At 45.0% G+C, this 72,089-nt stretch overlaps 1 protein-coding gene and 1 pseudogene across 2 annotated transcripts; one reads left to right on the top strand and one right to left on the bottom strand.

Moving 5' to 3' along the window:
* Positions 1 to 40,350: 40,350 nt before the first annotated feature.
* On the top strand, positions 40,351 to 50,285 carry LOC125529488 (uncharacterized; annotated as a pseudogene). The gene is made up of 11 exons (XR_015615484.1): positions 40,351 to 40,541; positions 40,969 to 41,072; positions 41,159 to 45,535; positions 45,629 to 45,754; positions 46,424 to 46,575; positions 46,769 to 46,881; positions 47,000 to 47,110; positions 47,683 to 48,648; positions 49,149 to 49,374; positions 49,455 to 49,633; positions 49,728 to 50,285. The product of XR_015615484.1 is annotated as an uncharacterized LOC125529488 (transcript).
* Positions 50,286 to 53,858: 3,573 nt separating this feature from the next.
* LOC147982701 (uncharacterized) lies at positions 53,859 to 57,448 on the bottom strand. The gene is made up of 6 exons (XM_087540532.1): positions 56,993 to 57,448; positions 56,755 to 56,911; positions 56,211 to 56,653; positions 55,982 to 56,111; positions 54,081 to 54,523; positions 53,859 to 53,984 (listed from the first exon to the last, which is right to left on the bottom strand). The coding sequence occupies exons 1-6, from the start codon at positions 57,446 to 57,448 to the stop codon at positions 53,859 to 53,861; spliced, it is 1,755 nt and encodes a 584-aa protein (XP_087396658.1).
* Positions 57,449 to 72,089: the final 14,641 nt, after the last annotated feature.

The following is a 72,089-nucleotide window of genomic DNA, read 5'->3' as shown; positions in this document are numbered from 1 at the left end:
GAATATTGATTTTCCTTCGTTTGGTTCTTTTCTAGGGTTTCTTCATCGTTTCAATAGAGTCCGCCAATGAGGGGTATTACGAGTTCGATGCACAGCTTCATCAGGACATTGACCAGGAAGGCAAGCATCATGAATTCCCTATCTTATGTTTTACTTATGTTGAAGGATTATACTATCTTGTTGTCCATGTTGATTACCATGTTGTACCTTTCTTTGCAATATCCATGTTTAGGACATGGGTAGGAGTTGCTTCCTGTTCATGATCAGCGGGTTGTGACATATATTAATTCCGGCAATTTGTAGTCATCTTAAAATAGTACAGTTATGATAGCTTCAGACCGGAAAATGCCAAACAGAGACCGAGCTCCATGGAGGCCTTTATTCGATAACTTCAAAATTCAAACTTTTCAGTTTCAAAAAATCCTGAAAATAAACACACTTATACCTAGATACATAATGTAAATGTGTGCAAATTATCAGGTCGAAACAAATTAAAATGTGAGCTACAGAAAAGAGAAAATTCTGGGGCTTTTTAGCATATGTACTATTCATCTTCAAATTCTATGATTTTTTTTTGTGCAGCTCGCAATTCAAGCTATTTCATACTGAGATTTTTCACACATACACTTTACATCCTTGCATACATGTGCATGTTTTCAGAATTTTTTCAAACTGAAATTTATGAATTTGAATTTTCCAAAATAAAGGGCTCCATGGAGCTCGGTCTCCAAAATGCCCTACTCCTTCAGACCTTATTAACAAAATTCAAACTAAAAGATAAGCACCTCAACAGCTATGTTTCAGAATAGCAGCTCAAGCACAAGCAACATTGAGAAAGATCTTGAGGTACTAAACTTGTTAACAACCATTTTGTTCTTCGGACAAATGTAAATAGATTCAGACCTTCAAGAATAGAAGATGTTGATACATCTCTGGATCCAATAATGCAAATCATTGGAGAAGTTAAGACCTTACTGAGTGACTGGTAGTGAAAATACGATGCAGCGAAAAATAGATGCACATATATCATTCCTATTCTACAACAGAGAAAGATAAGACAACCAACCGAAGGGACATATAACTCTTTGTGTGTTGGTTGGAGGGTATACTACTAATTTCTGACGAGTGAAAACTCATGACAAAAGAAATTTAATACTGTCATTGCTATAAATGCAGATGAAATGAAGGTCCACATTCAGTATGATTTTCTTAATTTCTTTTCAGAAATTTAACAAGGAAAGCCACAGAAATTGGAAAACACGTCAAACCACATTTTTTTACCTATGAGCTTGTCAACTAAGTTCATTTGTGGCACCGTCCTTCCAAATCTCACCTTGGCCACTTGCCTCATCAGTGACCACGGATACCTATTGATTGTAACGAGCAACTTCCGTGCATATTTAGGTGATGAACAAAGATGGTTTAAAAGGATAAATCAGTAGGACAAAATAAAGTAATAAACAATATTCTTTTTCTTTGTGTAAATTTACCTTCTTTGTTGATTTCCCTACTATATCTAGTTCCTGAAATCATTTGTTTCTTTGCGTCCTTACATCTATTGGCACTAACATGGATAATGTCAGATTCCACCTCCTTTTCTGTGATAACAAGTAGAGTGTTAGACTGCAAACTGAGCAGAAAATAAAAGACCTACTGGACCTGAGAGCATAAGATTCTTTCTATTGGATGACCAATTAACTTGCATGCATCGACGAGCAACAAGAACGACCAATCAATTAACCGCGTGCATTAGCGAGCAACCGAACAAAAAGAATAGTGGTATAAGGAAGCAAACAAAAGACCTACCAAACAGGAAAACCACATCTTAAATTTATTAGATAGCTAATTAACCTGCATGCATCAGTGGACAACAAAATAGCTAATGAACCTGAAAAGGAACCTGCCCTACCCGACCCTGAAAGCAGAGGTTAATTTTACTGGATAGTTAATTAACTTGCATGCATGAGTGAGCAACAAAACAATTAACTAACCTGACAATGGGCTTGCATGTAGCAATGAGCAATAGTACAACTAAGCAACAAACAGAAGACCTATTGGACCCTGGAACCGAAGGTTAATTTTATTGTGTAGTGTACTAACTTGCATGCATTGCCTAGCAACAAAATAGCCAATTACATTATGAAGAACACATACTAAACCAACGACAGCAAGTACTGCGTCAAACCTGGAAGTGCACATATTAAAGTAGGAGTTTATCTCCACATAAGAAAGCACATACATAAAAGCAGCAACAACTGAGTTGGGCACACACGAACATTGACAAAGCAAATAAGGAGCAGGCATGCAAGACTAAAATGCAACAGAATGTCATGTTGCAAGACAATAAAAGAACCGGCTGAAGAGAGCCATATAGATGCATGCGTATTAATTGGCTACAATCTTGATGGCATGCAGCTTTGTAAACTTCTATATAGAACAAATTTGGTAGCTAAATTAACAACCAAGAGTACAGTGCTGATCCATATTATCCAATATATGCTAGCTAGCTGTACTAACGAACAAGTCCACTCCAAATTGAGACGACGCAAATCATGTTTGGGAGCTATAGCTGCTAGTGGACGCATGGGAGTATACTGTCCCACCACAACCAGCTTAATTTGGAAAAGGCAAACAAGTTTATTTGAACCAAGCTTCTAAGATTATACAAGTGAACACCTATAAAATGGTTTATCTTGAACTGAACAGTGAATTTTACCTACAGCTAAAGAAAAGAAAACTCAATGTTGCTTTCTTCTCGTTCTTTTTTATATCTATTACTGCCCTCTTCCCTTTATGGGTGGACTTGTTCAGCTAGTCAGTTAGAAGAAAGAGAGAGATTAACAAGTCCTAAAAGCCATCCAACTAATGAGTGGGGAATAATAATGCTCTCAGATAAAATAAACAATCCAATCTGTCGCCAACAGGATAAAATAGAAGCAACATGACCAAAATTCACTATTATTTAAGTAGTAAAAGTAAGCCACTAAGTACCAGATGTCAAGCGAGTTGACAATCAATCTGCGCATCCTGGACAATGCTAGTGAGGACAGTGATCATGAAGAGATACAAAATTTTGCAGCAGAGCATGATGGCGGCCTCAAGCGATAGCTTGACGTATGCCCACACCTAGAGATTTTTTTTTCAAATGTTAGAACCAAGGCCTCCTCCAACTCATTAAAAACCATTTGATAAGTAATTTGGATGCAAAGAAATCTCAATAACTGAACTGAATCCCTTTGACTGTGGTACATACTCGATATGTGCCTTTGCATCTTGTCAGACTTTGGCTGATTCTTCCATTTTTCTCCTACGCCTTTGTGATGCACTCGGCGCAATCGGAAGACCGCTTGTGATGTAGACGGAGCATGCAAAAGCAACTTAGTTTTTATGTTTTATGTTTTTATGTTTTCACAACTTAGTTTTCACAACTTAGTTTTCACAACTCCCTCAATCCGAATAAATACCACAACTTAGTTTTTATGTTTTCACTCATAGCACAACACATATCAGGAAATCGAGGCACAATGAGCCAATTACCCCTCTTAACTCCTCGAAGTAATATGCGCTATATTTTGGAACAGGGAGACTACTGCACATAATGTTTCAACAAATCAGTTTTTTTTTTGCAGTGACCATGTTTGATTTTGCTAACTATGTAGCTTTTTTTTTGGAGAAACACTAGGTATGATGATCTGGGCAAAATACAAAAATGGTACTCTGGTTGCATTCATAACATGGTTTATGGGATGTTATACTAATGATTTTGTGAAAGTTAGCCATACAAAATTAGTTGAAACACGATACAAAATAAAATGGAGAATAAGTAGTTATATAATTAAATGGATGGATTTGCTATTTCACGGTCCACCAGGTTCCAGGTTGCAGTATCATGATTATGATATTATTGTAGATAGCAATTTGCACATGCCTAATTGCAGATCTCTAAAATCTAAAGTTGCACATAATTTCTGAAATATGAAACCACTCAATTAATTGTTGGATAATAAATCAATATAAAATAACATTGACTTAGAAATAACTACAAATAAATACTTCCCTTGGCAAATTCCTTTGTTATGATATGTAAAAGAACTTCTCAAGTATAACAATGGTGTGGTAATTTGTAAATGAGTATGTAATTTAGACATCACAAGAAATGGCAGTCCGATGTAAATCCACATACCGAAAGCCTCTAGCTAGGACACCATTTACGCTATAAGCGTAGAAGTATCGATCTAAATATCAAGTTCTCGTAGAAGTTCTCAAATATGGAATGAATAGACTTTCTAAATCATCAACCAGATAGATCTATAGATAAAACGTGTTGGGTTTTGTAATCATGTTACAAATAGGTGAATATGCTATGAGATTTAGGCATAAGCTATAATAGTGGGATAATATAAGGTGTGTGAATATAGGTTACAAGTAGAGTGTGAGTTAGACTTGTATATCCTAAGCTGCTTATAAAAGCGTTGAGTCCACCTCTTGTAATCGGATCATGTGGACCTTTTTGTATGGGTGGTGGTCTAACAGATGGTGTGCTTATTCAAACTGTTGTTGCCCAAATTCAACAAGAGTGGGAACGAGTTGAGTGTGTAAAAGAAAACCATGTCGAGTAAAATAAGTCATTTTGTATGGGATGTCCGACTCATCACCCCAAGAGCATTTTCAGCAGCGGTTTCTAATATGACATAACTCATGTATGATCTTAATATTGGTCTATTATATACTAAAAGCAAAGCACGGGAAGAAAGAAGAGATGTTCTAGAAATGCCCACAAAAACAAAATATCTGCTTGTCGATCTGGCGGACCATCTATTTTTTAGTAGACCACAACTGACATAACTACATAACTGTATCAGTAGATCATGCCTGCTAGATCTACATAATCATGCCTAAAAAGATCACATTCAATAGATCTTCATAATAGCACTTAAGCAGTTCATAAACGTTAGATCGACATCACCATAAGTAAATTGATCACATCCGTTAGATCAACATAATCGTATTCAAATAGGGCCAATCCATTAGATGATCTACATAACCACACCTAAACAGATCACTTACATTATATATTGATAATTGTATATAAACACATCACAAGTAGTAAATTTTTATATCTGACAGAAAAACTACAACTGATAGATCACCATAGTTGCAGTTGGATAGATGTTACGTAAAAAATATTTTCAAGTTGATGATGCACTCGCATTTACGAGGGCCACCATACTAGTTGCGACTAGTGGAACATACAACCATGGTATAGTCATGAAAACCGTACACAGGAACTAGATTGTCACTTAGGCTAATTTTGTAACAGAAAAAAAAATACCGGCAGTGGGTCTGGCTCGTATTGGATGAAGTAGGCATCCCACACCGAGGCTTCGAAGCTGCTGACCCTCTCGGGAGTGGTCGTAACGCCAGATGCCATTTGGAATATGTTTACACAAGTATCGTCTTTGTGTTTAGCTTTGCAGCAATTTGGAAGAGTGGCCTCTATATACACGTTGGTAGCCCACACGTGGGTTTTGCAAGTCATCGAAACACTGCTGATAATAACACACGGAAGTATGAACGCTCCAGACCATATAGCTAACTGCCAACAGCCCCATAACCTAGTGTCACGCTCAAAGTACGAACGCCCCAGACCATGCATATAAATATCGCCAAAATAATGCGCACATGACAGCATTGACACTACTCTGAGGCGTGGAATTCCAACTCCATCAAGCTCTTTTGTTTTTTGAAATAGGACCCGGATCTCTTTTTTTTTCGAGAAATTTTCAATCTATTCATCCTCAATCATGGCAGTACAAAGAATAACAGAGGTAATAAAATGACAACCATGTCCTTGGACCACCTAGCGACGATTACAAGCACTGGAGCGAGCCGAAGGCGCACCACCATCATCGCCACTTCCTCACCGGAGCCGGCCAAACCTTATTGTAGTAGACAGTCAGGAAGTCGTCGTGCTAAGACCCCATAGGACCCGGATCTATTATAAGGGTTCATAAGAAGTATAAAACGCCCCAAACATAATAAAAATTACATCAAAGACGTGCCAGCTTGAGGAGGCCTTTATCTCTGTGCTGCCCATGGCCGCTACCAGCGGCATGACCGCCAAGAGTATGCACGGCCGTTGCAGCGCGAAGATCTTTTGCCTGGCGGCGTGGATATCGGCGGACCTAATTGCTTTTTGTTCTTACATATTCAGGATCGTTGTTGCACAAAGCAAGGACTGGGTTGTAAGTTTCACTTTTTTATGTTTGGTGTACCTTGTAACTCTATGGTGTACTACAATTTTCTGATCAATACAAGAACCTACTAGGAATGTGGGTCTTATTCCCTCAAATAAAAAACACGTCCCAAAAAAAACACATAACATGATGTCGACTTGGAAAATGCCTAATATTGGTGAACCACCTACTCGGTCAACCTCTTGAACCCTTTTACTGCATGCTAGGTAGCGCAAATAATCATGTACAATGTTGATTATACTCCCTCCATTTTAAAATAAGTGTCGTTGGTATAGTACAACTTTGTACTAAATCAACCAGACAGAAGGAGTACATACATTGTCGATGCTTGAAATTGCGTGTTATGTTAATCCTTTTAACTAGCAAGGCTAGCGAGACTGATAAGCTTACTGGTTTCGTTGGATACCAAGACAAGTATTATAGTTGTGTGCATGCACTATTCATTGACTATCATTCAAGCACTCCTATTTGCTTTGGTTAACATTAAGGCCATCCACTTGAGGGAAATCAATGCTTGGCTACAAACCTCTGCACTTTGAGGCCCAATAAGCTTACTAAATTAGAGGCATCATAACTCCATCACAAAAGGGAAAGTTTAATTTCAACAATGTAAAGTTTGGCCTGATATTTGTTTCTTTGCATTCATAGAAATTTGCAACTATGTTATCTACTACCAGGTGCACACAATTTGTAATTATTTACTAAATTCCTTTCTTTGCAGCGGCGTTACAAATTCAAACCCACATCTCAATGTGCCATAACACAACCCATGCCCCATGAAAACGGAAAAGAATAAAACCTATGGACTGGTCATGGGCTGGCTGGCCAAAGGTTGCCATTGATCCCAAGCTAAGTCCCTGTTACGAGCCAGTCACTGTGTGTACATGGGGATGCATCATGTTAGGTGTCGCACAGGCACCATATATGGGTCGACGGTCATATAGAAGAGATGTCGCACATGGCACCATATTACCGTTTGTTGCTCTTTCCATACATCATTGTTAACAAAAATGTTTTTGTGCGGATGAAGCAACCTTAGCACCCGCCTGAAGTAAATTTTGGTCCCCTCGGCTCCAGATGCCATATTGGCGTAAGGAGGCGGGGGGCTCAGATCTTCAAGAAATTTTGATTCTTCGTCAACATCTAGCAGTCATCATTGTCTTTTTGCGAAGAAATTATTCCAGTTCTTTGTGGCGGTGCCATGGATACAGAGAGTTCTATGTCCTTGCAGAGCCGATTATTTGGATCTGATGAATTTATGTCATTGTGTGCTCTTGCTTTTGTTGGTTTGATTTTTTGTGGTGTTACACCCATTTCACGTCATTATGGTGAAAATCTGTGGTTTGGCGGCATGCACTTCCAGGGAATCATCCCAGATCCAAGCACATTCATGGCCCCCGGTTTCGTACCCTTTTGGAAGGGTGACTCAAGGGGCTTTCAAAAACCTTTATTAGTATAACTGAAGTTCGCGTAGGTTGACGAGTAGCAGTAGTGCTGCTCCAATCCAATTATAGTCTCTTTAGTGATGTCTTGGCGGTACAAAAAGCTGTCTCCAAGACATTTTATCCTAATTCTTAGTTGTGAGAGTCACTTTGTAAAAAAAAAATTGGATCCAAAGCAGTATACATGTAATGATTTTAAGTATGAATAAAGTTACAAGTGTTTATACAAAAATTGTTTTCTCTGATTACTCTGGTTTTAGTCAGTATCAACTGTTTAAACAAAAACATGGACAACTTTCTAAGCTATGAAAAAATTATAAAGAAGGGATTTTTCAAAAAATAACTGAAATTTACAAATATTTTTAGAATTTATGAACATTTTACGCAAAAAAGGGAAAATAACACATAAAGAAAAACACAATATAAGTAAAGAAATAACCAAAAAAACCTGAATAGAAGTTATGTTTTTATTTTTCTGTGAGACAAATCAGCACTTTGTGCTGGCTGATTCAGAGAAGAGGGTGATATATGGCGCCCAGGTTTAACAATCTTCTCCACTATCTATCTCTACTATCTAAAAAGAACGTAAGGCTCCTTTTCCTGCCGATGGACCGCATTCTGCCCAACCTTCATCCATCCACCCCATCTTTTCCCCCGGTTGGCAAATGACGATTCAATTCAATCACCATAATTACAAGACCCAATGGGCATCACACCTTTCATTTAAAAAATTGCAATCATCATAATTATATGCCTCAGGCGTCACACCTTCCCTCAAAAAATCGCAATCACCATAATTACAAGATTTAGCTCCCATAGTAGCAATGCACGGGCACATACCTAGTTGCATTTAGAAAGCCGTATTGGCCCACCAAAGACCTACCCACCACCATTCTTCTTCTTATTCTTTGCTCCTATCCCTCTGCTCTGCTGGTGTCGTGACGAGTCCAGCTCCAGCTCCAGCAGAGCGGACGGCGGCGAGGAACGACCAACTATGGCGCGTCGTATTCGAGCGGCTCTGCCTCTGCTCCTCCACCCGCTGGAACCAGAAGCAAGCGCGCTTCCACCAAGTAAGGTCAGTTCAGTCGCTGTCACCTCCAGCCTGCCTGACTACCCGCCATGTGTTTGTGTTTATGTTTATTCCCCTAAGATAACATTCCTTCCACTGCCTGCCACCCAGCTCGCTCGATCGACTACCATGCTCCATGGTGACTAAGCAAACCACTCACTTGGCCTCCCTGCTTCTGCTTGCATTTGCATCCCTACAAACTAACTACTTCTACTGCGTAATGGCCATCCATACAGCTCAGCTCTCATCCACCCGCCTGCCCGACAGCCAGGTGCTTGCGGTTATTCCTCTAACTTTCGTTCCACAACCGTGGCCCCTCAGTTACCGAGCGCTTGCTTTGGCCGCATCGCTGCCTCCGTCTGTCTTTTTCACAAATACGCAAAGCTTGTATATCATTGCATTGATAAAAGGAAGAGAATAAGTACAGCGGCGATACAATACATAACGCGAACGCAGACAGGCGTGAAATGGTGCCCGGAGCAGAAGAAGAGGGGTACTCAGCCCAAACAAAAAAGGGGGGAAACAACATAGCTAGAACCAACCCAACCCGAACCAAGAGTGATAATGCCGAACTAGCGATAAGCCTCAACATCGCCAAGCCAACACTGGGGACACCACGAGCGAGCAACTGAACCGGTCCGGAAGACGACGCCGAGGCGTCTTCGCCATCCGGTCCGGAGCAACCGAACCTAGGGTTTCCCCCGAGCTCGAAGAGGGACGCAGCTGAAGGCCATGACAGCGCCTTCAAGAAGGAAGAACGACACCCACGGGCGCCGTCGCTGCCAGCACCGGCTTGCCGAGCAGAGATTTCTCCCTGGCCTGAAGCTTAGCAATCCCATAGCCGCCATGTGTGGAATCTTGAATGAGGAAGCCAAAGGTGGCCGGAACCACCAGGCTGGAAGGGGCTAGGTGGTGCTGCACCTGCCGCCGGAGGGCGGCACCGCCTCAGGGCCTACAAGCATCGAATCTGACAAAAGGAGGAGGGGGGAGGCGACGGCGACCGGCGACGCCGCTAGCTAGGACTGGAGAGCCGCAGCCCCAAGCTACCGTGGCCGTAGCCATCGGGACATCAGCAAGCCAACGAGCTGGAAGGGACGCAGCCGTTGGTCGCCGAGGGTGAGGCCGCTCGGCAGAGAATGCCGGCAAGCCTCGGACACCGGAAAACGCGGGTACGAGGCCGCCGGGGCCGAAGCAGCGCCAGGAAGGACCCATCGCGAGGAGCCTCGTGCCTACCAGAACCACTGACGCCTCGCCACCGCCGCACGAGGGCCATTACGTCCGCACGAGGGGGAGGAGGTGACGCCGGAGGAGGGGAGGGGGCGCCTGCACGGGACAGGCCGCGCGCATCCCACAACCCGGCGCAAGTCCCGTGCCCAGCCGCGGACAGCAGCAGCACCAGGCCGCGCCGCCGGTGGGAGGGGGAGCTGCAGGGATGGGTGCCCATGGCCGCGGCCATGGCACCACGTATCCACCACCGGACCGGCAGTGGGCGGGGGAAGCAGCTGGAGGGGGTGGAGGTGGGGGCGCCCGCGACTGCCATGGAGGAGCTCGGCGACGGGGGGAAGCGCGGCAGGCCCGAATTGCGCGGGGGGCAGGCCGACGAGGGGAGGCCGGATCCGGGCGCTCGGTACAGCCAGGGCGCACCTGCAGCCCCGCCGGACCAGCAGACAGCCACCTTGGGGGGTGGGGGAATGTAGGGCGCGAGGTCGTGGTTGAGCGCACGGGAGTCCAGATCTGCCCCGCCGCCACCTTCATGGGGTCGGGCGCGGCTTCGCCGGCCGGCCCTCCGGCAGCGGCGATGCGGGGGAGCGCGGAGGAGGTTACCTCTAGCGGCGGCGGCGGCTAGGGCGACCCCTCCGTCTGTCTGTCCGTCCGTCTCGGTGCATCCCAGGAATTTACTAATGGTCATGCATCAATTAGTCGGGTCTTGGGCCAACTCAAGTAGTATAATTTGATCAAGCCTAGGTGCCACTTGGTATACATATATTCGCCTTCCCCGTTGCCACCGATGGGGCCTCTGAGCCGCCGCTTCCTCTGCCACTACTCTGTTAGCAGTTCCAAAGGACTCCGCGTTTGTGTGCGATTTCTGCAAAATTAATTAGGGGCAGCATCGTTGATCTCTCCGCTTTTTGATGGAGCGTGAAAAGCAATACCAGCTGGTACTATCTATCTTGCGTAGCTCGATAGGGACAATGCCGCCCGTTCATCTATATTCACAAGTTGATGTGCCTCTGGATATATTTAAAATAGTTCAACTTGGCCAAACAGTAGCTTAGCTGGCATAACATGCCAAGGTGTAGGCATAGATTCATTCATTGGCCAGCAAATCAAATGAGGGCTGGCAGTTCACTTTGAAATACAATTAGCTAAACGTGGAATTGTGGGGCCAACTGGGTACGGGTCGCCTACAGCTAACTTAAACAAGTAGCAAAGCTATCTCCATGTGCTTCCTCGTTATCGTCGTTTGTATTCGTTTTCCCTGTGAGGCAACTTGTGTCTATGAGATTGCGTGAGAAGCGTTGAACCCTTTGTCTCGGGCCGCATCTATATTTATAGGAAGTTTGCCGTGGCTTACAAGATTGGAATATCTCTAGGATTCTTCCAGATTACAACGAGAGAGAGAGAGAGATTACAACTTATAGGAAGAAAGAATAGCGGTAGAGACAGAAACAGATTTAAACAGACAACTACTTTTTCTATCCTACGTATTCTAACCTCCTCCCTCAATCCAAACCTAGGGCACCTTGTCTAGGTTTAGATTGTATTTGAACTTATTCAGTCTCCTCGTAGTGAGTGGTTTAGTGAAGCCATCAACAAGTTGATCTTCTGTGGGAATAAACTTGATATCAAGTAGCTTACGTGCTACTCTTTTTCTTACAAAGTGAAAGTCAACCTCTATGTGTTTTGTACGTGCATGAAAAACAGGATTTGCTGACAAATATGTTGCACCAATGTTTTCACACCATAATCTTGCAGCTTGTGGAGCATTGATCCATAGTTCATATAAAAGAGTCTGGATCCACATAATTTCAGCAGTTGCATTAGCAAGAGCCTTATATTCTGCTTCAGTACTAGATCGTGACACAGTAGCATGTTTTCTTGCACTGCATGACACAAGGTTTGATCCCAGAAACACAGCAAATCCACCTGTGGACCTTCTATCATCAGCACACTCTGCCCAGTCTGCATCAGAGTATGCACTAACAAGCATAGATGGTGACTTAGTGATCTTGATTCCAAGTCCCATTGTAAATTTTAGATACCTCAAAATTCGTTTTACTGTTGTCCAATGAACTGTACTTGGCGCATGCAAATACTGACATACCTTGTTGACAGAGTATGATATATCCGGTCTAGTCAAAGTTAGATATTGCAATGCACCAACAACACTTCTATAATTAGTTGCATCATCTGCCCCGAGTAACTCTCCCCCTTCAACCGTAAGTTTTTCCGAAGTGGAAAGAGGTGTACTCACCGGTTTGCAGTGTTCCAGACCTACCCTTCTTAAAACATCCGTAGCATATTTCTCTTGTGTCAGAAGTATCCCATCCTTGATTGGTTTTACCTCTATACCAAGAAAATAGTGAGGATCACCCAAGTCCTTGAGTGCAAACTCCATGTTAAGATCACGAAGTAAACAGGTAGTGGCTTCTGAGCTGGAACTAGCAACAATTATATCATCAACATAGACCAGAACAATCATAGAAATGTTTCCTTTGTTATAAAAGAATAATGAGATATCTGCCTTGCTTGAAGTAAAACCAAGTTGTTGTAACTGAGTACTCAACTTGGAGTACCAGGCTCTTGGGGCCTGTTTCAAACCATACAAAGCTTTATCCAATTTACAGACATAATGAGGTGTGCTTTTGATCTCATACCCTGGTGGTTGCCGCATGAACACTTCTTCCTCAAGAACACCATGAAGAAACACGTTCTGAATGTCTAGCTGACGTAAGCTCCATCCTCTGGAAATAGCAATAGACAATACAAGTCTAATGGTAGTTGCTTTAACCACAGGGCTAAAGGTATCTTCATAATCAATTCCGAACCTTTGCTTAAAACTTTTTGCAACTAATCTAGCCTTGTATCTATCTATACTTCCATCAGACTTTCTTTTGATTTTATAGACCCACTTGCAGTCAATCACATTCTTTCCTTTTTCTGGTGGAACTAGGTGCCATGTTTTATTTTTCATGAGTGCTTGATACTCATTATCCATAGCCCCTCTCCATTCTTTATGAGCAAGAGCTTCAGTTAAATGAGTGGGTTCCCCGGTACTAGCAAGAAAAGCACGTTTATGAAGATCATACCTTACTGTACCATCTTTGTACTCCTTGGGTTTAAACACTCAAGATTTTGATCTGGTGTTGCGCTGAGGAATTTCAGATGTCATGTGTGAAGGAGTAGTACCAATTTATGTAGCACCAGAATCAGCCGCAGAAGATCCCAGCAAATCTGCCTCTATTTCTGTGCTTGACGGCTCCTGATCCGAGACTTCCAGCGAGATCCGCCTCGCAACCGGCGCACCAGGCAGAGGGCTCCGTGTGGCATCTCCTGGAGACGCGCGACCAGGCGTGCGGGCCAGCGTACTGTTGGCAGGCCCTTCGGCGGTCGGGCTTTCGGCCACTGGCTCGGCCTGCTCCCATGTGGCGCGTGGGGAGCGGCTGCGCTCCACACCATCCGGCCCTGTGGGCTCCGCACTGGGGCTGCGGTCGGCCACGGGCTCCGCAGGACTGCTGGCCCTGCCACTTGTTGGAAATATGCCCTAGAGGCAATAATAAAAGCATTATTATTATATTTCCTTGTTCATGATAATTGTCTTTATTCATGCTATAATTGTGTTATCCGGAAATCGTAATACATGTGTGAATAACAGACATCAACATGTCCCTAGTAAGCCTCTAGTTGACTAGCTCGTTGATCAACAGATAGTCATGGTTTCCTGACTATGGACATTGGATGTCATTGATAACGAGATCACATCATTAGGAGAATGATGTGACGGACAAGACCCAATCCTAAACATAGCATAAAGATCATATAGTTCGTTTGCTAGAGTTTTTCCAATGTCAAGTATCCTTTCCTTAGACCATGAGATCGTGTAACTCCCGGATACCGTAGGAGTGCTTTGGGTGTACCAAACTTCACAACGTAACTGGGTGACTATAAAGGTATACTACAGGTATCTCCGAAAATGTCTGTTGGGTTGACACGGATCAAGACTGGGATTTGTCACTCCGTATGACGGAGAGGTATCACTGGGCCCACTCGGTAATGCATCATCATTATGACCTCAAAGTAACCAAGTGTCTGTTCACGGGATCATGCATTACGGTACGAGTAAAGTGACTTGCTGGTAACGAGATTGAACAAGGTATTGGGATACCGACGATCGAATCTCGGGTAAGTAACATACCGATTGACAAAGGGAATTGAATACGGGGTTGCTTGAATCCTCGACATCGTGGTTCATCCGATGAGATCATCGTGGAGCATGTGGGAGCCAACATGGGTATCCAGATCCCGCTGTTGGTTATTGACCGGAGAGTCATCTCGGTCATGTCTGCATGTCTCCCGAACCCGTAGGGTCTACACACTTAAGGTTCGGTGACGCTAGAGTTGTAGGGATATGTATATGCAGTAACCCGAATGTTGTTCGGAGTCCCGGATGAGATCCCGGACGTCACGAGGAGTTCCGAAATGGTCCGGAGGTAAAGAATTATATATAGGAACTGCTGTTTCGGCCATCGGGACAAGTTTTGGGGTCACCGGTATTGTACCGGGACCACCGGAAGGGTCCCGGGGGCCCACCGGGTGGGGCCACCTGCCCCCGGGGGCCACATGGGCTGTAGGGGGTGCGCCTTGGCCTACATGGGCCAAGGGCACCAGCCCCAAGAGGCCCATGCGCCTAGGGTTTCAAAGGGGAAGAGTCCCACAAGTGGAAGGCACCCCCTAGGTGCCTTGGGGGGAGGGAAACCTCCCTTGGCCGCCGCCCCCCTAGGAGATTGGATCTCCTAGGGCCCCCCCCTCCCTAGGCCCTCCTATATATAGTGGGGGAAGGAGGGCTTTTAATCCATGCCTTTGGTTGCCTCCTTCTCCCTCTCCAACACCTCCTCCTCCTCCATAGTGCTTGGCGAAGCCCTGACGGAGTTCTGCAGCTCCATCACCACCACGCCGTCGTGCTGCTGCTGGAGCCATCTTCCTCAACCTCTCCTCTCCCCTTGCTGGATCAAGAAGGAGGAGACGTCATCCGCTCCGTACGTGTGTTGAACGCGGATGTGTCGTCTGTTCGGCGCTTGGTCATCGGTGATTTGGATCACATCGTGTACGACTACCTCATCCCCGTTCTTTGAACGCTTCCGCTCGTGATCTACAAAGGTATGTAGATGCATCCGATCACTCATTGCTAGATGAACTCATAGATGGATCTTGGTGAAACCGTAGGAAAATTTTTGTTTTCTGCAACGTTCCCCAACAGTGGCATCATGAGCTAGGTCTATGCGTAGTTCTTCTTGCGCGAGTAGAACACAATTTGTTGTGGGCGTAGATGTTGTCAACTTTCTTGCCGCTACTAGTCTTATCTTGCTTCAGCGGTATTGTGGGATGAAGCGGCCCGGACCAACCTTACACGTACGCTTACGTGAGACCGGTTCCACCGACTAACATGCACTAGTTGCATAAGGTGGCTGGCGGGTGTCTGTCTCTCCCACTTTAGTTGGAGCGGATTCGATGAAAAGGGTCCTTATGAAGAGTAAATAGAAGTTGACAAATCACGTTGTGGCTTTAACGTAGGTAAGAAATCATTCTTGCTAGAACCCTAATTCAGCCTCGTAAAACTTGCAACAACAATTAGAGGACGTCTAACTTGTTTTTGCAGCATGTGCTTTGTGATATGATATGGCCAAAGTTGTGATGAATGATGAATGATCTATATGTGATGTATGAGATGTTCATGCTATTGTAATAGGAATCACGACTTGCATGTCGATGTGTATGACAACCGGCAGGAGCCATAGGAGTTGTCTTTATTTTTTATATGACCTGCGTGTCATTGAGAAACGCCATGTAAATTACTTTACTTTATTGCTAAACGCGTTAGCCATATTAGTAGAAGTAATAGTTGGCGAGCAACTTCATGGAGACACGGTGATGGAGATCATGATGATGGAGATCATGGTGTCAAGCCGGTGACAAGATGATCATGGAGCCCCAAGATGGAGATCAAAGGAGCTATGTGATATTGGCCATATCATGTCACTATTATTATTTGATTGCATGTGATGTTTATCATGTTTTGCATCTTGTTTACTTAGAGCGACGGTAGTAAATAAGATGATCCCTCATAATAATTTCAAGAAAGTGTTTCCCCTAACTGTGCACCGTTGCGACAGTTCGTTGTTTCAATGCACCACGTGATGATCGGGTGTTTGATTTCGACGTTCACATACAACGGGTGTAAGACAGATTTACACATGCAAAACACTTAGGTTAACTTGACGAGCCTAGCATGTACAGACATGGCCTCGGAACACAGAAGACCGAAAGGTCGAGCATGAGTCGTATAGAAGATACGATCAACATGAAGATGTTCACCGACGTTGACTAGTCCGTCTCACGTGATGATCGGACACGGCCTAGTTGACTCGGATCATGTTATACTTAGATGACTAGAAGAGGGATTTCTATCTAAGTGGGAGTTCATTGAATAATTTGATTAGATGAACTTAATTATCATGAACTTAGTCTAAAATCTTTACAATATGTCTTGTAGATCAAATGGCCAACGTAGTCCTCAACTTCAACGCGTTCCTAGAGAAAACCAAGGTGAAAGATGATGGCAGCAACTACACGGACTGGGTCCGGAACCTGAGGATCATCCTCATAGCTGCCAAGAAAGATTATGTCCTACAAGCACCGCTAGGTGAAGCTCCCGTCCCACTGAACCAAGACGTTATGAACGCTTGGCAGACACGTGTGATGATTACTCCCTCGTTCAGTGCGGCATGCTTTACAGCTTAGAGCCAGGGCTCCAAAAGCGTTTTGAGAGACATGGAGCATATGAGATGTTCGAAGAGCTGAAAATGGTTTTTCAAGCTCATGCCCGGATCGAGAGATATGAAGTCTCCGACAAATTCTTTAGCTGTAAGATGGAGGAAAATAGTTCTGTCAGCGAGCACATACTCACTATGTCTGGGTTACATAACCGCTTGACTCAGCTGGGAGTTAATCTCCCGGATGACGCGGTCATTGACAGAATCCTCCAGTCGCTTCCACCAAGCTACAAGAGCTTTGTGATGAACTTCAATATGCAGGGGATGGAAAATACCATTCCTGAGGTATTTGCAATGCTGAAATCAGCAGAGGTAGAAGTCAAGAAGGAACATCAAGTGTTGATGGTCAATAAAAACACTAAGTTCAAGAAGGGCAAGGGTAAAAAGAACTTCAAGAAGGACGGCAAGGGAGTTGCCGCGCCCGGTAAGCAAGCTGCCGGGAAGAAGCCAAAGAATGGACCCAAGCCCGAGACTGAGTGCTTTTATTGCAAGGGAAGTGGTCACTGGAAGCGGAACTGCCCCAAATACTTAGCGGACAAGAAGGCCGGCAAAACGAAAGGTATATGTGATATACATGTGATTGATGTGTACCTTACCAGTGTTCGTAGTAGCTCCTGAGTATTTGATACCGGTGCGGTTGCTCACATTTGTAACTCAAAGCAGGGGCTGCGGAATAAGCGGAGACTGGCGAAGGACGAGGTGACAATGCGTGTCGGGAATGGTTCCAAGGTCAATGGGATCGCCGTCGGCACGCTACCTCTACATTTACCTTCGGGATAAGTTTTAAACCTCAATAATTGTTATTTAGTGCCAGCTTTGAGCATGAACATTGTATCGGGATCTCGTTTAATTCGAGATGGCTACTCATTTAAATCCGAGAATAATGGTTGTTCTATTTATATGAGAGATATGTTTTATGGTCATGCTCCCATGGTGAATGGTTTATTCTTAATGAATCTCGAGCATAATGCTACACATGTTCATAGTGTGAATAGCAAAAGATGTAAGGTTGATAATGATAGTCCCACATATTTGTGGCACTGCCGCCTTGGTCACATAGGTGTCAAACGCATGAAGAAGCTCCATGCAGATGGACTTTTAGAGTCTCTTGATTATGAATCATTTAACACGTGCGAACCATGCCTCATGGGTAAAATGACCAAGACTCCGTTCTCAGGAACAATGGAGCGAGCAACCAACTTGTTGGAAATCATACATACTGATGTGTGCGGTCCAATGAGTGTTGAGGCTCGCGGTGGCTATCGTTATGTTCTCACCCTCACTGATGACTTGAGTAGATATGGGTATATCTACTTAATGAAACACAAGTCTGAAACCTTTGAAAAGTTCAAGGAATTTCAGAGTGAGGTTGAGAATCAACGTGACAGAAAAATCAAGTTTTTGCGATCAGATCGTGGAGGAGAATACTTGAGTCACGAATTTGGCACACACTTAAGAAAATGTGGAATAGTTTCACAACTCACGCCGCCTGGAACACCTCAGTGTAATGGTGTGTCCGAACGTCGTAATCGCACTCTATTAGATATGGTGCGGTCTATGATGTCTCTTACCGATTTACCGCTATCTTTTTGGGGCTATGCTTTAGAGACTGCCGCATTCACTTTAAATAGGGCTCCGTCGAAATCCGTTGAGACGACACCGTATGAATTATGGTTTGGGAAGAAACCTAAGCTGTCGTTTCTAAAAGTTTGGGGATGCGATGCTTATGTCAAGAAACTTCAACCTGAAAAGCTCGAACCCAAGTCGGAAAAATGCGTCTTCATAGGATACCCTAAAGAAACTATTGGGTATACCTTCTACCTCAGATCCGAAGGCAAGATCTTTGTTGCCAAGAATGGATCCTTTCTAGAGAAGGAGTTTCTCTCGAAAGAAGTAAGTGGGAGGAAAGTAGAACTTGATGAAGTGTTACCTCTTGAACCGGAAAATGGCGCAACTCAAGAAAATGTTCCTGAGGTGCCTGCACCGACTAGAGAGGAAGTTAATGATAATGATCAAGATACTTCTGATCAAGCCCCTACTGAAATTCGAAGGTCCACAAGGACACGTTCCGCACCAGAGTGGTATGGCAACCCTGTCTTGGAAATCATGTTGTTAGACAACGGTGAACCTTCGAACTATGAAGAAGCGATGGCGGGCCCGGATTCCGACAAATGGCTAGAAGCCATGAAATCCGAGATAGGATCAATGTATGAAAACAAAGTATGGACTTTGACTGACTTGCCCGATGAACGGCGAGCCATAGAAAATAAATGGATCTTTAAGAAGAAGACAGACGCGGATGGTAATGTGACCATCTATAAAGCTCGGCTTGTCGCTAAGGGTTATCGACAAGTTCAAGGGGTTGACTACGATGAGACTTTCTCACCCGTAGCAAAGCTGAAGTCCGTCCGAATCATGTTAGCAATTGCCACATACTATGATTATGAGATATGGAAAATGGACGTCAAAACGGCATTCCTTAATGGTTTCCTTAAGGAAGAATTGTATATGATGCAGCCGGAAGGTTTTGTCGATCCTAAGAATGCTAACAAGGTGTGCAAGCTCCAACGCTCGATTTATGGGCTGGTGCAAGCATCTCGGAGTTGGAACATTCGCTTTGATGAGATGATCAAAGCGTTTGGGTTTACGCGGACTTATGGAGAAGCCTGCGTTTACAAGAAAGTGAGTGGGAGCTCTGTAGCATTTCTCATATTATATGTAGATGACATACTTTTGATGGGAAATGATATAGAACTCTTGGACAGCATTAAGGCCTACTTGAATAAGAGTTTTTCAATGAAGGACCTTGGAGAAGCTGCTTATATATTAGGCATCAAAATCTATAGAGATAGATCAAGATGCCTCATAGGTTTTTCACAAAGCACATACCTTGATAAGATATTGAAGAAGTTCAATATGGATCAGTCTAAGAAGGGGTTCTTGCCTGTGCTACAAGGTGTGAAATTGAGCTCAGCTCAATGTCCGACCACGGCAGAAGATATAGAAGAGATGAGTGTCATCCCCTATGCCTCAGCCATAGGTTCTATTATTGTAACACCCTCGATGCGACTATATCTCCCACGTGTCGAGGCACGACTTAGAGGCATAATCGCATTGAAGGCATAAGTCGCAAGTGAGGCAATCTTCACACAACCCATGTACATATAAATATAAAGGGGGGAATAATAATAATAATAGTTGGCTTACACTCGCCACGTCACATCAAGGTACATAAATAGCATCCATCATACAAACACTCATGGCCCGACTACGGCGCCAAAATAGAAAAGACTCCCCAACATGCGACTAATCCCTGAATCGAACCCCGAGCAGGCACCACTACTGATCATCAGGAAAAGAAACATAGTATCGCTGAGAGTCCTCGTCGTACTCCCACTTCAGCTCGAACGCGCCATCCGGAGGGGTATCATCGGTCCCTGCATCTGGTGATATAGTAATCTGTGAGCCACAAGGACTCAGCAATCTCGCACCCTCGCGATCAAGACTATTTAAGCTAAATAGGTAAGGAAGGGGTAATGTGAGTGGAGCTGCAGCAAGCGACTAGCATATATGGTGGCTAACTTATTCGCAAAAGAGAGCGAGAAGAGAAGGCGAAGCACGAGCGGGAACTAAATAGAGCAGTCTACGCAAACATAACTCCAACGCCGTGTCCACTTCCCGGGCTCCGCCGAGAAGAAGCCATCACGGCAACACACGCAGTTGATTCATTTTAATTAATTAAGTTCAAGTTGTCTACAACCGGACATTAACAAATTCCCATCTGCCCATAACCGTGGGCACGGCTTTCGAAAGATCAATCCCTGCAGGGGTCCCAACTTAGCCCATAACAAGCTCTCACGGTCAACGAAGGAATAGACCTCCACCCAGGACCCACCGATCAGACTCGGTATCCCGGTACAACAAGATGATTCGACAGGTCAAAACTAGTCCAGCAACACCGCCCGAATGTGCCGACAAATCCCGATAGGAGCTGCACATATCTCTTTCTCAGGGCACGCTCGGATAGGTCAAGCTACGAGTAAAACCAACCCTCGAGTTTCCCCGAGGTGGCCCCGCAGGCTGCCTGGTTCGGACCAACACTCGGAGGAGCACTGGCCCGTGGGGGGCTAAAATAAAGATGACCCTCGGGCTCCGGAAACCCAAGGGAAAGAAAAAGGTAGGTGGCAAATGGTAAAACCAATGTTGGGCATTGCTGGAAAAGCTTTAATCAAGGCGAACTATCAAGGGGTTCCCATTATAGCCCAACCGCGTAAGAGACGCAACAATCCGGGAACATAACGCCGATATGACAGAAACTAGGGCGGCAAGAGTGGAACAAAACACTAGGCGAGAGGCCGAGCCTTCCACCCTTTACCAAGTATATAGATGAGTAAAGATAACATAGAAATATAGTGATATCCCAACAAGTAAATAAATGTTCCAACAAGGAACGGCTCCAATCTGCACCTGCAACTAGCAACGCTATAAGAAGGGGCTTGAGCAAAGCGGAAACATAGCCAATCAATGGTTTGCTAGGACAAAGGTGGGTTAGAGGCTCAAACATGGCAATTGGGAGGCTGACAAGCAAGTGGTAGGCATCGTAGCATTGGCAAAGCAAAAGAGCGAGCAAACTAGCATAGCAAAGATAGTAGTGATTTCAAGGGTGTGATCATCTTGCCTGCACAGTTGTCAGAATTGACTGGATCCTCGAAAGCAAACTCAACGGGCTCCTCGTTATCGAACTCGTCTCCTGGCTCTACCCAACAACACAAACAAGCAACAAGGATACAATCAACCATGTGCAAAGGCAACCAATACGATGCAAAGATGATGTGCTATGCGGGATGCGATGCGGGATGCAAGAATGCAACATGTAACAGGAAATGCATGAACCTGGCCTCAACTTGGAAATCCAAGTGTGCCACTGGATAGAGGGGAAGAAATCCCCTGAAAACGATATAAAGATCATGGCAATCGGAGCTACGGTTAAGAAATGGCAAGCGTTTTACTAAACGAACCGATCTGCGATTAACAGCAACATGCCTCCTAAATGCAACAAAATGAACATGCTACAGCCACCCAACATGAAAAACAATTACATGGCAGTGATGTACTCATCAAGCTTAACAAATCATCATGACTGAGGCATAGGCAAATTCATCCATTAAGGGCTTCAAACAAGCATGGTAAAACTGAATAAGCAAAACAGATTTCAGACTTAGCGAAATTAACGCTAGTCTGAAATTTCAGACCACGATGCTCTCTTCGGAGCAGCAAAACAACATGAAGGGAAACCTGAACATGGCAAGTAAGAGCATGGCATGGAGCTACTCAACAAGCTTAACAAAACACCCATCATGACCTGGGGTCAAAAGGGTTCACAAAATACTCTACCGAGCACACGAACATCGATGAAACACAATCAGTTTTCAGACTTAGTGAAAACTGAGACATGCTGAAATAATAACTCACGGAGGCATATAAACGAGCTCGATGCTCTCACTACGGTGCAAGTCATGGCAAGGTAAGAATATATCCATTAAGAAGGCACAAAATGCTAGCTAGACATGGCAAGAACAATGGCATGGCATGCATGGATCACTAGCAATCACACCGGCAAAATCGCAAAAGAGTTAACGATCTGCCCAAAACAGCAACTATCCAAAAGTTGAGCTCGATTGAGTCAACCTAGATTGCTCCAACATAACAAGTAAAGACATGGATGTATTAAGCACAACAAGCATAACAAATCAATCTTACTGATCATCCTAAAAAGAGGCACGGATCGCTAGGAAACAAGCCGGACATATAGCATCGTGAACTAAAACGGCTCAGACTTAGTGAAAATCACTAAGTCCCTGAAATCTGAAATCTCAGGTAGCCCTCTTCGCAAGCTTGCACAAGACAACACACACATCCAAAAAATACATGGAAGGAACCTCTGGAAAGAAGACAACATGCTTAACAATTCATCCCAAAGGGGCACAGGCATATCATGCACGGATTAAATATGGCAAAAATGACAAAAGTGCATGTTGAACTAACGGATCTGCAATTTAACTCAACATGCCTCCTTCCAACAGCATTTTGGGCAACAAGATGAGCTCAAATGCAAATGATGCAATGGAATGAAATGATGTACTCGTCGAGACGAAGAATTTGACATGTCATATGCCCAAATCGGAGCTACGGATGAGGAGATATGGCAGGTCAAAGTAGCAAGAAAAACTAGGGTTAGGAGAGGAGAAAGTCAACCGATCCAAAAAAAATATCTCAGATCCAGATCGGCACGGTTCCCGAGGCTCGCCGGCGCGCACTGTTCACGCCGGAGTTCGTCGGCCGTCGGAGTCGATGGGGAGGCGGCGTGGTGCTCCCGGGCCGGACCTCCCCGGATCCGGCCGGCGGGGAGCTGGAGAGGCGGCGGGGCGGCGTGGCCGGCCGGCGCGGAGCGCGGCGCGGTGTCCGGCGAAGAAGGGCGGCGGGGCGGCGATGTCGGGCGCGGTGGCCGGCGCTGCTCCGGCCACCGGAGCAGAGGACGGCGGCGGCGGGCGCTGGGAGGCGGCTCGGCCCAGGCGGCGGTGGAGGAGGGCCCGCCTTGGGCCTCGCGGGCCGGCGGCGAGGGAGGCCCCGCGCGGGACAGGTGGCGGCTGGTGATTGGCGGCGGCGGGCGGGCGGACGCGTCCGGCTCCGTCCCGGACGTGTCCGGCGGCGGCGGAGGCTTTTTTTTTGGATTAGGGTTTCGAGGGGGAGAAGAAGAGATCCGAGATGGAGGGGTATTTATAGACATAAGTGGAGCTAGGAGAGTCCAAATGAGGTGCGGTTTTCGCCCACACGATCGTGATCGAACGACCGAGACGATGGAGCTGAGTTTGGTGGGTTTTGGGCCAAAATGGAGGGGTGTTGGGCTGCACACACACGAGGCCTTTTCGGTCCCTCGGTTAACCGTTGGAGTATCAAACGAAGTCCAAATGACCCGAAACTTGACAGGCGGTCTACCGGTAGTAAACCAAGGCCGCATGGCAAGCCTCAGCCCAATCCGGAAATGTTTAATCCCCACACACGAAAGAAAGCTAGAAATGGCCACCGGAGGAGAACGAAGCGCCGGAATGCAAAACGGACAACGGGGAAAATGCTCGGATGCATGAGATGAACATGTATGCGAATGCAATGCACGTGACGACATGATACGAGATGCACGAAAACAAAAACAATACACGGAGACAAAGACCCGAACCCGAGAATTAAATATAACTTAATGCCGGAAACGGCATGAGTCGGAGTACAATTGGGGAAGGTTACATGTGGGGCGTTACAACACTCCACCACTACGAAAAGATCTCGTCCCGAGATCTAGGACTGAAAGAACTCCGGGTACTCAGAACGGAGGTGATCCTCGCGTTCCCAGGTAGCTTCACGGTCGGAATGGTGTGACCACTTGACTTTGAGAAACTTGATTGACTTGTTGCGAGTTTTGCGTTCAGTCTCTTCAAGGATTGCAACTGGGTGCTCACGGTAGGAGAGATCTTCTTGGAGCTCAATGTCCTCGAAGTTGACGGTGCGCTCAGGCGTCTTGAAGCACTTTCGGAGTTGCGAGACGTGGAACACATCATGAACATTGGCAAATGTTGCAGGAAGCTCGAGTTGATAGGCGAGGTCGCCTCTCTTGCTGACGATCTTGAAAGGCCCGACGTATCTGGGGGCAAGCTTCCCTTTGATACCGAAGCGACGGGTCCCTTTCATAGGAGAGACACGACGGTAGACATGATCTCCGATCTCGAAGGCCAAATCACGGTGCTTGCTGTCGTAGTAGCTCTTCTGACGAGATTGGGCTGCTTTGAGGTTATCACGAATGACCTTGCACATTTCTTCTGCCTCTCTGATCAGGTCATTACCCGGCAGCTGACGTTCACCGGTTTCAGACCAGTTGAGAGGTGTACGGCACTTCCTACCATACAGAATTTCAAACGGGGCCTTGCCGGAACTTGCTTGGAAACTGTTGTTGTACGAGAATTCAGCATAAGGAAGACAATCCTCCCACTTCATGCCGAAGGAGATAACACAAGCCCTGAGCATATCTTCAAGAATCTGGTTGACACGCTCGACTTGACCGCTTGTTTGAGGATGGAAAGCAGTGCTGAAGCAAATGCTGGTGCCCATGGCCTTCTGAAAAGAATCCCAGAACTTGGAGGTAAAGATGCTGCCACGGTCTGAAGATATCACTTGAGGAATACCGTGCAGAGAGACAATGCGGGAGGTGTAGAGCTCCGCCAATTGCGCTGCAGTGATTGACTCTTTGATAGGCAAGAAATGAGTCACTTTGGTCAGCTTGTCGATGACAACGAATATAGCATCATTGCCACGCTTGGACTTAGGAAACCCAGTCACGAAGTCCATTTCAATGTGGTCAAACTTCCATTCTGGAATGGCGAGAGGTTGGAGGAGACCTGCTGGCCTTTGGTGTTCTGCTTTCACTCTTCTACAGACATCACATTCATTCACGAATTGAGCGATCTCGCGCTTCATTCGAGTCCACCAATAAGTTTGCTTCAGGTCTTGATACATCTTCATGCTCCCAGGGTGGATGGAGAGGAGAGAGTTGTGAGCCTTATTCATGATCACTTTACGAAGTTCACCTTTGGGCACAACAATTCGATCCTCGAAGAAGAGAGTGTCCTTGTCATCAAGTCGGTAGTACTTGTACTTGGACTGACTCTTTGCAATACCAATCTTCACCTTTTTCACCATAGCATCAAGAAGCTGGGCTTGGCGAATCTGGTCTTCCAGGGTAGGAGAAACTTGAAGGTTGGCAAGGAAACCTTGAGGAACAACTTGTAGATTAAGCTTGCGGAAGGCTTCACAAAGCTCGGGTTGATAAGGCTTGAGAATCAGACTGTTGCAATATGCTTTTCTGCTCAAAGCGTCAGCAATCACATTAGCCTTGCCTGGAGTGTACTCGATACTCGGATTGTACTCTTGAATCATTTCGACCCACCGAGTCTGCCTGAGGTTGAGATTAGGCTGAGTGAAGATGTACTTGAGACTCTTGTGATCAGTGAAAATGTCCACTTTCCTTCCCAAGAGAAGATGTCTCCAAGTCAACAATGCGTGCACAACTGCCGCCAACTCGAGATCATGAGTGGGGTAGTTCTTCTCATTTGGCTTCAACTGGCGAGAGGTATAAGCAACAACTTTCTTCTCTTGCATCAGTACTGCACCGAGACCTTGGAGAGAGGCATCACAAAAGACCTTGTACGGCTTGGTTTCATCAGGCGGAGTTAGAACTGGAGCAGTGATCAATTTCTCTTTCAAAGCGTTGAAAGCAACATCACACTCCGGAGACCAAACGTACTTGACGTGCTTCTGAAGAAGATTTGAGAGAGGCTTCACGATCTTGGAGAAGTTTTCAACGAATCTTCGGCAATAACTTGCAAGACCGAGGAAGCTACGGAGTTGCTTCACATTCTGAGGAGGTTCCCAATTAACAATTGCAGACACCTTCTCAGGATCCACGGAAATGCCCTTGGCAGAGATAATATGACCAAGATAAAGAACCTCATCGAACCAAAACTCACACTTAGAGAACTTGGCATAGAATTGATGTTCCCTTAGCTTGTCAAGAACCAAACGCAAGTGTTTGGCATGATCTTCCTTGTTCTTCGAGAAAACCAGGATATCATCGAGATAGACCAAAACAAAGTCGTTGGTGTAGGGGTTGAAGATGAAGTTCATCATGCGAGAGAACGTCGGAGGAGCATTAGCGAGGCCAAAAGACATAACAGTGTATTCATATGACCCATAGCTTGTTCTGAACGCCGTCTTTGGAATATCTTGTTCACGAATGCGAATTTGATGATAACCCATACGGAGATCAAGCTTGGAGAATACTTGGGCACCCTTGAGTTGTTCGAATAGCTCATTAATGTTGGGAAGTGGATATTTGTTCTTGATGGTCTTCTTGTTCAATGGACGATAATCAACACAAAGTCGGTCCGTTCCATCCTTCTTCTTCACAAAAAGAACACCACAACCCCACGGAGAAGTACTAGGCCGAATGAGACCCATCCTTTCTTGCACATCGAGCTGTTTCTTCAACTCCTTCAACTCTTCGGGGCCGAGCTTGTAAGGCCGTTTACACACCGGTTCCGTACCGGGCTCAAGTTCAATAACGAATTCAACCGGCCGGTTTGGAGGCATGCCTGGGAGTTCTTCGGGGAAGACATCTTGATACTCACAAACAACCGGAATCTGCGAAATAGCATCCAATTCACCCTTTTCATTGAGAGAGAATAACCGGATGGTATTATCCCGAGCAGCAAAGACAATTACTTCCTCAGACGAATGAGTCAGTTGAATCTGCTTGGCTGCACAATCCAGCTGAGCTTTGTGTTTAGAGAGCCAGTCCATCCCAAGAATGAGGTCGATATCGGAATTGCCAAGAACCATAGGAGAAGCCAAGAACTTGAATTCACCCAACATGATGGAAACATCTGGCACCTCCAGACTTGCACTCAATCGTTTGCCAAGAGAAACAATATCCGTTTGTTTACCCAAATGCGAAGAAACGAACTCGTGCTTGGTAAAAAATGGCTTAGACATGAAACAATGCGATGCACCTGAATCAAAAAGAACTCTTGCAGGAATATCATTAACAGGAAGGTTACCCATGATCACATCTGACGAATCCTCTGCTTGAGCTGCATTCACCATATTGACCTTGGCGTGCTTGGGATTATGCTTGACCACAGCTGTACTTGCCGATCTGACAGGAGGAGGAGGAGGAAGACGCCTCTGGTTGAAACACTTGTTGGCGTAGTGACCCTTCTGTTGGCACTTGTTGCACGTGACCTCTGAGAGCGGACAGTGATACGGAGCACTCGATCTTGGAGCTTGAGACGAAGTCTTGTTCTGAAAGCCTGGGTTGGGTGGGTGGGAAGAACCACTGCCACCTTTGCTCTTCTGCTGATACGGCTGACGGAACGGAGGAGGAGGAAGCCAATACTTCTGCTGCTTGGCCACTTGAGTAGAGGACGAAGACGAAGTGTCTCTGACTCGCTTCCTGGAAGCATCACACCTGAGCTGAGCAGCCTCTTGCTTCAGTGCCATGTTGTAGAACTCATCGTATCTCAGCGGCTCGAAGAGGACAAGAGCGAGCTGAATTTCTTCACGAAGACCACCCCTGAACTGATAGATCATGCTCTTCTCATCAGGAACATCCTGCTTGGCAAAACGGGCGAGCTTCTGGAACAACTTGTTGTAGTCATAGACAGACAAAGAGCCTTGCTTTAGATTGCGGAATTCTTCACGTTTGCTTTCAGTCACACTTTGAGGAATGTGATGAGCGCGGAAATCACGACGGAAATCATCCCAAGTGATCAAACGTCCACCTCTGGAATCCCGGTACTGTTGAAACCACTCTGCGGCCTGATCCTTGAGCTGGAAAGACGCGAACTTGACGAAATCTTTAGGTCTGACGTTGCTACATTCAAAATGCTTGCCCAGATCGACTAACCAATCATCAGCATCGGTAGCCTCAACGCAGTTGCTGAACGTCTTTGGACCATTTGCGAGGAACTGATTCAGAGTTGCAAACTGGTTCTGGTTGCTGCCTTGGTTCGCTTGACTGCTTTGATTCCGCTCTTGGATGATTTGCATGATCAGCTGAGTATTTGCATTAGTAGCAGCCATCACAGCCTGCCATGCTTCCGGAGGAGGCGGAGGTGGCGGAGGATCTTGATTCTGGTTCTGACTGGTGCTCTTAGCGGGAGCCATCCTGAAGAGGTTGACCACCATTAGCACACAAATAAAGGAATAATGAAGCTGAATCCAACGGAATGAAAATTGCAACATAAGTCTTCACATCCGAACAAAATGAACGAATGCACTTCTCTTGAAGTGGTCACATATTCCTAAATTGCGAAGCCACGAAGAATCAGGTAGAATAAGTACATCAACGAGGGATGGAATCAACATATGACGTCGAAGAAGAACGAATACCACAACTCGAAATAAAACCAAGGGTTGGCTTGCGGAATAAGCCGGAACAAACACATGATAGAAATTTCGTCCGAAGTGTTCGTGGTAGGACCTACACGGGCTCGACCGTACAGCACCATCATGTACAAGGCAGTGCACATGACATACGAAGCGTCCCCGAGTCAGCATAGCCAAGGACTCTTTAAGACACAACGAGGCCACTGTAAAATCGACCGTGAATAGGCGAACCACTAGACGTCGAACCCCAATTTCATATCACACATCTGTTGGAAAGATATCCTAAGGCTACTTGAATTCCCACCTATGGAACTCCCGAAACTTCCCGGTTATGCAATCAGGTGTTGAGGATACAGGGGAAGCATAATATCTCACCCAAGCTAGCAAATCCTACATCCAGCTGCATCCATCCTTCAACACATAACCAAGAAACCTTCGGAAACCATCTATCTCAACCTTCGAAAAGCATCCGTTATACAAGTTATGGCGATACTCCCGAACTCCCGCCCCAGTACTGGGTGGCGTCGAGGTTATCTCACCAACGAACTGCATAAAGGAGATTTTCGATGTCGCGCACATATCTCAAGTATACCAGAATTGCAACGATAGAATTATGATGACAACACCTCAGAGCTCAACTCCCCGGGACACTTCCACTAAACCCCTGACAGGAGGCACCAAGACAGTATTCTCATCATAAGCCATCGGAACAAAACTAAGATACTCGCGTGATCCTAAAAATTTTTTAGTGAAATTTGAGAAGAGAAGAGTCAAAACTCTACGTCAGGATGCCTTACCAGAGCGATGAGGAGACTGGGAAGTAAAAAGAATTCCTAAGCTCTCCGATATATAATTCCTAAGGACTCAAAACATTTTTCTAGACACAACTCGGCTGCTAGAAACGATCAAGCAATGGGGCTCCTAAGGTCGGGGAAGGCTCTGATACCAACTTGTAACATCCTCGATGCGACTATATCTCCCACGTGTCGAGGCACGACTTAGAGGCATAATCGCATTGAAGGCATAAGTCGCAAGTGAGGCAATCTTCACACAACCCATGTACATATAAATATAAAGGGGGAATAATAATAATAATAGTTGGCTTACACTCGCCACGTCACATCAAGGTACATAAATAGCATCCATCATACAAACACTCATGGCCCGATTACGGCGCCAAAATAGAAAAGACTCCCCAACATGCGACTAATCCCTGAATCGAACCCCGAGCAGGCACCACTACTGATCATCAGGAAAAGAAACATAGTATCGTTGAGAGTCCTCGTCGTACTCCCACTTCAGCTCGAACGCGCCATCCGGAGGGGTATCATCGGTCCCTGCATCTGGTGATATAGTAATCTGTGAGCCACAAGGACTCAGCAATCTCGCACCCTCGCGATCAAGACTATTTAAGCTAAATAGGTAAGGAAGGGGTAATGTGAGTGGAGCTACAGCAAGCGACTAGCATATATGGTGGCTAACTTATTCGCAAAAGAGAGCGAGAAGAGAAGGCGAAGCACGAGCGGGAACTAAATAGAGCAGTCTACGCAAACATAACTCCAACGCCGTGTCCACTTCCCGGGCTCCGCCGAGAAGAAGCCATCACGGCAACACACGCAGTTGATTCATTTTAATTAATTAAGTTCAAGTTGTCTACAACCGGACATTAACAAATTCCCATCTGCCCATAACCGTGGGCACGGCTTTCGAAAGATCAATCCCTGCAGGGGTCCCAACTTAGCCCATAACAAGCTCTTACGGTCAACGAAGGAATAGACCTCCACCCAGGACCCACCGATCAGACTCGGTATCCCGGTACAACAAGATGATTCGACAGGTCAAAACTAGTCCAGCAACACCGCCCGAATGTGCCGACAAATCCCGATAGGAGCTGCACATATCTCTTTCTCAGGGCACGCTCGGATAGGTCAAGCTACGAGTAAAACCAACCCTCGAGTTTCCCCGAGGTGGCCCCGCAGGCTGCCTGGTTCGGACCAACACTCGGAGGAGCACTGGCCCGTGGGGGGCTAAAATAAAGATGACCCTCGGGATCCGGAAACCCAAGGGAAAGAAAAAGGTAGGTGGCAAATGGTAAAACCAATGTTGGGCATTGCTGGAAAAGCTTTAATCAAGGCGAACTATCAAGGGGTTCCCATTATAGCCCAACCGCGTAAGAGACGCAACAATCCGGGAACATAACGCCGATATGACAGAAACTAGGGCGGCAAGAGTGGAACAAAACACTAGGCGAGAGGCCGAGCCTTCCACCCTTTACCAAGTATATAGATGAGTAAAGATAACATAGAAATATAGTGATATCCCAACAAGTAAGTAAATGTTCCAACAAGGAACGGCACCAATCTGCACCTGCAACTAGCAACGCTATAAGAAGGGGCTTGAGCAAAGCAGAAACATAGCCAATCAATGGTTTGCTAGGACAAAGGTGGGTTAGAGGCTCAAACATGGCAATTGGGAGGCTGACAAGCAAGTGGTAGGCATTGTAGCATTGGCAAAGCAAAAGAGCGAGCAAACTAGCATAGCAAAGATAGTAGTGATTTCAAGGGTGTGATCATCTTGCCTGCACAGTTGTCAGAATTGACTGGATCCTCGAAAGCAAACTCAACGGGCTCCTCGTTAGCGAACTCGTCTCCCGGCTCTACCCAACAACACAAACAAGCAACAAGGATACAATCAACCATGTGCAAAGGCAACCAATACGATGCAAAGATGATGTGCTATGCGGGATGCGATGCGGGATGCAAGAATGCAACATGTAACAGGAAATGCATGAACCTGGCCTCAACTTGGAAATCCAAGTGTGCCACTGGATAGAGGGGAAGAAATCCCCTGAAAACGATATAAAGATCATGGCAATCGGAGCTACGGTTAAGAAATGGCAAGCGTTTTACTAAACGAACCGATCTGCGATTAACAGCAACATGCCTCCTAAATGCAACAAAATGAACATGCTACAGCCACCCAACATGAAAACAAATTACATGGCAGTGATGTACCCATCAAGCTTAACAAATCATCATGACTGAGGCATAGGCAAATTCATCCATTAAGGGCTTCAAACAAGCATGGCAAAACTGAATAAGCAAAACAGATTTCAGACTTAGCGAAATTAACGCTATTCTGAAATTTCAGACCACGATGCTCTCTTCGGAGCAGCAAAACAACATGAAGGGAAACCTGAACATGGCAAGTAAGAGCATGGCATTGAGATACTCAACAAGCTTAACAAAACACCCAACATGACCTGGGGTCAAAAGGGTTCACAAAATACTCTACCGAGCACACGAACATCGATGAAACACAATCAGTTTTCAGACTTAGTGAAAACTGAGACATGCTGAAATAATAACTCACGGAGGCATATAAACGAGCTCGATGCTCTCACTACGGTGCAAGTCATGGCAAGGTAAGCATATATCCATTAAGAAGGCACAAAATGCTAGCTAGACATGGCAAGAACAATGGCATGGCATGCATGGATCACTAGCAATCACACCGGCAAAATCGCAAAAGAGTTAACGATCTGCCCAAAACAGCAACTATCCAAAAGTTGAGCTCGATTGAGTCAACCTAGATTGCTCCAACATAACAAGTAAAGACATGGATGTATTAAGCACAACAAGCATAACAAATCAATCTTACTGATCATCCTCAAAAGAGGCACGGATCGCTAGGAAACAAGCCGGACATATAGCATCGTGAACTAAAACGGCTCAGACTTAGTGAAAATCACTAAGTCCCTGAAATCTGAAATCTCAGGTAGCCCTCTTCGCAAGCTTGCACAAGACAACACACACATCCAAAAAATACATGGAAGGCACCTCTGGAAAGAAGACAACATGCTTAACAATTCATCCCAAAGGGGCACAGGCATATCATGCACGGATTAAATATGGCAAAAATGACAAAAGTGCATGTTGAACTAACGGATCTGCAATTTAACTCAACATGCCTCCTTCCAACAGCATTTTGGGAAACAAGATGAGCTCAAATGCAAATGATGCAATGGAATTAAATGATGTACTCGTCGAGACGAAGAATTTGACATATCATACGCCCAAATCGGAGCTACGGATGAGGAGATATGGCAGGTCAAAGTAGCAAGAAAAACTAGGGTTAGGAGAGGAGAAAGTCAACCGATCCAAAAAAAATATCTCAGATCCAGATCGGCACGGTTCCCGAGGCTCGCCGGCGCGCACTGTTCACGCCGGAGTTCGTCGGCCGTCGGAGTCGGTGGGGAGGCGGCGTGGTGCTCCCGGGCCGGACCTCCCCGGATCCGGCCGGCGGGGAGCTGGAGAGGCGGCGGGGCGGCGTGGCCGGCCGGCGCGGAGCGCGGCGCGGCGTCCGGCGAAGAAGGGCGACGGGGCGGCGATGTTGGGCGCGGTGGCCGGCGCTGCTCCGGCCACCGGAGCGGAGGACGGCGGCGGCGGGCGCTGGGAGGCGGCTCGGCCCAGGCGGCGGTGGAGGAGGGCCCGCCTTGGGCCTCGCGGGCCGGCGGCGAGGGAGGCCCCGCGCGGGACAGGTGGCGGCTGGCGATTGGCGGCGGCGGGCGGGCGGACGCGTCCGGCTCCGTCCCGGACGTGTCCGGCGGCGGCGGAGGCTTTTTTTTGGATTAGGGTTTCGAGGGGGAGAAGAAGAGATCCGAGATGGAGGGGTATTTATAGACATAAGTGGAGCTAGGAGAGTCCAAATGAGGTGCGGTTTTCGCCCACACGATCGTGATCGAACGACCGAGACGATGGAGATGAGTTTGGTGGGTTTTGGGCCAAAATGGAGGGGTGTTGGGCTGCACACACACGAGGCCTTTTCGGTCCCTCGGTTAACCGTTGGAGTATCAAACGAAGTCCAAATGACCCGAAACTTGACAGGCGGTCTACCGGTAGTAAACCAAGGCCGCATGGCAAGCCTCGGCCCAATCCTGAAATGTTTAATCCCCACACACGAAAGAAAGCTAGAAATGGCCACCGGAGGAGAACGAAGCGCCGGAATGCAAAACGGACAATGGGGAAAATGCTCGGATGCATGAGATGAACATGTATGCGAATGCAATGCACGTGATGACATGATACGAGATGCACGAAAACAAAAACAATACACGGAGACAAAGACCCGAACCCAAGAATTAAATATAACTTAATGCCGGAAACGGCATGAGTCGGAGTACAATTGGGGAAGGTTACATGTGGGGCGTTACAATTATGTATGCCATGCTGTGTACCAGACCTGATGTAAACCTTGCCGTAAGTATGGTAGGAAGGTACCAAAGTAATCCCGGCAAGGAACACTAGACAGCGGTCAAGAATATCCTGAAGTACCTGAAAAGGACTAAGGAAATGTTTCTCGTTTATGGAGGTGACGAAGAGCTCGTCGTAAAGGGTTACGTCGACGCTAGCTTCGACACAGATCTGGATGACTCTAAGTCACAGACCGGATACGTGTATATTTTGAATGGTGGGGCAGTAAGCTGGTGCAGTTGCAAGCAGAGCGTCGTGGCGAGATCTACATGTGAAGCGGAGTACATGGCAGCCTCGGAGGCAGCACATGAAGCAATTTGGGTGAAGGAGTTCATCACCGACCTAGGAGTCATACCCAATGCGTCGGGGCCAATCAAACTCTTCTGTGACAACACTGGAGCTATTGCACTTGCCAAGGAGCCCAGGTTTCACAAGAAGACCAGGCACATCAAGCGTCGCTTCAACTCCATTCGTGAAAATGTTCAAGATGGAGACATAGATATTTGTAAAGTACATACGGACCTGAATGTAGCAGATCCGTTGACTAAACCTCTCCCTAGAGCAAAACATGATCAACACCAGAATTCCATGGGTGTTCGATTCATCACAATGTAACTAGATTATTGACTCTAGTGCAAGTGGGAGATTGTTGGAAATATATATAGGAAGTGCTGTTTCGGCCATCGGGACAAGTTTCGGGGTCACCGATATTGTACCGGGACCACCGGAAGGGTCCTGGGGGCCCACCGGGTGGGGCCACCTGCCCCGGGGGCCACATGGGCTGTAGGGGGTGCGCCTTGGCCTACATGGGCCAAGGGCACCAGCCCCAAGAGGCCCATGCGCCTAGGGTTTCAAAGGGGAAGAGTCCCACAAGTGGAAGGCACCCCCTAGGTGCCTTGGGGGGAGGGAAACCTCCCTTGGCCGCCGCCCCCCTAGGAGATTGGATCTCCTAGGGCCGGCGCCCCCCCCTAGGCCCTCCTATATATATTGGGGGAAGGAGGGCTTTTAATCCATGCCTTTGGTTGCCTCCTTCTCCCTCTCCAACACCTCCTCCTCCTCCATAGTGCTTGGCGAAGCCCTGACGGAGTTCTGCAGCTCCATCACCACCACGCCGTCGTGCTGCTGCTGGAGCCATCTTCCTCAACCTCTCCTCTCCCCTTGCTGGATCAAGAAGGAGGAGACGTCATCCGCTCCGTACGTGTGTTGAACGCGGAGGTGCCGTCTGTTCGGCGCTTGGTCATCGGTGATTTGGATCACATCGTGTACGACTACCTCATCCCCGTTCTTTGAACACTTCCGCTCGCGATCTACAAAGGTATGTAGATGCATCCGATCACTCGTTGCTAGATGAACTCATAGATGGATCTTGGTGAAACCGTAGGAAAATTTTTGTTTTCTGCAACGTTCCCCAACACCACTCGGCGCTGCACGTCCAGAATCAACATCGGATCGCGCGCCCCTCCTGGACAGGGAATCGACCTGGGATCCGCTGCTGCTTCCTCTGTCCTTTTCTGCACACATAAAATCACAGCAAACCTTTGCATTTTTTTATTAATATCCGTATTTTCTCCTGAACTAGTCACTTGATCATTTTCTATTAACTCTCCCTCGTGATCAGGATGTGTCAAAGGATCAGATAAGAGAGAGATTTCTGCACGAAGAAGTGCTCCAGCATTGGGATGCAACTTGGCAAAAGGAAAGATACTTTCATCGAAGATGACATCCCGAGAGATATAGATACGTCCAGTTGAGATTTCTAGACACTTGTAACCTTTATGAAGATTACTATAGCCGATAAACACACATTGAGTAGAGCGAAACTCAAGTTTGTGATGATTGTATGGACAAAGATTAGGATAACATGCACATCCGAAGACTTTGAGAGAATTATAATCAGGTTTTTGGTGGAACAATCGTTCTAGAGGAGCAGTGTACCCAATGACTTTGCTAGGCAAACGATTGATGAGATATGTGGAAGCAATGAATGCCTCATCCCAATATTTGAGAGGCATGGATGCGTGAGCAAGAAAAGAAAGCCCTACTTCAACAATATGATGGTGTTTACGCTCGGCTGACCCGTTCTATTGATGTGCATGTGGACAAGAAACATGATGGTCAATGCCTATGTTTCGGAAGAAGGAGTTAAGTTTTTCATACTCTCCTCCCCAGTCACTTTGGACTGTAAAAAATTTTCTATCAAATTGACGCTCAACAAGTTTTTGGAATTCTTGGAAGACAGTAAAAACTTCAGATTTGAACTTGATCAAGTATATCCAAGTAAACTTGCTATAGTCATCAACGAAACTAACATAATATTTCTTTCGTCCAGAAGAATCTCGGGCATGGCCCCATACATCACTGAATATCAATTCTAAAGGAGCATGAGACACACTATATGACTTGGGATAGGGAAGTTGGTGACTCTTAGCACATTGACAAGCATCACAAACTGACTCTTTATTCTCACTACGAGACAATTGAAGATTGCCTTTATTCACTACTTGATCAACTACTTTGGATGAGGGTGTCCTAATCTTTGATGCCACCTCTCTAAGGATGGTTTGACTACGGAGTAGACTTGACGATGATGCATGCGACTAAAAACCGTTGATGTAATGGGATATAGGCCGCCAACGCATCTACCGCGATGAAGGAGCTCCTCGTTGCCCAATCCTTCATGAAAAAATAGTTGGGGTGAGTTTCAAAGAAAATATTATTATCGGCTGTCAAACGAGACATGGAAGCAACATTTTTGTTTGCTTGAGGGACATGAAGCACATCTTTTAAAAGAAGATCACGTTTAGAAGTAGGGAAGTTAATGGAAGATTGACCAATATGAAGTATGTCCATACCTCCTCCACTTGCAGCAGTGTTTATTTGATCATTGCCATAGTATCTTTCTCTGTTTGCAAGCTTCTCTAGCTCGCTGGTGACGTGATCTATGGCTCCGGAGTCAGCATACTAGATGGTGTCTCCTCCTTCTTGCTCTCTGATTGCAGCAGCGACGTGGCGTTCTTCAGGCACGAAATCCTCATCATAACGATGCCAGCAGTCCTTCACTTCATGCCCTGGTTTCTTGCAGAGCTGACATCTTGGCCTGGTGTTGGAGTAGGAGGCACCCGAGGGGCGTGGGCCAGAGTTGTTGGCGCGCCCACGCCCGCTGTTGTTGTTGTTGCTGTTGTCGCGCCCACGCCCTTGCTGGTGACCACGGCCTCGGCCTCCATTGCCATGACCACGAGTGAGATTATTAATTGAAGATTGACGAGTATTGGTACCTTACAGCAGATTCATACGGGCTTCAAAACTCAGCAGCTGATTGTAGAGTTCTTGGACGGTCACCGGCTCAACGCGTGCAGCCAGGGCTGAGATCACCAGATTGTAATCGATGTCCAGCCCTTTGAGCACATAGGAGGTTATCTCCCCTTCTGAGAGAGGATCACCGGTGCAAGCGATCTCATCAGCAAAAGCCTTGATCCTCGCAAGGTACTCGGACATGCCCAAGTTTCCTTTGTGCAGGTTGGCGAGGACGATGCGGGTGTTGACGATCTGAGCTAGCGTCTGGGCAGCAAAAGAGGCGTGGATGGCACTCCACACCTCGGCCGGCGTCTAAAGAGTAGCAACCTGCGCAAGAACCTCACGTGACAGAGATCCCATAAGGTATCCTTGTACCTGTTGCTACTGGGCGTACCAGATTGACCGGGCGTAGTTGAAGACCTGCTCCTCCTTCCCGTCATTAGTGACGGTGATGGTAGCAGGGGGCGCCGCGCTTGTGGCGTCAAGGAAGTGTTCCATCTGTGCCCCCTTGATTTGGGGTAGCACGATGGCCTTCCAGAGGAGGAAGTTCGTCCTCGTGAGCTTCTCTGATGGAGGTGAACCAAGGGAGGTGCTGTTGTTGAAGGTAGACGAGGATGCAAAAGTGGAGGGTGAGTTTTGGGTGGACAGGGTGCTCATGGTGAAGCCGATCAGGGCAGTGGAGGTGGAGGCAATGGTGGAAGCAGCGGTGCTGGCGTTGGTGCCTGTCATGGATTGTCTCTCGATGGTTCTCTCTTGGTCGGTTTCTGTGTTCTCTCTCGATCAACAGATCGATCTCAGGGGATAGCTAGACGTACGAGAGGAAGGGCTCTCATGACCATATGAGATTGCGTGGGAAGCGTTGAACCCTTTGTCTCGGGCCGCATCTATATTTATAGGAAGTTTGCTGTGGCTTACAAGATTGGAATATCGCTAGGATTCTTCCAGATTACAACGAGAGAGAGATTACAACTTATAGGAAAAGAAAGAATAGCGGTAGAGATAAAAACAGATTTAAACAGACAACTACTTCTTCTATCCTACGTATTCTAACAGTGCCGCCTTCACCAACAACAAGAATAATGAGAGAAGGGGAGTAAAGTATGCAGGCGATGGAGACTTGAACTCCGGCGCCCTTTAAATTTCGGTTACCACGTTCATTCCCATGGCATGTTGTTGTGCCAGCGACTTGAAGACTGCAATGCCACAAGCGTGAGATCCACAGCCTAGGAATGTTTTTATGGTTTCGCTTCACGGGATGCGTCTCTTGAAAACACCTTCTTCCTGGCGTTAATCTCTGCTCAAAGAAAAACTTTAAAGACTTCAGTAAAGAAACTACAATTTGACTAGAACAACGATATTGTTATTCTTTCACCCAGACAAACATTATCAATAATGATTTTTGAAAGCGCCTTGAGTCGCCTATCCAAAGAGATGGGAAGCCTTGATTAAGGAAAGTACTTGGGCCGGGTATGATCCCCTAGAAATGCAAACCGTCGAATTCACCATGTTGTCGATAAAATATTTCACCTCCACAAAGAATCAGACCAACAAAAACGGCTTAACACATCAACACAAATTCATTAGATCTGAATAATCAGATCTGAGAGGACAGAAAACTCTCTAACCTCATGGCATCGCCAAAGAGAACGAGAAGAAATTTATTCTCACAAAACTATGATGATCACTAGATGATGGCGAAGAACATAGAGGTCTTAAAGATCGAAGGTCCCCCCACCTCTCAGCGCCAAGATCGCAGCCGGAGGCGAGGGGGCCTAAATTTCCTGGATGACGATGGCGGCGGCGCAAGAAACCCTAGTTTTGTGTTTTCTTTTCTTTTTTAGGCATAGTTTTGTGATTTCTTAAAAATGATGATGTTGGTGGCTGGTCGGACAGCCCATGTACAAAATCGGCCCTGCAACAAGCTAAAAAAAAACATCGGCCCTGCAACACAGTAACAGCCCGATCCAACCCACCGTTCCTCGTCTTCCTTTCCTCTGCTCTGCTCCCGACGAGTCCAACAGCTGACGGCGGCGACCGCGACGGCGAGGGGACTAACGGCGGGCAAGGACAAATACGCGTCGTCTTCCAGCCCACCATGGTCGCTCGCCCGTCCTCTCCTCTCCTCTCCTCTGGAAGCAAGCGTCACCTACTGAGGTCAGTCCTTGCCCGCTAGGCCGCCCAGCAGGTGCTTGTGGTTTTTCCTACGAGGTTCCTTCCACAGCGACCTACCTCTGTATAGTGTACTCTCACCGTCTGAAAATACTTGTCATTTAAAATAAATAAAACAATATATATCTAGATGTATTTTAGTTCTACATACATCCTTTTTGTCCATTTTGATGACAAGTATTTTCAAACGAAGAGAGTATAATGTAGTGACCAACCAACAACTTGATCAGTTGCCGAGCGCCACACAAAGAGGCCGTCTCTCGGTGCATCCATGGATTCTACATGTAGCTATCGATTCGACGACAAGTCAAGAAAGATATCAGCCATATGTTCGTCACCCGTTGCTGTCTGTTGGTGACAATTCTTGCCATGCCTTCAACTCCTGCCATGCTTATCTTCAATCAGGCAATCAGCCATAGGATTCCTAAGGTTTTACTGGCCTGTGGTCGGCATATACAGACACAAGCAATGGCCGTTATTGACGCGCGCGAATCTCGGATTAAGAAAAGTCAAGAAAAAATATTAGGCCTAGTCATATATACATGTAGCTATCAAGACAAGAGTCAAGAAATTCATAATGGCCATACATGTAGCTACTATTTGGACAAGTACGGCCAGCCATACATCTACGACCCGTGGTTTTTTTTTTTGCGGGGTGTAGCTAATATTAGACCTAGAACAGTATTTGTGGGCCAAAATTCTTGCTCATCTTGAAGCAATCTGAAAGTAACCAAGGGAGCTGCATGTGTGTTTCGCCAAGTCAAGTCAAGCAAAAATATCATCGTTCCATTGCACAGCAACAGCACCCACTGGGGTGGTAAGAGCACTCACTGTCTAGACGGCTCACTCGCAGCCACTCTCTCAAGCTGGTTGGCTGCCTTATCACCTCCCCTGCTCGGCTCTGCTATCCACTCCCTGCCCCTGCTGCTCTTCACCTTCGCCTCCTCCCTGCAAACGCACCACGGCTACGGCAGCTCCCCGATCAGCCGCACCGTACCGCCGCCGCACAGTTGCAGGTCAGATCCCTCTCCCTCTCTCCCATCCATTGTTATTGTTAGAGCCGACTATCTGATTCGTGAGATTCGAATACGGTAGCAACGAAGGATCAATGCCTAAGTTTGGTTCCTTTCTTGAAGCTTTATTATGTGCTTCTCGTACTCCATCTGAGCTATTGTGGAGAAGATATGTATCTCAACCTGCATCAATCCATCTGAACTAACATATACTTTCTTTTTCTTAACATTGTGGAGAAGGTATGTACTACGATTTTTTTTTTGAAAATGAAGAACATAAACTGCGAAGTTTCTGCTCTGCTTTTGGTTCTGTTTCTCTCCCTCTCCTATCTCTTGTATGATTGAAAATTGTGTTTCCCTTGTGATTGAAAATAGTTCTCTGGCCCGATGCCTTAATTTTATTTCTCTTGTGATTTGAAATTCCCAACAGGCCTGCTTTGCTGCGACTCAACCCCCCATTTGCAGCACCTAGGTTGTAGGCGTCCGTCGCCGGCAGGAAAGCAGGAAGGCGGCATCTATCGCCCTTGCACCAATGTACGTGCTACACACACTCCTCTCCTTTCATCTGCAGCTTACGGCAGCTTATTTACCAACGGATTCCTTTTGATTCCTGGTAGCAGCCGCCGCACCTCGTCCATCCGACCAGCGGATGGCTGCGGCCGCCCTCAATGCTGCGCAATGGGTGGTGGGCAAGGCGCTAGCCCCCGTTGCGGATGGCGTGCTGGTTGCTTGGGCAGCCACCAGGAACTTTGGCCTCAACATCGAGGACCTTAGGATGGAGCTGCTGCTTGTCAAGGCCATGCTCGAACAAGCTGCCCGCAAGGAGATCTACGGTACGGCCTTGGAGGAGCTGCTACAGAGGCTGCGGGACTCGGCACACAATGCCGAGGACTTGTTGGATGAGCTGGACTACTTCAGGATCCACGACAGGCTCCACAACAAGTATGAGGCTGCCGACGAGCATGGCAAGGGTGGCGTCCAGGACCTCGCCCGTGATGCTCGCCACACTGTCAAAGATGTTGGCAAAAATTTGGCATCTTTCTCCGCCAATTGGTTTGGTGCCAATGCTGGTAATAAGAAGAGGTTACGCGACGGCTCCCCCTCAGCACCAAATGCCAATCAAGCTGACGAGGAGGTCGGCCGACGCATGCTCAAGTTTGGTAAACTCTTCTGTGGGTCATCTTCTTTGCATCCACATGTTAGTGGTGATGAAGATTGTGGCAATGCACAAGAAACACCAATGCCTGAGTTTAGTAGGGTTGATTTCTCTCAAAGGATGAAGAACACTGTAGAGCAACTAAAGCTTATGCGTCGCGAGGTTAACAACATTCTGAAACATTGTGGCCCTAAAGATGTCCTAGACATTGCCCAGCGCCGCCACACCACCACACCTCAGAGTGCAGAGCCCAAACTGTATGGGAGGGATCGTGTCATGAATAGCATAATACATGATATCACCAAGGGTCAATACTGTGACATGGGTCTAACTGTGCTTCCAATTATTGGTCCTGGTGGCATGGGGAAGACAACTCTGATACAACACATATATAACAACCAACAAGTACGGAATCATTTTCCGGTCAGGATTTGGACATGTGTGTCGTTCAATTTCAACCTGGATAAAGTGCTAGAAGAGATTAAAAAATATACCCCTCCAGTTGAAGGTGAAAAGGATTGTGTTAGACCAGAAGAGTTGATCGAGCAAAGATTAAAATGCAAAAGATTCTTACTTGTATTGGATGATATATGGCAGTTTACTGATGTGGATGACTGGAAAAAACTATTGTTGATACTTGGCAAGTCACAAGAACAGGGTTCCATAATTTTAGTCACAACTCGACAAAAAGAAATAGCAGATCATGTTCAGAAAACTGAAGAGCCAAAAGAACTGAACGGTTTAGAACCTGGAGAGTTTAGGAAGTTATTCCTTGTATATGTTTTTGATGCTGAGCAATATCCAGGGGATAAACTTCATTTGCAGGACACTGGAGATAAGATAATGGGAAAACTAAAGGGCTCCCCTCTTGCAGCAAAGACTGTTGGTAGATTATTGAGGACAGACCCAAGTTTGGCTCATTGGAGAAGGATCCTAAACAGCAAACAATGGGCGAACCAGACCAACGGAATTATGCATGCCTTGAAGCTTAGCTATGACTTTCTCCCTTTTCATCTGCAACAATGTTTTTCCTATTCAGCATTATTTCCTGAAGATTACCGTTTTAGAAGCGATGAGCTCATCAGCCTGTGGATTGAACTAGATATTTTGGCACTTTGTGGTCAAAACCCAACCTTTGAGCGCATAGGTCTAGGCATTTTAAATGATTTAGTCATCCATGGATTTTTCAGAGAAGAGGTTTCCAGAGAAGAGGAAACTGATGGTGAGCCGTGGTATGTTATGCATGACCTACTTCATGACTTGGCATTGAAGGTTGCATCACATGATTGTCTTAGTTTTCGTCTCTCGGATGTTGGATCGGTAGAAATTAGGCCATCCACCCGACACTTGTCTGTAAGCATAGAGCACTTGGGTGAATATAATGCAGTATCTGGTCAAAAATTAAAGAGAGAATTGGAAAAACTGAAGACACGATTGAAAGTTGAACATTTGCAAACACTGATGTTATTTGGAAGAATGGACGAAGGTTTTGCTAAGATATTTGGTGATTTTCTTGGTGAAAAAATGCTCTTCGTGTTCTTCATTTGCCCCACATGAATTATCCTGTGGAGTCCATGTTACATAAATTTTCAGGACTTGTCCACCTACGATACCTATGTCTAGGCACAGATGAGAGCCAGATGCATTTACCATCTAGCATCTCTAAATTTTATCATCTAAGGGTTCTAGATCTTGAGTTGTGGTATGGCAGTTGTGATTTTCCTGAAGACATCTGCAACCTTGCAAAGTTGTGCCATTATTATACCCCAAGAGATGAGCTTCGTTTTGATATTTGTAATGTCGAAAACCTTAAACTCTTGGAAAATTTAAAGGTATTTCGAGTCAATAAAAAAAGTGAAGGATTTGAACCAAAGCAACTAGAGCATTTGTCGAAGCTATGGGAGCTTGGCATCTACAACCTTGAGAAAATACATACAGAAGATGAGGCAGCTCAAGCAAAACTGATTGAGAAAAAGTGCTTGAGAAGGTTAGCATTGGACTGGGATAGTGAGCAATCTAGTGTTGAGCCTTGTATGGAAGGAGTTGTTCTTCAGAGCCTTCAACCACATGGAGATCTTCAAGTGTTGTGCATTAGAGGGTACGGAGGCCCTTCTTGTCCAACATGGCTGCATGATGAGTTGGATCTTCGTGAACTAAGGTTGAAGGATATGGCCAGACTGAAGGAGTTTATTATAGGGAAAAGCTTTTGCATGCTAAGAAAGCTTGAACTCATTGGCCTAATAAGTTTTGAAAAATGGGTTTACCCAGCTGAACTAGAGGCTTCCCTGGATAGAGAGCAGTTACTAACAAATGCTCATATGCTCCCTCTCTTGCAAGTGCTAGTTATTAGAGAGTGCCCAAAATTTTTGGAGTTTCCAGTTCCAAACCACATTCTCTACCCAGGTTGGTTTCCCAAGCTACAAGAGCTTGAGATACAGGACTGCCCAGAATTCTTGTCTCCCCTCTCCTGGACTGAAAATTTGTGCTATGTCTGGATGGAAAATGTCAAACTACTAGAGAGGTTTAAATACTCAAGATCATCCGATGTGGTAAAATTGAAAATTATTGGAGAGGGTGATCTGCATAGCCTAGACCAAGTGTTATTTTTTGATAAAGAAACATGTCTTGAGAAGCTAACACTGGATAAGTGCCCACCTCTGGAGATGAAGCACCTTCTAATGCTAACCTCACTGAAGACATTGATTGTAAAAAATTCAGTTAGTCTGGTTAGACCACTAGGAGGTCAGGGTGATGTGGAATGGCAGCTCCCTATTGAGCATGTCAAGATCTGGGACTCAAATGGTAATACTGGGGAGGAACTGACAGAGCTCCTCCCCCACCTCCCAAAGCTCTCCAAATTGGAAATATGGAAGTGTAAAAACATAAAAAAGCTGGTAGTGGGGGTGGATGTGCAACAGACAACACAAGAAGCATCAGAGATAACCGCAGCAGCAGAGGAAGAGGATGATGGGGTGCTGCTCTTCCCACCTCATCTCTGTGACTCACTACGGGAATTGAATATCCATTACTGCCCAGAGCTGGTCCTGGTGGACCCGCCAACTCTTGTTCCTGGAGAAGGATGGCTCCAAGCCTTGCGATCCCTCCAGAGATTAACAATAAAGTGGTCCCCAAAGTTTCTATCCACCTTCTCCTTTTCCTGTCACATTTTCCCTTCCTCCCTGCAGTTTCTGGTGCTTTGGCATGTGGAAGGCATGGGGACACTGGAGCCCCTCTCAAACCTCTCCTCTCTCACCAGACTAGAATTGCAAGGTTGTGGAGAGGATCTGAAATGTCAGGGCTTGTGGTCTCTCCTTACCACCGGAGGCCAGCTCAACGAATTAGAGGTCATGCAAAGCCCAATCCCAATCCCAGACGGGCTTTGGAGGTTGCTGAGGGAGGTGAAGAGCAGCAGACACAGCTTGTTTCGTCCACACTGCGTGAGCTCGAGACAGATGACATAGCAGGACTTCTTGCTGCACCGGCCTGGAGATTCCTCTCTTCCTCCCTCACCAAGCTGCAACTTTGGGGGGATTGGTGTGAAGGGATGAAGCGGTTCAGCCAGGTGCAAGAGGACGCCCTTCAACTCCTCTCCTCCCTCCAGGTACTAGAGTTTAAGTATTTCAAGGACCTTCAACAACTCCCTGCAGGGCTGCGTAACCTTACCAGCCTCAAGATATTATCAGTCAAGTACTGTCCAGCCATTTCGTCATTGCCCAACGATGGCCTCCCTGATTCACTGCAAGAGCTAAATGTCAGATGGTGCAACAACAGAGAGCTAAAACAGCAGTGCAGGGGGTTAGTGGGAACCATCCCCAAAATCATAATAGACTTGTGATCCAAGGTAACACAAACATATTTTCTTGTGTTTTTCCACTTGGCCCTTTCCCTTCAAACACAAGCTTAATAACTCTGTTTGTTTCCATCCACTGTGCAGGACTCTACTTTGCACATTCTTCTAGCCTTGTAAAGTTCTTCCCTTTCCCATTCAAACACATGCATGACCTATGTGCATGACACAAGGGCCTTGTGGCTCTGGTCTTCCTTCTTGTACTTAAATCTGGTAAGTACATCTAAACTGTTTACTCCTGCTGTAGATAAGACACAACGTGTGCTGATTGGCCTTGATCTTTCACTACACACTAATAACAGCAATATTTGGGGATTTTTTAAGGAGAAGTCTATGAACTAGGAAAAGTTGATCTATCTAGCAACCAGAAATTTAATAGAATATATAATTTGGTGGAAGCAAAGTAGATGTGAAAGGAGAAGCAGAAAATAAGATGGGGGTTAAGCACATGGGGGTGCACCCAAATACCTTTCTGATTGAGACTTCTCAGCACCTTTCTTTTGATTCAAAGCAGAACCACATGTTTCTGAACTGAACTATAACTGGGCTCCCTCTTGGTTCTAATTTCAGGCGGAGCCTTTACTTAGCTGCAGGAACTTTCATTAGGGGTGTCCACATCAATATCAATTATATACACTTCCACTTATACTCGCCGCAATAAAATGCACTTTTACTCCAGCCATATCAGACTTCTGTTTTCTTCTCAACAGTAGTTAAAAGTATTTAAAATTTGTTTCTCAACGCCCCTTGTCTTTCCACAATTCGATAAAATCGACGTTATTAACAGCCAATGCCTTCTGCAAGTCTCTCTTCTTTTCTTCCTAGATGTAATTATCAACGGAACCTGTGATCACCACTTGTGTTTTGGTTCTCTGTGTGCAGGTGTTCGTTCGATCTTGTAGGCTTCTTCTTTTGCATTTAAATTCGGGTTATTATCATTCATCAAGACGTGGTAGTCGACTTCCTAATTTTGGGTGTCACAACCAAAATATCGCTACGGCATCAGTACGGAATAAATGAGACTTTGGGTCAAGGTACTTATATTAAGGTGATAATTTTGTTTCATACAATGCTATGTTGCTATCAGTACCAGGTGTTCCTGCATCCCTAATTTATGTTTGCTTGGTGTTCAGGCGTTCTTGTATTTGTTTGGTAGGCTTTGTAGCCACTTGCGTTTACATTTTGTCTAAAACTCATGAAGACTGATGGTGTATCTGGAAATTTCAGTTTTAGGGATCAAAGGATCATCTTGGCGTAATTATGGAAAACAATAAGTTGTCAGTGTTTTGCTACTGATAAGGTTTGCAGTTTCTCAATTCAGTCTACATTCCACTGATAAGGTATTCTTGCAATCGATAAGGTTTACAGTTTTTCAATTTCAGTCTACATTCTACTAATACCAGGTATTCTTGCATTCATCATAACTGTTCTTATTTAACGAAATTTAATGGCGTATAGGACTTTGGGTTAGTAGATCATCTCACCGGTAACCTCATGTGGCCATGGAAAAGGTGTTGGCCAAAGTATGAGAATAGTATGTCTTGGGCTTTCAGCCTATCACTGGGAAAGGTATGTTCTCCCTTTGCTGCAAGCTAGTTGCGTAATGGTTCGGTGTTATTTCCATGAGAATGTAGGAATATGAATTGGTACATGGTTCCAAAGTTTCAGACTCAACTGAGATTCTTTGTTTGGTTGATTGATAGCTGTGTGCAAATTTCAGGATCTATTGATAAACAACACTAGCTAGCTTATTATGTTGTCCATTGCATTAGATGGAAATGCCTGTGTTAAGTTTGTCATCTTCTCTCATCAGTCGGTATACTTTTTATGTTTCCCAACCAGACTACCAGAATCAATGATATCGTAATACATCAGAAGGCCTCCATTTTCTGAGCACTGCTTTGTTCCGTCTTCCGGATCCTGTGATTACTCCTTTTTATATCACCATCACCATCCAATACAGAGTAACGCAATTTGTTCTAATCAGTCAGCAGTGAATTACGATATCGATTATGCTGGGGATTTGCTCTGATTGATCTTTAACCTAATTCAGACAGACATGCACGTACTGTTGTTAGCTTTTTTTGAAAAGGACGTACTGTTGTTAGCTAATTTCAGTTCGATGTTGCTTCGTTTTGTAGACCAATCTCCTCGGAATAATGGTGCTGTTCGGTGGATGCAGTTTTAGCTACTGTCAACTGTTCCTTGTGACTTCCGGTGAGGCCCGGTGCCAAAGTTTCTGGGCGGGGGGAGGCAGCGGATCCCATCTGAGGCGGTGGGGGCGGCCCTTCTCATGCGATCCAATGGCGGCGGCTAGGACGGAGTATCCGGGCTCTGTGGCGGTGGCCCGAGCACCATCGCCGGCGGAGCGGCGGCCCTGCATGGACGGCGGCGGTGGCAGCGCCCCATCCGGCGAGGTGGGCTGTCTCTCGTGATGGTGATGATGGCTACTGCGGATCCAACGCCCCGTTTGGATCCGTCGCGGGGAGGCCTTTCGCCAACCGACGGCGCGTGGAGGGACCGGTGAGGAGATGCCGGATCTCCGCCGGAGTACCGACGGCAACATACGTCTTCGTGGCGAGGTTCCGCTCGGTTCCAGCCAGCCACGAGGTCGGGAAGACGTGGCTTCCGGTGAAAATCGCGCCAGACTGCGGTCTTGGTGGACGATGGCGGCGTCTCAGACGTCGTTTCCTTCTGGAGGCATCGTCGTTGCAGGTCTCGTCAACCTGATCGGGAAGTTTCGAGGGAAACCCTAGATCTGGGTCTACCGGATCGGACGATGACGGTGCTATCGGTATCGTTCTCCCTCATGGGGGCATCGTTTTGGAGCGAGTGCTGGTTGGAGGGGACAAGAGGAGGACAGGTGTTTCATCTGCTCCATTGATGACGACGGATCTCGGCGGCGTGGCGCAGTGGAGACTTGGCGCCTGATGAGCGGAGATGGACTCGCGCAGGAGGGTGACGCTGCCTGGCATCATGGTGGCGTCGGCGGCAGTTGGACCGGCCAAGGTTGATGCAGCAGTACAGCTCTGAAGATGGATTCGTGGCAGGTGGCTGCGGCGGCCTCATACCCGGTAGGGGTCCTGGTTGAGAAGCACGCCGGACTGGTGGGTGCCCATACCCGGCAGACGTCCTGGGTGGGACCTCAAGTCTTTAGATGTTTAGGTTTGGCTGCGTGGTCTGTTTGGTATTAGGCCCAGACTTTCAGCGCCCCTACATCAGTGGCGGCTCCAGGAATTTGCAACCGGGTATTCATGTGTATTCATTTTGCCAAAATCATTGTTATTTTTTGAAAATTGTCATTGTTTTGCCAAAATCAACACTGTTTTGTAAAAATCATGGGTATTCACATGAAGACCCAAGAATACCCCTAGCGCCGCCCCTGCCCTACATCAACTGGATAGGGATAGCGACAGTTGTTGCTTAGTTTGGTGGTTTTAGACTTATTGTTGTATAACTCTGTATAGTCTTGTGTCAATAATTAATAAAGTGGCCGTATGCATCGTCCAGATGCAGAGGCCGGGGGTCGTACTTCTTTTCTAAAAAAAACTGTTCCTTGTGACATCCTTGATAATTTGCCCCTCATTCTATTCTTTCTCTGATGCAGTGTACCAAATCCACCTAAGCACACGCTGGTCGCCCAGGTCGCGCAGATGGAATGGCTGGTCGAATTTTGCAGGTGTGATAGATCCCATTGAAAAATTCAGGCCACCGAAAGCAACGTGGCACTCACGGTACCCACCAAGAACGGGATGTAAGGACTGCTATACATCTGCTCGGCGACCTCAGCAACAGGTGTACCTAAAACACCGGAGAGCGCTTATTCTTGTGAGGTAAATAGGCCTCAGTGAACTGCAACTGTGCAAGCTGGCTACATGTTCTTGTCAGGTTAACCGACTTGAAAACATTTCAGAATCGTCTGCCATGGAATATCTGAAGCCATGCTAAGGAAGAAGCAGAAACACTGCCTAGGCTAGAAGAAGCGTGTCCTGCAGGCTGCAGCCACGTATATCTGGAGCTCGTCTGCCTTGTGATGTCACTCAGAAATTGTTGTGATGAGTACATCATTCAGTTCATACCGTGTGTGCGATGGTTAGTATTTCGGTCATTCAGTTTTAGTGTAGCAACATATTCTGAGCCTGATCGGCAGAACCATGGCAATTACTTACAGACATCTCCTTGTCAGGAACAACCAGACTGCATCATTTCTGAAGAAATTGACACTTGTCATGCTGTTAACTGAAGAAATCGACACCCAGCAGTCCATTGACACCAAACCAGGCGTGCTCAACGTCGACCGTTAGATCTTCATCTAACAGCAACTTACAGCTTCGGTCGGAGTTACGACAGACCACCACCCTTGGTCGCGCGTCCAGCGGCTCTGAAGACTGGAGCCGCCACTGTTTCCTCCTTGTTCACCTGCTTTACTTTATTGTTGAAGTTAAGAGTACCTTTGGCTGTTTGTAATGGGTATAAAACCCTGGAACTATCCTTAATTCGCTATATAGTTTCTCTCGTGGTCATCCCGTGAATTCACCTAGCTACTTGGTGTGATCTGTGAGTGATTTAGTGATTTGCTGCTGCTTTGCCTGTTGGTGAAATAAATGGACAAGTATTCTCAGCAGAAGAATGATAGCTTAGCTGCTCATCTGTGTGGCTTTAAGTCCTGGCCTGGAGTTGTATTCCAGCAACATGTGTACCAACCTATATAAAACACTGGAATGTCCATTCATGTGAGGTCCAACTCTGCAACAAGTACACATGTTGAGTGCTTTATTATGTTATATATCTGACTGCTGATCCATACATGCCTTGCTTCTGCTTATCTAGTGCTCATTCATGTATGTTCGTGTGTTTCTTGCTATATGGTGTGTGTGTAAAAAAGAAACTAAATAATGGATTTGGGGGCTCCATCACAAAAAAAAAAACAAAGCTTAGTTTCAACAGCAAAGACTGGAGATCTCTGTCTTTGCAAAAATACAGAGAAGTTTATAACTTTTTCCTTGAGACAAGAGAAGTTTATAACTAAGTATATTACGCGATGTATCAGAGGCGCGGCCTGCAATTTACCTGATGAATAGGAGTTGCAGTACAGCAGGCCTGATGGTTATTGGAGACCTCCAAGTCCCCGCTTTGCGCGGCACCAAACGATGACCAATCGCACGCCCCTCGCGTGATTTTGGCCGGCCAAGTGCAGGACACCTGTGTATTTTTTTTTGGCAATTGTCATTTTTAACCAAAATCTGAAAAATGTTCGTAGATTCCTAAAAATCAGGAACGTTAAAAATATTAAGAAATTTTAAATATGCTCATAATTTTAAGAAATGCGAAATTTCAAAATTTCTCCTAATATATTTAAATTTCAATGAATTTAGAAATATTCTCACATTTTCAAAAATATCTAACTAAATAAATGTTTGTGAATTTAAATAATGTTTCTGAATACCAAAAATGTTCTTGGAATTCAAAAATATTCAAGAATTTAAAATATTCCTGAACTTTTAAAAAATTTCTAAAAATCAAAAGGAGTTCGATAATTTCAAAAGATTTTTTAAAAGTATGACAGAACAAGAAAATTAAATAAAAACAAATCAAACCAGTAAAACCAAGGAAAAACATACACATAGAAGGCAACAACGACTAGATATGACAGACCCCAATACGAGGAGAGGTATATGCGAGTTTTTCTGAGGTTTTATAGTCATTTGTTGTTATCGGGTTTCGTAATGCTCTTTTTCACTGGCTTTCTTCCAGTCTTTTCTTCTTTTATTTACTTTTTACATGCTTTTATGTATTCCCATTTTTCTTCCTTGTGAGGTTTTTTTTTCCTTTACAAATGTTCAGATAATTTAAAATTGTTCACATTTGTTTTACGTTTTAATGCTCATAATTCTAAAAAACATTCACCATTTTGAAATTTTTCATGCATTTTGCCTAAAAATGTCTACATATTTTTTAAAATAATGTTTTCGTAGCTAAATGAGTGTTCACATTTTTTAGAACATGTTTTTATGTTAAAAACATTATTCTGACGAATATGCAAGTAAGCCAGGAAACCAGATGAAGCAAAATCAATTGTTACTTTTTAATGAGGGAAAACAATTGTTACATGCATAGATTGGTACAGAAACGACTGCGAATGCCTAACTGCGTTGGCAGCCCATAACAATGGTATGTGCGACATTGAGGAGGTCTCCCAGCGTACCTGATTTTGTTTATTCTAGGACACCCGTTCTGCCACTGCTTCCTTCTCCTACTCCTCTTCCTTGCGAAGTATATATCGCTGTGTTTTGAAATCTAATAAGAATGGATGGCCAAACCTCCAATAAGAAAAAGTATACCTAAATTGATTCCACTATAAGAATAACTCATCCTAATCGTCCACATAGTTACATTCCCTGCCGTTCCTATGATGAATCCTTCTTCTTGACCATCGATGGGGACGTTGCCTCTCCATTTGTACAATATGGATAGCCCGCGGTGATGTCGTTGATTTCACCTACGGTAGGGAAACGACAAGCTGATAGCGAAATAGGTTTTCATCTTGCAGCCACGACGGACACACTTGGTTGGTCTGTGAGTATTGTAATCAAGATGGATATTGGCATATTTTACGCAAATAATTTAATATTTAAAAAATAGAAAGGAATAAACAGAATACACAAACTCTAAAATGCGAATGGGGAAGAAAGTATACACGTACTAGTACACAACACGTCGCTCGCCTCTACAACAACAATGTTGCTCACTCTTTAGACCACCGTCGACCAGCCCTCTGTTCGTAGCCAATGGGAGGGTCCAAGGCAAATCCTACTGCCACTTATTGCGAGTAAAATTTAGCCTCAAAATAGAAAACTGCAACGAAAATTTACTCAGTAAATGTTGTTGCAGGTGTTGGAATTTTCTTTCTTTTTTATCTACCCGGGTTTACCTGTTTACATTTTTCTTTGATTTTTTGTTCAGTTTTCTTTTCATTTTCTATTTTTTTAAATGCTCCTAAATATTTAAAAAAATGTGCAGAAATTTTAAAAAATGGTCGTCAAATTTAATTTGTTTTTTGTTTTATTATATTATGTTTTTTCAAATGTTCACAATTGTTTTTACAAAAAAATCATAAAAGTTCTAAAAAATATTCATATTTTTTTAATATGTTCATGTTTTGCTAAAACATTACACACATTTTGAAAATTGTGCATAGTTTGTAAGAAATGTTCACTAAAGTTTTGTTACGTCATACTCCCTCCGTTTCTAAATATTTGTCTTTCTAGAGATTTCAACAAATGACTACATACGAAGCAAAATGAGTGAATCTACACTCTAATATATGTCTACATACATCTGTATGTTGTAGTTCATTTAAAATGTCTTGAAAGACAAATATTTGGGAACGGGGGAAGTACATGTATAGACGCACCCCAATACTACTACGTACTACATCGATCCTCGAATTCTCAAAAATTAAAACTACATGGATCTACAAGAAAAGAAGTTGACCCACCATCGATGCAATCCATCATTCCTCATCCTCCCCCCTTTGGCCTGCTCTGCTCCTGAGGCTGACGAGTACAATGGCAAATAACGGTGACGATGATGTGTTATCTGTAACTAGCCGGTTTAATTTTAGGGGATCGGGTAGAGTTTCTCCAATATGTAATTTGTAAATGATGATTATTGTAATCTGTCACGTCTGCCCGGGTAAAAGACGTTTTTGACACTAGAACGTTCTTATATTATGAGAGGGAGGGAATAATTAGTAGTGGCGCACTGGACAAAGTGCTCGTCACTATAGCGTGTGGCAATCAATAGCGGAGAGAACGAAAAGTACTCCGGTTAGGATGCTACCAATTACCAGTGGCTTGCGCGAGGTGATAAGGCTTTTGTACCCTCCACTTGGAAACATTTTTGTAGTAGTTTTTATAAGACAGATAAAAAAAGAAACATACGCAACTAATCAATACATTTGTTACTGAGGAAAAATTTATGAAAAACGAATAAGGAGCATCCGTGTTTGATACAGCAGGAAATTTAAATTAGAAATAATAAGGTGATGCGCAGGTGCGCCGTGCGCGGGATGAAGATTCAAAATGGTGGAGGTAGTAGCTACTGCTTGGTGGCAAAGGTGGCGACGACCTGCAGCCTCGCCAACTACTGGGAGGTTGCATCACCACCATCCTCCTCATGTTTCTCGTAGCTGCATTCATGTGCGTACGTCACACATTAGACATCATTCATTCATTGGCACACCGATGAATATAACAATATGTAGCTCGTTAATATATCATATTACCTGAACTGGGAGATTCGGACTAGGAGGATTTCATGCTGTGCCGCCAAGGATTCTATCCAGCAGGTCCGAGAAGGGCACCGATAGATTCGGCTTATCAGGGACTGGGAGGGGGTGGAACATCCCACCCGGGGAGTTCTCCGCTATGGCAAGGAGACCCTATAGCATATAGGCATGATTATAATATAGGAACGAATTGATGTAGTGAATATACAGTCATGATTTGTACTAGAGTGTCTCTGAACTGATATATACCTGGTCATATGCGTTTCCGCCGAGAGTAAATGTGTGGACAGGTACTTTAGAGGGGAAATTCTCTGCTCCATCAAAGTAGTCGCCCTTGTTGATCAGCCCATCGGAGAAGAACAAGATGATGCTGTTCTGGTGCTCACGATAACTGATCAGTTTGTGCGCCTCGGAGAGCCCGGATGCCATATACTTCGTGCAGGCCGTCCTTTGCCTGGCCGGGCTTCCTGTGTAGCCTTTTACCTTTATCTCGGTGGAATCAACTATTTTCATATCGGAGGTGCACGTGTTTGGGGTGGACATGACATAAGTGTAGCCGAGGCAGCTATCCGTGAAGCGGACGGCGAGCTTCTCTTGCACCAACCAAAAGACATGGTCCATATTGTACCAATTCGGGGTTGAGGTGGTGCAGTCAAATGCATATACAATCACCACGTCTAGTGGCCACTTCCCTGCACATGAGCATTAAACATTCAAAATTCATTCTCATCATGGATCAGATGTTTCTATATGACTATTATATATGATAACTTGGAATAACAACCATTGGATGAAGCCAATCTAATGGTAGAGACATGGCAAATCCTAGTGTTGCAGTGTTGGATCTTCTTCTTACTTTACTAGATTCTGCCATGTGTACTATCTAGAAGATTCTAGGTTGGCGAAAGCCATATGGACATTTTGCTCAAAACTTAGAGCACGCTTCTACTTTATTCTAGACGATTCCATACTCATACTCTCCTAATTGTTTCTATCCAAACTATCATTCATTTTTCCTTCATATTCAAGGCTATGTACCTTCATAAATCATATTTATCTTTGCAGATATAACAATAACTTCATAGCCAAAAAGGCACCTAGACAAAACATGGTTGATATATTTTTTACGTGATTTTTGCATCTTATACTCCATGCATATGCCTCACAATTCCATTTGCATGTTATAATTAATACAGTAAAAATATGTCTACCTTCGATAGCAATTTCATTATCTGGGCTCTCACGGCTATGCACGTGTGTGTGTGTCTATATATATATATATATATATATATATATATATATATATATATATATATATATATGTATAGAAAAAATGCATCCTACTATCGGGTGTAAGATACTCACCGGCCTTCATGGTGCCATTAAGGATTCTATCCAGCAGTAGCGAGAAGGGCGCCGATTGACTAGGATTCTCCGGAACTGGGCGGGAGTGGAACATCCCGCCCGGGGATTTTGCCGCGATGGCGCGAAGACCCTGAAACATATACACAAGAAAAGGACAATAAAATAAAACAGCTAATAAGCAGATCAATATTTTGACTGACGGAACTCCGATCTGATACGTACTTGGTTATATGCAGGTCCACCTAGAGTAAACGTGTGGACGGGCACTTGCGAGGCGAAGTTCTCAGCACCATCAAAGAAGTCACCCGCGTTAGTCAGTCCATCAGATAATAGCAAGATGATGCCATCTGAGTGCCCACGGTGAGTGATCATTTTCTGCGCCACCGAGAGACCAGCCGACATATTTTTGGTGCATACGGTCTTTGTCCAGGCCTTGCTTGGTTTATAGCCAGTTGGTTTGTCAGTAGAGTCAACTAATTTCATATCATAGTCATATTCGTTATATTTGGACTCAAAGTGTATGTAGCCGAGGCAGCTATCCACGAAGTTGGTGAGCTTCTTTTGCACCAACCAGTAGACTTGATGATCCTTCTTAGCGTAGATCGAGGTCGCCTTGGTGATATCAAATGCAAACACAATCACCACGTCCAATGGCCACCTCCCTATACATCAGTATATATCATTCATTCAGTCATATATTCATATGTATTTTTGCTAGCACAGCATATATATATTTATGATTGCTCTTGAATTCAGATCGGATCGAATGTTGTTGGTACATATACCATCCTCCGGGGTGCCATTGAGGATCCTGTCCACCAGCCTGGAGAAGGGAACCGATAGACTCGGCTTTTCCGGAACCGGGAGGAAGTTAAACGTGCCGCCTGGTGAATTTGCTGCGATGTCGCGAAGTGCCTGTAGCATATACACATGATATATGCGTAAATTGAATTAAATAATTATATTTTTAGCTGATCCAGGTTTGGACTGAGGTAATTCCGATCTGATACGTACTTGGTTATATGCAACTCCACCGAGAGTAAACGTGTGCACGGGCACTTTGGAGATGAAGCCTTGAGCTCCGTCAAAGAAGTTGCCACTGTTAATCAACCCATCCGAGAAGAGCAAGATGATGCCATTCAGGTGCCCATGGTCGCTGATCATTCTATGTGCCTCGGAGAGGCCAGCCGCCATTCTGTTCGTGCATGCATTCCTTCTCCAAGCCGAGCTACATGTGTAGCCATTTGCCTCTATCTCGGTGGAGTCAACTAGTTTCATCTCAGATGTGTACGTGTTGGGGGTGGACATGACGTATGTGTAGCCAAGGCAGCTATGCACAAAGCGGGTGAGCTTCTTTTGCACCAACCAAAAGACCTCACCGTCCACCTTGTGCCAGGCCGGGGTCGAGGCGGTGCAATCAAATGCGGACACAATCACCACATCCAGTGGCCACCTCCCTGCACATCAATATATATTCATCACATTTTTGTTTCCTAGCATTCATATTTCTATAAATACTCATCAATTTGGATAGGATCAGATGTTTTTTTATGTATACCTGAAGTGGGACTAGGATTCTTCTCATGGTACTTCTTGGAACCATCAAGGATGCTATCCATCAGTTGCGAGAAGGGCACAGACAGGGATGGCTTGTCTGGAACAGGGAGAGGGCTGAACATCCCACCCGAGGATTTAGCTGCGATGGTACAAAGACCCTATAGCATATACACATGATATAGCTAGGCATACATTAAATTAATTAATTAGTTGATCTTGATCTGGACTGGATCACATACCTGGTTATATGCATCTCCGCCGAGGGTAAACGTGTAGACGGGCACGTTGGAGTCGATGTTCTCAGCACCATCAAAGAAGTCGCCCTTGTTGACCAACCCATCAGAAAAGAGCAAGATGATTCCATTTTGGTTCCCATGTTGGCTGATTAGTCTATGTGCCTCGTGGAGGCCAGATGCCATGTTTTGTATGCAGGCGGTCCTTTTCCAGGACGAGCTACCTGTGTAGCCTTTTTCTTTTGTCTCAGTGGAGTCAACTAGTTTCATGTCGGACGTGTATGTATTAGGGGTTGACATTACGTATGTGTAGCCGAGGCTGCTGCCCACGATGCGGGTGAGCTTCTCTTGCACACACCAAAAGACATTGTCTACCTTGTACCATTCCGGGGTCGAGGTGGTGCAGTCAAATGCATACACAATCACCACGGCCAGTGGCCCCTTCCCTGTACGTCCACTCATAGCGGGTGTTGGGCAAGCACTGAATGCATGTGTAGAAGATGTAGTCTGTCAGTAATTGGTGTATGACAAATCGAGTAAAAATAGAGCATAAACAGAAAATATATGCAGGTTTTATCACTATATATGTGTGTAGACAAGCAAGGACATGCATGTAATTAAGTGCCCACAAGATATGAGTTCTTATCTTAACTTTCACTATTGAGCTCACTTTCCTTATTGATGCACTTCTGAGTAAACTTGTACTCGCGCTGTTCCCTTTTGTAAGGTTCATTAATTTTTTAGAAATTCAATCTTTTCTATTATTTACAAACTTTACAAAAAAACTATCAATATTAACACTACCAAATAGAAATATATGAAAATATATTTAATGATGGATCTAATGATGTTGATTTGGTAGTCTATAAGTTAATAAGTCCTCTTCAGTAAACTTAGTCAAATATAGAAAAATTTGATTTTAAGAAAATTAATACACCTTATTAAAAAGGAACAGAGGGAATAATATTTTTTAAACTGTACTAGGGAAATATTGTGTGGTCCCATACAGAGAAGTTAAATGCTCATGATCATTAAATATATTTTAAAAATACCTTAATATTTGTATGTATAAAATAATATACAAAAAATAGTACATACTACTAAAAATGCTATATATACTATCATAACATTTTTTATATACTACAAACTATTCATACATACTCTTCGGTTTGATAAATAGTCACATGGTATATGTGGTAAGCAACCTCAAAAAATACTACACATACTCTTTGCTTTGATAAATATTAGCATGGTGTATATATATGCGGTAAGCAACCTCAAAAATACTACATGTACATACTCTTCAGTTTAATAAATACTACATACAATATACAAAACTCACTCGATTATAACTATCACTGGATTGTAGGAAACATTTGTCATATATATAACATATATAGGCCTAAGCGCATTGTAACTTATTTTGTGCTCCCACCACTTTTGGTGAACGAAGCAGCTAATTTAATCCACCCGCATGCAAAGCCCCTCCGTGCACTAGTGGGTGGTAATAGAACCTATCAAATTTACTATTGAACACCTATTGTATTACCATCAAGAATCCATCCAAAATTGAGTCATAACAAATCTACCTTTTTACTATAAAATACATAGTGTTTGCTATCAAAACTCTTCACTGTAGTAGTGGATGGTAAAATAATATATCATTTTGACCACCAAGCACTAATTTTATTACCAACAAAAGTCACCATAAAATTGAGTCATAACAGTGTAGCATCTTTACTACAAAACCCATAGTGTTTAACTAACAAATCTCATGCCCAGTTGAGTTGCAAAATAGTTTTTTTTCTAGTTACAATGATTTTACTACATGTTGCTTGTTGTTTGCAGTCAAATTAGGTTCAGTGCAACTTGTAAAGAGCAAGTATTAGTGGATCTACAGCCGGACTCCCCAAATTGATAGGTCGAACGCAAGATTAGTGACCGGACATGAGAGACAAGAAAAAAGTTGACTCAACCAGACCCGTCAAAGCCTCCTAAAATGCCCGAGCTGTCCGGCACCCCTCATATTGTCCTCAAATATGAGATGAGTATGAGGAGTGCCCGGCCATGTCCGGTCAGTGGTCCTGTGTCCGCCACATAGGATTTGGCCCATGATACGTCTCCAACGTATCTATAATTTTTTATTGTTCCATGCTATTATATATTCTGTTTGGATGTTTAATGGGCTTATTTATACACTTCTATATTATTGTTGCGACTAACCTATTAACCGGAGGCTCAGACCAAATTGCTGTTTTTTTTTTGCCTATTTCAGTGTTTCGCAGAAAAAGAATATCAAACGGAGTCCAAACGGAATGAAACCTTCGGGAGAGTGATTTTTAAAACAAACGTGATCCAGAGGACTTGGAGTGGACGTCAAGCAATCAAGAAGGAGGCCACGAGGCAGGGGGGCGCCTCACCAAAGCTTCGGCTACCCCCGCCAACTTGGAGTGATGCGCGATCAAACACTTCGGCTGCCCCCGCCAAAGCTTCTCCCCTACTGTTCCAAAGAACAGCCGCAATGGCCCCGGTGCCATAGTTGGTTCAGCCGACCTGCGCGTTTAGCCTGGCCGGACAGCATGATTAACGTTTTACGCTCCCGCTTGTTTTAGCGTCATAAAAAGAAAAGCAAGTTCTCCATACATATAGATTGTCATTTATACTAAAGGTATGGTATATATATTATTTGTATGTAGCAATCACTGTCATTTCTTTCAAGGCCCAGCAACGCTTTGGGGTATACCTAGGACATGATATTTTATTCAATGGTTGGTGGTCTAAGTAAATCATAAACTGTGAAGTTCATGGGGCCTTACAAAATAAATCAGTTTATATGACTTCATTTTCCAGTTAAGCAGGTAAGCATTTGATCTTAAACCATATTCCTTAGGAAGTTATGCTCTCTTTCTCAGCTGAACAAACTTGCTTTAACATGTACTCCCTCTGCTATTATATAGTGCATATTAGTTTTCGTGAAGTCAATCTTAACAAACATTGACCAGGTACATTTAGAAAATTATTATATCTACAAAATCAACTATAAAGAAGTGAGTCTAGCTGACTTGGTTAGGGAAGTGGAAGTACAACTCAGCCACCTGGGTTCAAGTCCTCATGGACCCAAATTCTGGTTCTTGGTAATTCTTTCAAAAACAAAACCGTTGTAGGGGCTTCGCCTACCACGTTTCTTTCCAAAAAAACAACAACTATATACCGTATGATAACATATTTCATGATGAATCTAATGGTAGTGATTTGGTGTTTTTTTATGTTGAATTTATTCTCTATACTTTGTCAAGGTTTACAATGTTTGACCCTGAAACAATCTAATGCGCACTACATTTTTGAACGGAGGGAGTATTGAAGATGATCCAGAAAACACAGGAAATAGCAGGAAAGTTTTTTTTAAACGAGCAGGAAAGTTTTATGTTGATCTTGTTTCTGTGTGCTAGCTAGTAGATTGATGGCATTGTTTCTACTTCCATTTCTTTGCTTCCATGTAAAGTAAGTGATCTAAACGCTCTTATATTAGTTTATAGAGGAAGTAATTTGATTCTACTGTGAAATAACAGGTTTTTGAAAATAGTACTAGCATTTTTCATTTACAATACTTACTATATTTCAGAATTGCCTCACAAAAGTTGGTCATACATATGAACATCTAACAGCCATTTCTGAAGTGACCTTCAAAATAACAGGAATAAAAAAAGTAGAAGATTTAAATTAGCAAGCAAGAGTTGGAGCACTTGAACTTACCTGGAGAACGATATAGCCGGCCGCTAGCAAGCTAGATCCAGGGGCGGGACGTGTATGAAGGAGATGAGTGTGGCGTTCTATCCATATCCGGCTGATCTTAAATAGAGGGAGGTACGGTGTACTTGAGACTGATACAACAAAATACATTGACTTGACTCTGATCGATGCAAGTCCAAAAGAAAAAAGGGGCTGCTTGGAGCATCTACCGTCAGGCTCCCCAAACCCTCCTTATACGTCCGGTCAGACGACCCGGTTGCTGACCAGTCAAAAAACACCAACCCAGCTAGGCTCCTCATACCAGCCCATGCGCCGGAGCTGCCCGGCACCTTTTATATCCAGCCCATATCCGTGGCGGACATGTGGAGGACCGGGCACGCCTGAGTGCGTCCGCCATGTTCACCCAACCTACCCATGGCTCACACTGGCCCCATTCCATCCCCACTACAAACCTACGCGGAGCAAACCCTAGGTCAACTTCACTCTCACCCCGCTCTTCATCCCTTCTCTTCCAATTCCCTGTCTGTCCCCCCCCCCCCCTCCATCCACGATGTCAAGTACCAGAAGCGATAGATCCGGCAACGACGATGAGTGGGACGCCTTTCCGCGAGGCGTAGGGCAACGAAGAGGAGCTGGCCCTCCGCATCGCTTTGCAGCGCTCACGGGTGGACACGGAAGGCAGCTCCAGCTTTGCTCCATCCCCTGTCGCTCACCGCTGCAACACGAACTCCAACGCGGGCCTGTGTCGCACCACGCACAGCACTGCGCTGTCGGCCCGCTCTGTGATACTGTCCCGCCACCCTCCAAACCCTCCGGACGCTGCTCATCAAGTTCATCAGAGGGTGCTCGTGCCCGCCCCGCTAGCGCCGTGGACGCGGACCCCTAAGTCGGAGGCGTGGGCCGCCCACCACGAGAGGCAGCAAGCTAGGGAGAGGGCGACGGCGTCGGAGGCGGCCACCTATCACCATCGCTGTTTGCCGGTGGTTCCTGATGAGAAGAAGCAGCTGTCTACCGCTGCTCCCTTGTGATGGCGGAGACAGACACCCGCCGGCTCCGTTGTAATAACGCCAAGGCGCTCCGGCTCGGTATGGAGCAGTCGACGCGCGAGGTTCCGGAGAGGGTGGCGGCAGATGCATGAGTGGCGAAGCTCGTTAGGTAGCAAAACCGCGCCATCCGGAGGATGGCCGGCTACATCGACTCCGACTCCTCCTCTGACGTCACCGATGGTTCCAACCCCCCCCCCCCCCCCCCCCCGCCGTCTTGTGGCCGATGCCTACACGAACGGCTACAACCCGCGCCGGTGACCGAAAGGGCAAACGGCCGGTGGGGAAGAGGGTGAAGAAGCTCAGTCCTCTCCCATCTTTATTTCCATTTTTAGTAAAGTGTAGAACTATGTCCATTTGCTGAACTCTTGTGTTCTTTTGGGATTATGCTGACTTATGTATCTGTATTATGTTGATTTTTATGTTTGTTTGTCCAATGTCTGTTTGTTTCGTTGATTATCTACGTAGTTTGTTTCACGTTGAATGCGTAGTATGGATTTAGGGTACTGGATATGTGGTATACGGTTGCGGACACGTCAATTTAAGGACTGACCGATCATTGTCCGCGGACGCAACCCGGCACATCGGTATGCCCGGCAGTAGATGCTCTTATGCTTAAAGGGTGCATGTGGTGCCGACAGTGGCCAGCCAGGATTCGACTAAAAAGAAAAAAAAAGTAAGCATGTGCAGATCAGGATTCCATGCATCTTGTCCAGGAGACTGACACAAAAAAGATTCCAACGCAAGCTTATTTTTTCATTTCAAATTTGAATTCTAACAGAACTATTCTAAATTTACTTGTATGTAGAGAACTGGTTGAATTATCCCAAAAGCTAAATAATCCGGATTAAGTAGTTCTTGGCCAACTCTTTCTGGAAAGATGGACAAACCCTCAGCCTGTGCATTCTCGTATGCACACAATAAAGTTTTGCTGGAGCATCAAGACCAAACAAATTAAAACGGCTTGTAATATTAATAACAGAGAAAGTGGCGATTTGCCTCATCACCCGAGATCTCGCATGGGCTAACGTAAACTGTCAACTATATGCATGTGCAATTTACTCTCATCAATGCACGTTAATTGTACTTAGTAGTACTATGATTCCGCCAGCAGGACGTTGATATGCGTGTGACTCGCCAAATTGTTGATTCCAACGTAAGATGGCCACATGAGGGCGGGTGCGATGCTCAGAGATGAACATGCATTCATCGTACGACTTAACCAACAAATAGAGTAGTTTTTAGAGAAGAGAGGACTACTCTGCTCGCATTTGTTTTCTACACCGTCAGACGACTTGCTTGCTTAGTCTACCTTTTCAATCTCAAAATTAAGCCATTGATGCACTTGCTTAGTCCGCGTCTTTGGTAGATCGGAAACTGTGGGCGATACTGGTTTTTGTAATCCGTGTGCGTCTGCGACGAGGGTTTCAGTTGTGAAAACCACCTATATCTGGGACTAGAGAAATTTTCTTACCTACATGGTTAAGTTGGTACAACGAAAAACTAGTACGAAAACTTCGACCCGTTTGCTCCTAGCTACTCATCCAGGGATTTGAGTTTACCAGACAAACTAATAATTACGCGTTCCATGCTCATCTTGATGCCTGAAATTGCACAAAGACAGTCATTTGCTACTTGAAAATTTTAAAGGTGCAAACTACCGCGAGCTGCCATTGTAAAACAAAATTGCACAAAAAAGCATGTGCAAATATAAGTTCCAAACTGTCTACTACGACAAGTTTTGACTGGGTACTACAAGGGTGGGGTGATGACGGCGGCGCACCTTCGGCGCGCTTCAATGCATGTAGTTATCGCTAGGTGGTCTACAGATCTGGATGTAATTTTTGTTATTTCTGGTGTACGTTCATTGAGCTGCCATGATTGAAGATGAATAAATTGGAAGTTTTCTCGCCAAAAAAAAATGCAATGACCACATTACACATTTTTATCCATTCATTTGTACAAATTCTAAAAGAAGATATTTTAACAAGATGCAACTCTAGGGTTTGTTATAACGCAACTATAGAGTTTGCTATAGCATGGGCCAGTGCAACTTGGAATTAGTCCCTAATTGGTCTTCAGATGGATCTCCACTCTCAAGTATCTCATGTATATACAGCAGCATAAGTGGCCCGTCTACTTCGGCAAAGAACTCAGCTCTCTTTTATCATACTCTAACCAAAGCAGTTGTCTTTTACTCTGCAAATTTAAGCTTCGCTTCATAATTTTTTGTCTAATTCAGTCAGACATGCTCTGTTGGTGGCTAATCTTAGTTATGACGTTGCTTGGTTTTGTAGATCAATCTCCTTGGAAGCAACATTTAAAGGGTTGCCATACTACTTGCTAGAAACAATTACCGAAATCCATGGTAAACACTCATGCATACACCGAGAACGGCGTCTCTGAATCTGACGCCTGCCCCTCATTTTATTTTACATTGGATGCAGTGTACCAATCAAATCCATCCTAATGCATAATCAGGTCGCTCAGAAATTGCTGCAGTCATCCCACCCACCCACACACACCTGGTGGAATTTCACAGGTGTGACTAGCTCACTTGAGAAGGTTTAGATGCCGCTGGACAGTTCGGGGCACCGAAAGTAAGAGTTCATGCTTCCCACCAAAATCAGCATGCAAGGACTGCTACACACCTACTTGACGACTGCAGCAATTGGTGTACATAAAACAGTGCAGAGGTTTATTCATGTGAGGTAACTAGGCCCCAGTGAAGTGCAACTCTGCAAGCTTCCTCCTTGTTCTTATCAGATTAACCGAGTTGAAACCATTATTTCAGAACCAGCTGCCAAGGAATATCTGAAGCCATGCCAAGGAAGAAGAAAGAAGCAGAAACGTAGCCTACAGCCTTGTGATGTCACTCAGAAATTGGTGCGATGAGTACATCATTCACATTCATACCGTGTGTGCGGTGGTTAGTATTTCGGCCGTTCAGTATTTGTTTAGTACTACAAAATATTCTGACCTTCAGGAACCATGCAAATTACTTACACATCTCCCTCCTTGTCAGGAACACTTGTCATGTTGTTAACTGAAGAAATCTGATACCCAGCTGTTATCTTCATCCAACGTATCTGAAGACTGGAGCCATCGCTATTTGAGTTACCTTTTACTGTCTCCTTGTTCACCTGCCTTACTTTAGCGTTAAAATTAAGATTACCTTTCTCTGGTTGTAATGGGCATAAAACCCCGGATCTATCTGAGAACCCTGGACCTCACCTTCCTGTACTTGGGGAATTGGGGTAAACCCTAGCCGCCGTGTCCCGGCTGGTGTAAACGCGTATCTGCTCCTGTACCTCTCTATGTTTCGCTTGTGATCATTCTCAGAATTCACTTACTTGGTGTGATCTGTGAGTGGTTTATTTTTCTGAACTAGTTGGGTCTTTCTTGTCCACTCATTTGCTGCTGTTTTGCCTAGCAGATGTAACATGGAATGGAAGGTACCTGCCTGCATGCCGAAATAATAAATGGCCAGCTTCTTCTTCTTAGCTCAAGAATGTCTGCTCGTCTGCCTTGCTTGTTCTCGAGTTGTATTCCGGAAATGGTATTCCGTGTGCCTGCTTACTGGAGCATGCGCCGTTCGTTGGTCATCACTGAAGGCAGAGAGGGTCTCTTGGGAAAACGGCCGAGTTGGTAGGGCTTCTTCAGACATGGTAGTCTGAATGAGCTTCTTCCCAAGATGCTCGTCAAATGACCTTCTTCGCCGTCAACTGCATGATCTTGCGCTCGAGACTTGGTTAACTGAAGAAATCGACACCCCTTGTCAGGAACAACCAGACTGCATCATCTTCTGAAAAAATGGACACTTGTCACGCTGTTAACTGAAGAAATCGACAGCCAGCGGTTGGTGCCAAACCGGGCTGTCGTCCGCCATGTCCTGGCTATCCTTAATTCGTTATATTTCTCTCGGGACCATCCTGTGAATTCACCTACTTGGTCTCTGCAGATGTGACATGGAACGTAGGGTACGTAGCTGCCTGTTGGTGAAATAAATGGCCAGCTTCTTCTCAGCAGAAGAAATAATGCTGCTCATCCCATCTGGCTTGCTTCAAGTCCTGGCCTCCAGTTGTATCCCAGAAATCCTGTTCCGCGCTCCTGCGGCCTACTGGAGCACACGGCGTCGATCATCGCCAAATCAAGGCAGTGAAGTTCCAAGACGTCATCATCACCAGAGAGGAGATGAGCACCATAGATGTTCTTCAAATGATGAGCTGCTTCTTCGCCATCGACTGCATGCAGGATCTTCTGTTGTCCCAGACTTGGTAGCAGCTGTATATGTCGATCGCCTGAGATCAAGGTGGTAGTGGCGTATGGAATGGGCGCAGAAGCATGCAATTCCAATCCAAGTTTGCCATCCCATCAGGCCTTGAGCAGGCAGTTGGTAAACCTGTGACTGATGTTGTACAAACTGAAGTTTCTCTTTTCAAGTGTACGTACAATATATTATTATTATTAAAAAAGCAAGGAGAAGATGATTGGTGGCCGTTCACCACATATTGGACAGTCTATATATATGTCTATCATCATTTTCATCATCTGGTAAAACATTCTGTCACACCATTTATTTACGTCTCGAGTTTTAGCGGCGCACCTTTCCTTCTAGTTACACGGAACGTGTTCTGCTATTTACTCTGTTTTTCAGCTCTAACGAGTTCTAAGATATGGGGGCACGATGATCTCCATCTGTTATGAAAAGCCGTCAGCAAATTGCTCAACATCACAACCAATGTGTGTTGTGAACGTGCGGTAGTGCTCACTGTTTGGAGGAAAGAACATGTAGTAGTACTGTAGTAGAGCTGATAAAATTCAGGGGGAGACTCTGCTAGCTGTTTATTCGTCAGTGTGTGTTGGTGTTGCTCTTTGATTCGCCCCATCGTCTATGTGATGTATCAGACTTCAGAATTTGGAATTTTACCACGCCTCAACAAGACTTGAGGCGTGGTTGGAAGGAACTGCCGGCTCGTCTAGCTCCGGTTATGAAACCTGTTGTTGGAAAATGCTGGAAAGTTGATGTACCATCAAAGGTAAGGTAAGGGTGTTCCTCTGGAGACTGCTGTCCAAACAATTGCTACCTACTGAACACGTCCGTGCACACCGGAACATGTCTTCCTCCTGCGCATGCCTCTGTGGCGCCCCGGACTCATGGCATCATTCCCTGATAGAGTGCACAATGTCAAGGTGTATCTGGGCGCTCGTCGATGAGGAACTAGCGGAACATACACGGAACCAAATGCAAAGCAATTGCTCTTTATCATGCTGAACTCCATGCCACATGAGGCCTTCATCAAACTGGAGTTGTCGCCATTTGAATTATTACCTTGGCTGTCTCCTTGTTCACCTGCTTTACATTAGCGTTAAAGTTAAGACTGCCTTTCACTGGTTGTAAAGGGTATAAAACCCCGGATCTATCTGTGAGCCCTGTACTAAGGGTAAATCCTAGTCGCCATGTCCTGAAGAGCGTAAACGGTATCCTTAATTTGCTCTATAGTTTCCCTTAGTACAGGAGTGGTCATCCTCTGAATTGACTTAGCTACTTGGTGTGATCTGAGAGTGATTTGGTTTTCTCAACTAGTTGGGTCTTGTCACTCCTTCGCTGCTGCTACTTGGGTATCTGCGTGTTGGTGAAATAAATGGCAGCTTGTGTTCTTCAAGTCCAGGCCTTAAGTTGTATTCCGGAAATCCTATTCTGCGCGCCTGCTTGCTGAAGCACGCGCTCTTCATCATCACTGAATCGAAGGCAGTGAAGTCCCAAGATATCATCACCACATCTTAGACATGCTATGTATGTTGTCATTGTCATCATCTGATAAACATTCTATCACATCCATATCTACGTCTTGAGTCACAAAACCTTTGACCAATCGCTCAGCATCACCAATGTGTGTTCTGAACCGTGCAGTGCTGCTCACTGTCATGCAGTACAGCTGATAAAATTCAGGCAGAGATGTGGCTTCACTGCCGGTGTGCTTCTCTGCCGGTCATTCATGTTGGTGTGTTTCTATGGTGTCAGTGTGCGCACCATGTGTGGGAAATAAAGAAATAAAAATGGATTTGGGGACTGTTCTCTTCGATTTTTCTGAGCGTTTTTGCTCGATCACGAAAAAAACATGGAGCTTAATTAGTTTCAACGATGCAAAGGTTGGCCGGAGATTTCTTTATTTCTTTCTTTCTTGGCTGTTGAACGTGACATATCTTGTATTTCTAATCTTATCTTCTCTAGCCTTGTATAGCTAACTCCTAGAGATATGGTAGGATTAGTTACCTTGTTACGCAAGACATCCTGTGTATATAATGTAACCTACTTCATGGAATACAATGAGTTGCACCAAATATTCTCTCTACATGGTATCAGTTTTACCGTGATCCTCTGTCGCTTCCGCACCTCCCCGCCGCCGCGCCTAGCCCTAGCCGCCGCCGCCCCGCCAACTCCTCCTGCCGCCGCCGTTGCTACCTCTCTGTAGCCACCGCCAACTCCTCCTTCCCCAAAATGTTAACGTTTTTCTTAAAATCATAATTTTAAAATGTTATTCGTAGAAGTTATACTCCCTTCTATCAATATTACTTTTCGTTGCTTTAGTACAACTTTAACCAAGGAACGACAAATAATATGGATCGGACGGAATAATTTTTTTCTAATTCTTTAAAAAAGATTGCATGATTTCCAAAAATGTACGCACATCTTTTAAAAATATTCAAGCATTATATATGAAGTATTCCACACACTTTTGCTAAATAATTTTCATGCAATTAAATAAGTGTTCACATTTTTTAAAATGCGGTTCTATGCTAAAAAAGAAAGGCCGACTAATAGGAAAGTAAACTGTTTGGTACATAAACAATCACAAATGCCTAACTGCCTTGACGGTCTTGTAACACAATGGCAGAATGTGGGACACCTCTCCAATAGGAGCGCCAATGTAATGCTCTCTGCGTCAATTTGCTGCTGTTTCGCATATATAGGCGAGCCCCCGACTGTGTCGGCCCATTGCAACACAATGTAACGAGATGATACTTTGGACCATATCGAACAAGCACAGTAGCGACTGGGGTCACCATAGTGGCGGATTTTTTCTAGTATTTTTTCATTCATGTTTTCGACAAACGCACTAACAAATATATTTTTTAAAATAATATTAGTGAAGAAAGTAAACATTTTTAAAAACGCACACCTTTATTCAAAATTTGGAATGTGCTTAAGAAAATGTGAACATTTTCTGCAAATGCAAACATTATTTCAGAAAAGTGCTCATGGCCTCCGCCGCTCCCCCGGCGCGTGCCCCGCCTGGCCGCAGCTGTGGCAATGCCCTGCTGTCCTGCCACGTGAGCGGCCTCAGCCTCCCATAAGGGGAAGAGAGCGAGATGAACAAGGGAAGAAGAGTGCCACAGCTGTGCGTCTCATCTTGGGGAAGAAGATGTCTCCGGGTTTTATTTCACTTGCCGCGTTGTGTTCGAGTGCGTTCTGTGCGTCTCATCTTGCCCACACCAAGATCATCTGTTCGCAGATTACCAGTATTGACCATGCTTGGAGAAAACGGATCAAAATACAGAGGCCCATAGTTTGAAACGGAGGAGATGAAGTTTCCTCAAAAAAGAAAAAGAAAAACCCGGAGGAGATGAAGTAATTCTGGTCTCAGCCAGCCTACTGAGTAATCCTAACAGACTACGCGGGCGATCCTAATCCTCATAAATAAAGAATAAAAAGAAAAAGAGTTAACGCCGCGGATGATCGATGGCCGACGCGGAGCAACAGCAGGTTCTGGCGGCGGAACCTGAGGAGCGCAGCCGGTCGGCGGTGATCTTCCTCGTGGGCTGCGCCATGGCGGCCGTGCTCTTCTCCATCGCCATCATCGTCGTGATTCTGAGCGCCTCCATCAGCGACCACGACGTTAACGCCGTCAAGGTCGTCGCGCTCACGCTCTTCCTCGCCCTGGCCCTCGCCCTGGCTGCCTGCACCCTCGGCATCGTCATCGGTCTGCTCATTCAGCGGCACCGCGGAAACCCGCAAGGACAGCGGTTCGTCGACAAGTTGCTTCTGCTCTGATGATCGTCGTGCTCTGGCCTCTATGATTGATGACCTGTGGAGAACTAAAGCCATGTTTTTCACGTTAGGAGAGTTTAGGGACCATGCTTACAAAACCTCTATAAAATAAGTTGTTTCAACACCATTGGAGATGACTTCTTTTAGTTGTATGTAATAATGGACTTGGTTTGTGATCGTTGAAATATATCATGCGCAAATTATTTTGTAAAACGCTGCATAAACAAATGACAAAGCTAACTTATTTTGTCCAACTCAACTGAAGTATATTGAGGAGTTTCACGTCGCCGTCTTCCACTCCGATGACTTCCCTTTGGTTTATATATATCCCTTTGAGAATCTGAGCCATAAGGAAAGACGGTTAGGGTTCTTGTCCTTGTGTCTCCCATTCAAGAAAAGACGGTTAGGGTTTCTGCCTCCCGTCAGCGGCGCCGTCGATCTATCACGTCTCCTGCAACCTTAGTGCCATGGGTGCGCGGTGGATCCCGGCCCTTGCCGGGGAGGGGGGGGGGGGGGGTGTTCGTCTTTAGGTGCTTCTTCAAGTTTTGTTAGGATTTGTGTCCTACTCATGAAGACGAGACGGCGGCGTCTTCCTAAAGATGGAATAAGTTTCTCCCCGCCTAGCCCCTATTTCAGTGGTGCGTCTAGCATCGTCGAAGGGCGTGTGAAGGTGTGTCTCCGTCGGATCTCGCGAGATTCGGTCGTTGGTTGTCTTTGGTGGATCTGCTCGGATCCGCTCATTGCCCGTCTTTGTTCATGTGTCTTCAGGTTGGATCCTTCCAATCTAAGTTTCTCTTCATCAGCGGCTGTTGCTGTTCTGGTGCGTTGGTCCTATGAGATCTTAGCACGACGACTTTCCGACTGTCAACTACAACAAGTTGTGCCCGACAAGTTGGGATCTTAAGTAGGTGTGGAAGTTTAAGTAGTGCAAAACTATATATGCTTCTTTAGACTACTACTAGCTCTTATGACAGAGATACATAAGCTTTACCTAATTTGGAAGAAAACTACACCTTTTTACGAATGATTATTTGCCAAAATTAAGTGCTACAATTTCAAGGAACAACTTGGTTTTAGAAAGAGCAAGCTAGGGATCAAATGAAGTGTAGTACTTATTTCAGTTTTGCTAAAGCATATTTAGATGTGCCATAAGTATTACACATCTAAGTCATATGTAATTAATCATACATTGAGATTCATGTGAATATTTTACACGCTCAGTTTAAAATAAATTGGACTGTTGGGAAGTGTTTCCATTTACTTAGAACTAACCTCGAGCAGTACAACTTAATCACAATCAAAATTTAAAGCAGAGGTAGAACCAAAAAACGGCAGCTTAGAACCAACCTAGTTATGTTGACACCAATATATACCCAACCCAGTCAAGTGCAGCTATGTTTTGACAATTAAAGGGCAATATACCTGCTGTACGAAGCACGTCAACACGGCGGTAGGGTACTACGGAAACTGTATGGCCTTTAGAGCATCTCCGGTTGTTGTGCCCCTCCAGGCGTTTCTTTGGCCTCTTGGAGATGCCTGCTATCTCTTGAGCACTGTGTTGGATTTTTTTGAAGAGGAAAGGATGATGCAGCAAAGTAGTGTAAGTATTTCCCTCAGTTTTTGAGAACCAAGGTATCAATCCAGTAGGAGGCTACGCGCGAGTCCCACGTACCTACACAAAGCAAATAACTCCTCGCAACCAACGCGAATAGGGGTTGTCAATCCCTTCACGGTCACTTACGAGAGTGAGATATGATAGATAATATTTTTGGTATTTTTGGCATAAAGATGCAAAGTAAAATAAAAAGCAAAGTAAAAAAGCAAAGCAATAATAAAGTGATGAAAGATTGATATGATGGAGATTAGACCCGGGAGTCATAGATTTCACTAGTGGCTTCTCTCAAAAGCATAAGTATTTTACGGTGGGTGAACGAATTACTGTTGAGCAATTGACAGAATTGAGCATAGTTATGAGAATATCTAGGTATGATCATGTATATAGGCATCACGTCCGAGACAAGTAGACCAACTTCTGCCTACATCTACTACTATTACTCCTCTCATCGACCGCTATCCAGCATGAATCTAGAGTATTAAGTTAATGAAAACAGAGTAACGCCTTAAGCAAGATGACATGATGTAGAGGGATAAATTCATGCAATATGATAAAAACCCCATCTTGTTATCCTCGATGGCAACAATACAATACGTGCCTTGCTGCCCCTACTGTCACTGGGAAAGGACACCGCAAGATTGA

The sequence above is a fragment of the Triticum urartu genome, chromosome 2A (assembly GCF_056163025.1).
Source record: "Triticum urartu cultivar PI428250 chromosome 2A, HENAU_Tu73, whole genome shotgun sequence".
Classification (NCBI taxonomy): Eukaryota; Viridiplantae; Streptophyta; class Magnoliopsida; order Poales; family Poaceae; genus Triticum; species Triticum urartu.
The sequence above is the reverse complement of the archived record's forward strand: the minus strand, read 5'-3'. Positions and strand labels throughout refer to the sequence as shown.

Excerpts from the sequence above, each read along its gene's own strand:
- LOC147982701 (XM_087540532.1), bottom strand. The coding sequence starts at position 57,448 with ATGAGTGGACGTACAGGGAAGGGGCCACTGGCCGTGGTGATTGTGTAT. Across the intron at positions 56,112-56,210 it reads GTGGAGTTGCATATAACCAA|GCACTTCGCGACATCGCAGC; the intron begins GTACGTATCAGA and ends TATATGCTACAG. Across the intron at positions 54,524-55,981 it reads CAATGGCACCCCGGAGGATG|GGAAGTGGCCACTAGACGTG; the intron begins GTATATGTACCA and ends GCTCATGTGCAG.